The sequence below is a fragment of the Pempheris klunzingeri genome, chromosome 2 (genome assembly GCF_042242105.1).
Source record: "Pempheris klunzingeri isolate RE-2024b chromosome 2, fPemKlu1.hap1, whole genome shotgun sequence".
NCBI classification, from domain to species: Eukaryota; Metazoa; Chordata; class Actinopteri; order Acropomatiformes; family Pempheridae; genus Pempheris; species Pempheris klunzingeri.
The window spans coordinates 23,038,161-23,100,137 of record NC_092013.1 but is presented as its reverse complement, the minus strand read 5'-3'; the positions used below and the strand labels follow the sequence as shown (position 1 = coordinate 23,100,137).

The 61,977-nt window shown below is 41.5% G+C and overlaps 5 protein-coding genes across 8 annotated transcripts in view; 2 read left to right on the top strand and 3 right to left on the bottom strand.

Moving 5' to 3' along the window:
• Nucleotides 1-1,272: 1,272 nt before the first annotated feature.
• On the bottom strand, nucleotides 1,273-11,233 carry ddx27 (DEAD (Asp-Glu-Ala-Asp) box polypeptide 27). Its single transcript, XM_070842815.1, has 21 exons — nucleotides 11,051-11,233; nucleotides 10,293-10,442; nucleotides 8,934-8,993; nucleotides 8,646-8,856; nucleotides 8,320-8,372; nucleotides 8,143-8,229; nucleotides 7,626-7,731; nucleotides 7,360-7,533; nucleotides 7,091-7,241; nucleotides 6,890-6,989; nucleotides 6,660-6,801; nucleotides 6,401-6,554; nucleotides 6,196-6,277; nucleotides 5,413-5,590; nucleotides 5,067-5,173; nucleotides 4,211-4,304; nucleotides 4,027-4,121; nucleotides 2,947-3,067; nucleotides 2,761-2,857; nucleotides 2,612-2,671; nucleotides 1,273-1,393 (listed from the first exon to the last, which is right to left on the bottom strand). Exons 1-21 carry the CDS (start codon nucleotides 11,132-11,134, stop codon nucleotides 1,375-1,377), a joined length of 2,325 nt encoding a protein of 774 aa, XP_070698916.1. The 5' UTR covers nucleotides 11,135-11,233; the 3' UTR covers nucleotides 1,273-1,374.
• Nucleotides 11,234-14,841: 3,608 nt separating this feature from the next.
• On the top strand, nucleotides 14,842-27,928 carry pltp (phospholipid transfer protein). 2 transcript variants are annotated; one of them, XM_070849942.1, is made up of 15 exons: nucleotides 14,842-14,936; nucleotides 19,767-19,902; nucleotides 20,607-20,706; nucleotides 20,807-20,935; nucleotides 22,545-22,700; nucleotides 22,838-22,901; nucleotides 23,027-23,182; nucleotides 23,265-23,441; nucleotides 23,593-23,652; nucleotides 24,620-24,784; nucleotides 24,901-24,968; nucleotides 26,424-26,466; nucleotides 26,614-26,677; nucleotides 26,772-26,848; nucleotides 27,018-27,928. In XM_070849942.1, exons 2-15 carry the CDS (start codon nucleotides 19,773-19,775, stop codon nucleotides 27,114-27,116), a joined length of 1,488 nt encoding a protein of 495 aa, XP_070706043.1. In that variant the 5' UTR covers nucleotides 14,842-14,936; nucleotides 19,767-19,772; the 3' UTR covers nucleotides 27,117-27,928. The 2 variants fall into 2 exon arrangements, with proteins under 2 accessions (XP_070706043.1, XP_070706035.1); XM_070849934.1 differs by having other exon boundaries at nucleotides 23,265-23,483.
• Nucleotides 27,929-28,941: 1,013 nt separating this feature from the next.
• khk (ketohexokinase) lies at nucleotides 28,942-36,433 on the bottom strand. Of its 2 annotated transcripts, none has more exons than XM_070843005.1 (8): nucleotides 36,195-36,433; nucleotides 35,301-35,417; nucleotides 34,134-34,268; nucleotides 31,299-31,371; nucleotides 30,692-30,838; nucleotides 30,479-30,567; nucleotides 30,230-30,387; nucleotides 28,942-29,505 (listed from the first exon to the last, which is right to left on the bottom strand). In XM_070843005.1, the coding sequence occupies exons 1-8, from the start codon at nucleotides 36,293-36,295 to the stop codon at nucleotides 29,402-29,404; spliced, it is 924 nt and encodes a 307-aa protein (XP_070699106.1). In that variant the 5' UTR covers nucleotides 36,296-36,433; the 3' UTR covers nucleotides 28,942-29,401. The 2 variants fall into 2 exon arrangements, with proteins under 2 accessions (XP_070699106.1, XP_070699097.1); XM_070842996.1 differs by lacking the exon at nucleotides 34,134-34,268 and adding an exon at nucleotides 33,776-33,910 and having other exon boundaries at nucleotides 28,944-29,505; nucleotides 36,195-36,432.
• A 15,460-nt stretch (nucleotides 36,434-51,893) lies between these two features.
• The window catches only part of ergic3 (ERGIC and golgi 3), a 15,596-nt gene continuing 5,512 nt past the window's right edge, over nucleotides 51,894-61,977 (top strand). Inside the window, exons 1-10 of one of the 2 annotated variants that reach the window (XM_070849419.1) lie at nucleotides 51,945-52,054; nucleotides 53,540-53,610; nucleotides 54,644-54,731; nucleotides 54,864-54,983; nucleotides 55,423-55,519; nucleotides 55,652-55,817; nucleotides 56,612-56,669; nucleotides 59,678-59,692; nucleotides 60,349-60,380; nucleotides 60,777-60,873. In XM_070849419.1, the coding sequence (XP_070705520.1) occupies nucleotides 51,967-52,054; nucleotides 53,540-53,610; nucleotides 54,644-54,731; nucleotides 54,864-54,983; nucleotides 55,423-55,519; nucleotides 55,652-55,817; nucleotides 56,612-56,669; nucleotides 59,678-59,692; nucleotides 60,349-60,380; nucleotides 60,777-60,873 (832 nt within the window). In that variant the 5' untranslated portion in view covers nucleotides 51,945-51,966. Of the gene's footprint in view, nucleotides 52,055-53,539; nucleotides 53,611-54,643; nucleotides 54,732-54,863; nucleotides 54,984-55,422; nucleotides 55,520-55,651; nucleotides 55,818-56,611; nucleotides 56,670-59,677; nucleotides 59,693-60,348; nucleotides 60,381-60,776; nucleotides 60,874-61,977 lie in introns of both variants that reach the window. The other variant, XM_070849411.1, reaches the window with a different exon arrangement.
• Nucleotides 61,540-61,977, bottom strand: part of romo1 (reactive oxygen species modulator 1) — a 2,768-nt gene continuing 2,330 nt past the window's right edge. The window contains exon 3 of the mRNA XM_070849431.1: nucleotides 61,540-61,790. Coding sequence (XP_070705532.1) covers nucleotides 61,682-61,790 — 109 coding nt within the window. The 3' untranslated portion in view covers nucleotides 61,540-61,681. The remainder of the gene's footprint in view (nucleotides 61,791-61,977) is intronic.

The following is a 61,977-nucleotide window of genomic DNA, read 5'->3' as shown; positions in this document are numbered from 1 at the left end:
TTTACAATTACTAATTTGGTAAAGAGTTAATATAATTATATTCAATAAATTAGTGTTGGATCACCTTGAACAAAGGAATTTGATCTGAACCGTCTGATTGGTTTCCAGATGCCTTTGTGTTATTGTGCTCTAAGTCTCATATATCAGAACTTTTAGAAAAAAACTTAATGATAACCGACTTGTCAGTCTTTTCTGTTCTCACACAGTTTAACATGATAACGAGGCAGATTAATAGTCATTTATGGAGCAATGGATTCTTGATCTCAGACAGACATAAACGAAAACAGCATCTCATTTTTGTCAATTTTACTAAAGTGGCAGCTGCTGGTGGCAGATTTTATTGGCGGTAGCTAACTATCTAATTAACTCCATGAGCTGATTTATATCAACTGTTTTCAGCCTCTCAGAAACTGAGAACACTGTAAAAGTCTATGCACATGATGGCTACATAGTGTTAACATGTTACCACATTAACAGACTGGTTCCATTATCATGCTATCAGAGTGTAGAGCATGTAGTCCTAGTGTTATAAGTTCATACTGTTATTTAATTCTATTATTAACTGAAAATATCGATGTATGTAAGCTAAGCAGCCAAACGAAAACTACTTTTCAGGATGAGGACTAACTAATGTCTCAGGTAACATTAACGTTTAACTTCCCCAAACTCCAAAATAAAGAAAAGGACAGAGCTACTAACGTTAGCCTGAACTCTGATGGCATCGCTAACCGACTTAACTGCATTCATTTGAATGTAAACACTTGGACTCTGTACTGTTTCCATGGAGACCATTGAGTCCTTCAGTCCTCATCCCATACGTGTTTTCTGACGAAGAAGTAAACTTTTGTTATGTCGTGTTCTTTCGGAGGTAAAACTCAAACCGGACTGTGGCGGATGTTTGTCTGTCAGTCGTCTGACCGTCCATCTATGTGTCGAAATGTTTGAACACATCAGCGAAGAGCTTTGTTTTAAAACCGCCTGACACCATTCAGCCAAATACTGACAGGTTTTACAAGTCAGTTCAGATAAATGTGTTCTGGGGAAAAAGCGGTACGAATAATTCTTTAATCTTATTTCTGTAACACAACTGTCCGGTTGTATTTCAATGTTAATTAAAAGCCTTTAACCACAACAAACCCAATGTGACCTGAACCACATTCTGCCTTTTCTTTATGCTGTCACACTTAAAACAAAAACCAGTGTTGGTCTTACATCCACAACCCACAAGTCTGCGAGAGTCCTTTAGAAGAAACTACAGACATATTTCTTGTATAGACTACAATCATTTATTGTTAAAACAATTCAAAAAGATTTACAAAGTGAACACAGAGAGTCAACATTGAAAACTGCAGCTCCAGGCGTCCATCTCGATGCTCACTTCTTCTTCTTGAACCTGATGGATGAAACAGAGGTCAGCCGTTGTATCTGTTTCAAGTGTACCGCAGTGTTCGGACTGGCACACTCACATCCTGCCTGCTCAAACAGTAAGGACTGCATGCTGCCTACTGAATTGCTAAAGCAATACATCTTCTCTGCATCACATGACTGCATTAATCACAGCATTACCGCTGTAGTTGAGGGACAATTGTGTATCACAGACGTAAATCATTACCTCTTCTACTCAATAATATATTTTCCAGTGTTATTTCGAGTTAAACTATATTGAATATTTTAGTGTGAGACATGTTTTCTACAGTACATAATGTATGTGAATTCTTCCTCTTAACTGTACTTTAACATCCTGCAGGGTTCCAAGTATCCTGAGCTCCATCTAAAACATTTCATTTCAGGAGCTACAAGTTCAGTTCAATCAATCAATCTTTATTTATATAGCAATTCATAATAATATTATAGTGATAATATTAGTAATAATAACAGCGTTATCTCAAGACGCTTTACATAAAGAGCAGGTCTAGACCAAACTTTAAATAAGAGAGAGACCCAACGATTCAGGAAAATTAAGGATTCAAGAATCCCCACATGAGCAGCATCAGATATTATATTCATATATTATATTATATCAGTTCTGTTTTGCAGAAATTTTCCTCTGTACTGTCAAGTTTATAACGACAGTTTTTTTTAGTTTGACTGCTTAACTGTCCCGCAATATTTGCTGCAGTGACATTACTGTGCGCAGTGAAACGTTTGGATTCACAGACAGCAGCCTCTCTACTCTCCAAAGTCATTTATTAAAGAAAACTGTACAAGACGCAATAAGGAAATCACTTGGAAAGCTTGTGCTGCTAGACACAATCTAAAAGGCAACATAACCTGACCTGTTGATGTAGAAACATTACTTCCTGCTTATCATTCCAAATTATTCTATCCAGCCAGGCCTCTCACCAGCCACCAGAAAAAAAGCCTCTGCTGCTGGACAGTCCAAAGAGACACAATGTGTTTTGGGGCTATAGAGTGAGCTCATGACACTAAACTATATCAGAAATTATTTCTGATATAAGATACATCCAGGCATGTCTCGCTGACACAAAACCCACATACTGTGCAGCTGAAATGCCTCTGTACTTAGTCGTCATACTTGGTGTGAATGGTGCTTTAGTGTGCCAATCAGAACCCAGGACGCCCACAGAGACAAAGAGCCGGTAAGACTTACCTGGAACTGCCCGGGCGCTTCCTGTCCATACCAAGACGCTTCCTGTCTGCAAAGGACGGTCTGTAACGAGACAAACAGGTGAGACAGGTGTACTGACAGCCAACCAGACAGACAGACAGGCAGTTAAAGACAGAGACAGTCAGTCTCACCCAGCTCTGTAGTGTTTCAGAGCCTTGCTGCTGGTGTTGGTCAGCTCTTTATCGAACGCAGACTTCTTGCCTCCTTTTCCCTTTTTCTGATTGGCAGCTGCGCAGAAACACGGCTCAGTTTAGTCGATCTGGCATATTTTTGCATTCATGTAGTGCATCTGTATTGACCCAACCGCTCTGTCTGACCTTTAGGTGGCGGCTCGTCCTCGGCCATCGCTCTTGCTCTCTTCGGTCGTCGCTCTCTCTTGGCCGCCCGCTCGGCGAACATCTGTGCCTTCAAGATCTCGAACTCAGCGCGCTCCTCGGGCTGACAGACACCAAAGATCTTTCATTTGACTTCACATCATTAGCGGATTATACTTCTGATCTGTGTGTACTACTGGCTCAGGCTAAGTCAGCCCTCACACTAGCTCAATCCTGGACCACTCCAACTGGAGAACCGCTGTCCTCTGATCAGTGTTGGTCAAGTTAATATCAAAATATAATGTATTACATATTACTAGTTTCTTTCATTTGAAATAAAGATACTTCACAATATCACTGTCTACGTGGAGTAACACGTTACAGATTACGCTGCTCTTGTGTTACACTCATCAGTTGAGCCTGATGTGCTGTAGTCTGGTCTCAACATTTTTGGTGAAAATTGAAAAGAACTTTGAGGAGAGTGTTTAAGCAGGTGTGGAATCGCTGAGAGGTGAATGTGTGGGGTCTGCTGGGACATCCGACTCGGCTGACGGCTGCTCTGTGCCTTTCCTCCATGTGGTAGGCCAGGAGAGCGTGGAAACTTTTGGGTTGCAGTGTGTTACTTGACGTAATAAATGTCCCAATATTACTGAAATCCTATTAGCAACACATTGTATTACTTTGTTACAACTAAAAGTAATATTATTGTAACTTGTTAGCTGCCAACACTGACTCTGATTGTGTTTTAGAAGCCCTTTAAATTTCACTCAAACCACTGGAACCGTCTGAATTTCAGCCTGTTGTGATGAATTATGATTCACCGGCAGCAGGACTAAATAAATTAATGTTCATAAACAGATGATGGCCCATTAACATTAGTTACACACATGCTGAGCCAACTGCTCCCTCCACCAAACTTCATACAAATTATTACAGATTTATGAGCTAAAACCTTAGAGACCTTGTAACAAGGAGCCGAGGTGTTAGTACACGTAGCCGCTTGCGTCCAAACTGATCACATAGTGAGACACCTTCACACTCAGCAGGTCACACTGATTGATTACTGATCAGTCTAATCATTACCGTCACGTCCTTCTTCTTTGCGCCATCCTTCAGGAACTTATTTCTCTTCTTCTTCCCTCTCAGAGCGAGATCGAAATCCTGCAGAGCCTTCGACACTGAGGAAGACGAAGAGCAGTGAAAATACAATCTGGAGTAATGCAGAGAACTATAGCGGTAAAAAGTGTGTAGTAGTAGCAGCACTCACCACGGCTCTGTTTCCTCTCCTGTTGAGTCTGAAACCAAACTCTTGATTGACTGGAAGAGGCGGAGCCATCGAGACGCTTCTGAGCCACGCTCAACTACACACACACACACACACACACACACACACACACACACACACACAACGTATAAAGCTGCCAGGTAAATACATGAAAAATGCTACCTATAAAAGTATACAAATCTAAATATAGCACTACTGTTCTATGTAGTAAAAGATGGTTTTACTGTTTGTGCACAAATCCAGCAGAAACATTAAAAAAAAAATAAAACTATATTAGTGCGAGGTACTTTTATTCCTTATTTATTGAAAGTGTGTGCTTGTAAATCGCTGAAAATATTACTAAAATATATGATGATTCAGTTTTGAACATTTATTTTGAAAAGACTGTTATGCTGTGCCAAATATGATCAGTGTATTCACTGATTTAATGGACACACCCCAGTGTGTGAAATGTGTTTTTACTATATAATCTGACTAGTAACTATGTAGGCTGTAGTTTATGATAAGTCCATTTATTAAATATTTACATTGCAAGCACGTCTCAAAGGGCTTTACAAACATTGAGAACTACATTTATTCATATTAATAAATATTATTCAGTGTATTAAAAGTATTAAAATGCTCCAGAGATGTTTTATTTCATCTGTAATCTCCTGAATGTAAACTAACACAGAAACTTTCCTGCAGGTTTTTGTTCTGACCTCCAGTTTCAATTATTTCCAGGTTGAGCCTGAACAATCTGCTGTCTCTAAATACTACAATACCAATCAGACAGTCACACGTAGTGGAAAACTGTGTGTGACCGTGGTTCAGGTTGTGTTCAGGTGTGCATGTGTACCTTGGCCTCAGTGGCAGCCATCTCTCTCTCCTCTCTCTCCAGCTTCAACACAGCTTCAACGTCTTTCTCCAGTTTTGAGATCAGATCTCTGAACTTCAGAATAACCTCTGGGCGAGAGACAAACACAGAGAGGGAGAGAGTTCTGTCACAACACACCTCTGGGAAAACTATGATGGCAGGCGACATCTTTTTATTTTCTGTTCAATATCACCAGAAAACATGTGCTCGGAGATGTCACCTGTTACCTCCCTGCTGCTCAGAGTCAAACTCTCCCTGGTTCTCTGAATTGCCCATCGGCTTTGTCTATTTACTGGAAGCACTGCCTTCCTTTAGAGATCATGCCTACCCGGCGGCAGGACTCGGGCCTTCACGCTGCTCTTGGCCGACTTCACCACCTCCTTCAGCGTCTTCCTCTCCGATTCTCCAACCAGAGACACCGAACGTCCCGAGCGTCCGGCTCTCGCTGTCCGGCCGACGCGGTGAACATAGTGCTTCACTGTGGACGGCATGGTGAAGTTAATGACCTGAAAAACAGACAGAGCAAGAGACAAAGAGAGTGACATGTCTTTAGATGTGTAGGAAGATAATCAGAAAGAAATCTGACTTTTTTAATGAAACAGAGCAGTTTATTTCTGTGTCTTTACAACAAATAGTTACAATGATAACTCTTCAGAAATCTTAGTAACCCAGTAGTACTCTTAAATCAACACTATAATACAAAAATACACAGTAAAAAAAAAAAATAACTACAGTAACTCAACAATATCTATATAGCAACTCAATAGTTAAGTTTCCGTAGCTCTATAGTTACTCTGTAACAACTGACATAGGTGACCCTTTAATGACTCTATAGAAACCCTTTAGTAACCACAAAGTAACCCTGTAAGTCCACAGTAATTTCATAATAAATTGCTATGAAATTCAGTTACTATAGGAACAGCGCTGTAACTCAACAATAGCGCTGAAGCGACCTTATAGCAGCTCCATAATAACTCTATTGTAACTCTACAATGATGCTGCAGTAACTACAGTTACTATAACACAGCTCTACGGTAACACCACAGTAACTCTACAGTAGTTTAACAGTGTTTTTGTACTCGTAAGGTAACCAAACAGAAGCGTCTCTCACTGTTTTGACTCCGTCGATGTCCAGACCTCTGGCTGCCACATCTGTTGCCACCAATATATCAATCTGGTCATCTTTAAAACGCCTGAACAACAGAAAAAAATGAAGAACGAGGAGGAGGTGAATGTGTATTTCAAATAACCAGGTCCAATCAGCTTTTCTTTGTGTGTGTGTATGTGTGTGTGTGTGTGTGTATGTGTGTGTGTACCTGAGATTCTCCAGTCTCTGAGTCTGGCTCAGTTCTCCATGCAGTTCTCCCACCTTCAGTCCCATCAGTCCCAGCAGGATGTGCAGTCTGTGAGCTTGTTTCCTCGTCTGAGTGAAACACATCACGTGATCCTGGAACGTCCGAGTCAGCAGAGCTAACACACACACACACACACAGCAGCCAGTGTTAGTAGTGTGTAAGTAGTACTATATTTATATTTTTAGCACTACAGCAGTGCTGCAGTATGACCAGCACCCACCAGCCACCACGGCCTCCCTGTCTCCTTCTCTGTTTTGTCGGATTCGGACAAACTCTTGTCGCAGAAACGGAGCCACGTCAGTGTTGCTGTTAACGAAGATTCTGATGGGCTGCTTCAATGAGACCGCCGCCAGGTCCTTCACCTGGAGAAACACGGGTCACATGACACACTGTGAAACACCTGGAGGCCCAGATCACATGATACAGGTACGTGTGTGCGTGTGTATGTACCTCCTCTGTCATGGTGGCGGAGAACAACATGGTCTGTCTGTTGTAGGAACACAACCTGATGATCTCCTTCATCTGCTCCTCAAAGTACTCGTCCAACATCCTGAGAGAGCACACAGGGACACAAAACATTCAACAACTCTGTTTCATTTTAGACTGTAGCTTTTCTGTGACGTCTCCCTGACTACAGGTGTCAGTGTTTACCTGTCGGCCTCGTCCAGAATCAGGATCTCTATCTGAGTCAGCTCAAAGCTCGGCGTGTTGTGAAGGTGATCGATCAGCCGACCAGGCGTGGCTATCAGAACGTCTGGCCCCGCCCTCAACGCCGCCTCCTGGGACTTCAGGTCCAAACCGCCTGAGGACGCACAGAGAGAGTTTACCTGAGGTCCATGATGAGTCCACAGTTCTGAAGCGAATGGAGAAAAGGACTGAAGCTGACACAGAGTCAGTTAATAAACGGTAAGCAGTCATACCGACGGCCAGGCAGGTGGTGATGGAGGTGAACTGGGCGAGCTGACGGGCCACAGAGTGAACCTGGATCCCCAACTCTCTGGTAGGAACCAGAACCAAGACCCGGGTCACCTGGGAGGTCCTGGGCTTATAAATCAAACGCTCCAACACTGGCAACATGAAGGCTGCCGTCTTCCCTGAATACAGGAATAATTTCATTAATCTATCAGGTTCCACTATTTTAAATCTGTCCCACTAAGATGAACTGGTCCCAGTAGGTCAGTGTTACCTGTTCCAGTAGCAGCGCAGGCGCACAGGTCTCTGCCCAGCAGGCCGACAGGAACACAGGCCTTCTGGATGGGAGTCGGCTGCTTGAAGCCCAGAGCTGTGATGGCCTGCCAGGACACAACAGGAGGGTACAAATGACGACAACAGAAAAAAAACAAAACTACAACTGCGGCTGGGAGGGGGGCCCACTGGGGAGCAGTGAGAAGAAAGGAGGAGGACTCTGAATGCCTCTGGGAGTGGGTCTTAGACCCTTCCTGGCTTCCATAGTTCTGCTGTCAGACTTAAACGCTCACATGGGCATTGATGATTCAGCGGCTGATCAAACACTATTAGGAACTCCTGAACCAGCCTGACTCAGGGACGCAGAGCTCCAGGACACGGGGGAGACATGTGCATTTGTCTAAGAGTTTGGGTACGTCATAACTTTATCTTATATCATTTCATATCATTAGTCAACTGAACTCCAATCATTCTTCTACTGATTTAAGAGACTCTTAAAGTTCAGAGGTCGTGGTTACCTTAAGGATGGGTCGAGACAGGTTCATGTCATCGAAGGTCAGCTGGTCGTCGTACTGAGACGCATCTGCATAGAACGACTCTGGAGCCTGACAACACAACGCGCACAGAGTGGTTACCATGATAACCCAATACAAACTGTCAATAAACCTGTGACATCATCAGCTCCACTTCCTCACCTCCTCTTCCACCTTCCTCTTCTTCCCCCGCCGTTGCTTGTCTCTCAGGGTGTCTGACCGGAAACAGGAAGTCAACAATAAAAGTAAAACACTGAAGTTCAGTTAAACAGTATCTTTAACATTTTAAATGATAGATTAACATCTAAATGTTTACCAAATAAGTTTTCCATTCAGAGCTGCTGTTTGTTATGTTGGACTGAATTAGAATTATATTATTCTGCATTTAGACTTTTCCTCAGTTTATTGATTATCTAGTTATTGAAACATCAGAATCAATCTCAACAAATAAAATGTTTCTCCTTCATGATGTCCTCTGCTAGACTCACCTGATTTGGTCAGAATCTCCTCATCTCCCGAGTCAAACTCATCTTCATCTTCCTCCTCATCATCCTCCTCCTCATCATCATCTTCATCACCTCCATCACCATGTCCTGCAGGAGGCTTCACATCCCCCTCTTCATCTTCATCATCATCCTCCTCCTCCTCCTGGTTCTTCCCTGAAGACCCTTCACCAGGGTCGCTCTCCGCTGATTTGCCCTGCAGAACAAACTCACCTTCAAACACAGGAGGTAGAATCTGACCAGACAGGAAGTAGATAATTACAGTGGACTCACCTCAGCTTTCCTCTTCTTCCTGATTTTCTCTATTTTCTGGTCCAAAGTGGTCAAAGTTCTCTGCAAACACAGAACGCGGTCACTGAAACAACTGCAGGACCTCAACTTTGAGTTATTCACACTTTGTTTCCGGCTTATCAGACTTAGCCGCCATCTTGGTGAACGGCACAGACTGCTACAGTACCTTTGAGCCTCAGCTGCTGTTGCCATGGAGAAGAAGTTAGCTGCTGCTCAACAGCCTTAAACATACGTGATACATAACATGTATATTTTTTCCTCTTTTCTCAATCAAATAAATCAACCCTTGGAGTTCTATCCCATTTTTTCAGAAAAGGGACTTTTCAGTCCATATCTAAGAGCATGACAGGTGAAACACATGAGTTCATTCATTGAAGCGGCCTGCTATTCAGATACAACAGACCAAAGAATGGTGTAATTGACCAGTGAGAGTATTTAGCATGGCCATGTAATAAAATCAATATAATGCTCCTCCAATGATAAAATATGTTGTTGCTATGGACGCAGTTCTGATCGTAGACCATCACATCAATCTGTACAAAAGTCCCAGCAAGCAGTAAAGATAGACATGAATGAGGAGACAAACATCAACATCAGTTCTCCCAAAGGCCCGTTCTCCTCGTTTCACCTCACCATCAGTGGAGATGCTCAGTTTAATGTCAATTATATCAGTCGGTGGTAGAACCATCACACTGTGGTAGAATCATCACACTGTGGTAGAACCATCACACTGTGGTAGATCCATCACACTGTGGTAGAACCATCACACTGTGGTAGAACCATCACACTGTGGTAGAATCATCACACTGTGGTAGAACCATCACACTGTGGTAGAACCATCACACTGTGGTAGAACCATCACACTGTGGTAGATCATCACACTGTGGTAGAACCATCACACTGTGGTAGAACCATCACACTGTGGTAGAATCATCACACTGTGGTAGAACCATCACACTGTGGTAGAACCATCACACTGTGGTAGAACCATCACACTGTGGTAGAACCATCACACTGTGGTAGATCATCACACTGTGGTAGATCATCACACTGTCATAGAACATCACACTGTCATAGAACATCACACTGTGGTAGAACCATCACACTGTGGTAGAACATCACACTGTGGTAGAACCATCACACTGTCGTAGAACATCACACTGTCGTAGAACATCACACTGTCATAGATCATCACACTGTGGTAGAACCATCACACTGTGGTAGAACATCACACTGTGGTAGAACATCACACTGTGGTAGATCATCACACTGTGGTAGAACCATCACACTGTCATAGAACATCACACTGCAGTGGACACAGAGCTCTGCTGCAGGTTCTACCTTGTTCTTGAGCTGCTTCATGACATCAGCCATCACCCAGTCGTCGTTATTGTTCAGTCCGTCTCTCTCTCCAAACTCAAAGTCAGTGTTAAAGTCTTTCGCCCCACGACTCCCAAGCTTCTTCTTCCTGTTCAGGACAATCGGCGCATCCTTAAACACAAACACACAAGAATGAACACACAACACAGCAGATACAGCAAATCAAAGTCTGATAACGGCCCGTTCACTTAAATCAGGTGTGTTGGAAAAGGGAAACATCTAAAACATGCAGGGCAGTGAGACCCCTGGACCAGGGCTGAGAAACACACATCTACACATCAGGATTAGTGGATACAAGTAAAACAACTTCTGTTGTATTGAACACTATAAAAAGGGACCTGGTCAACAGAAAATATAATAAAGGGACTGCACGTGTAATATACCAACTCAACATTAGTATGATGTTAATACACACTAGAATTAATACAGAAAGACTCCACAGTTAACTAAGGAAATAACATCAACATGTTCCCAACAAGTTGGTAAAAACACAGTAAACTTTATTAACTCTTTATGAACCTTTACTTCTCCACAGAGGTTCCACATCAATGCTCTCTGTCAGCAGATAAACCAAGAGAAATATATTGCGTTAGAGAAACTCTAATCGATTACATAGCGATTAATCTGCTGTTTTCCTGCCGGACTCTGGTTCACCTCCAGCCGTCCGGTCGTACCGTTTCTCCGGGGAGAGTTTAAGCTGTGTGGCCGGACAGACTCACCTCCTGCTCGGACTCGGTGTCGGGTTCCTCCGGACTCTCGTCTTCGTCCCGGATCGTCCCGACCAGACCCAGCTGCTCCAACATGGCGGCACTGAGGAGGGAGTGTGGACCGGTTCTACACAGATTCTAAACGGGTTCTGTGGAGGTCCACTGTAGTTTTTCCCCACAGAAACACACACGTGTGTTGACGGAAACAGGAAGTGAACGCGACGTGTTTCCGGCTCACCGATATTTTTTGTCGCCGGGCTGCAACCACAGACTATAAGAGTCTACACTTTTTTGTTTGTTTGAAGTTTACTGTAAAGCTGCAGTATCAAACACAAGTCATGTATCAAACACAGCTCCAAGTGCTGAACATAAAAAGGAGTTGAACAGAACATGAGCTTTATTTAATTTCTCACCCACTTTCCATGAAGACCCGCCCTCCTCTGCCTCTGATTGGCTAGTTCTCGTTGCCTTCATTGCTCAGATTGGTTGGTATCATCTTCATCAACCACCACATTGTCTCTCTCACACACACACGCACGCACGCACGCACGCACACACACACACACACACACACACACACACACACACACACACACACACACATACACACACACACACACACACACACACACACACTAGGGCCCACATGCTCCTCTCCTGTCAGTCCTGTTGGTTCAGAGCTGCAGCTGCCTGTCAGAAACTCCTAAATAAGACTCTGTATGAGATGCTGGCTAAAGTCACTGGAGGCTGCACCATGGAGGTAGTCTTTCTTTATTTCAAATTCAAATAAGGTTTATTTATAAAATTATTAGCATTGACAAATGTGATAATTTCTCTGTCTTTCCTTCAGATCTCAGTTCAGCAGTTTGTCCTGATGGTGGCCTGTGAGGTTACTACAGGTCAGTTCCTCTCTTTTCTTCATGAAGTTCAGTTTTATTACATTTACTCATACAAGGAATTAGACTTGCAATTTCCCTGCATCCCTCTGTGTTTTCACGCGTATTTACAAGAACAATGTCCAGAGGGCTGCACTATGCAACAAGTTTAACATAGACAGGCTTTCTTTGAATGAACCCTAAATCCGCTACCGGAGATGGAAGGTATCACAAAGGTGGATATGGTCTGTGTCTGGTCACTCAGGCTCCTGGAGAAATATGAAGAATATAAAAACTGTTATTGTAAAGACGGCAAAAGAGAAGTGTTGGCGGAAAAGTTAATATGTATTTTACTACTCAGTGACTCTCGGTGCCTTTTTCTAACATAACAGCTGCACATTGTAGATCTCCTGTTTAATACAGCATGTTCAAACATATGCCTGACACTGTCTAATAATGAGGGAGACATGAAAATCACTTTAGTTTTTAGCCAAATGTAAGTGAAATTAATTTCATTGATTGACTAATGACTTTTCTAATCAGTGTAGCAACAATATCAGGAGAGTAAACTAGATTTTGTAGCTAGTCAGGACCAAGCATAAAAACATAAGCCAGAGAGATCTGTAGCTGCTGAGCCTTCATCGATCAGTGTGAGGATGATCTGCAGTGTGTCTGTGTTAATATTACAGATTTCCTGCATCACCAACTGAATAATGTAGGTTCCCATGACATTGCTGTGCTACAGTTTGTGCAGCTGTGACTGCACAGCTTGGTTCAGTTCATAATATAGTACGGCTCTACAAGTTTGCATCACAACTTGCACAAACAGTGTAAGGTTCACTTATAGAGACTGTAGTTGGGAGGAAGAGGGCACTTTCTGAAGCCAGTTTAAGCCAAACTTCTGAATACAACCCATTCCGTACCAGACTAAGTTTGCAGCCTAAGTTACCATAGTGATCTAGCCAGGTTAAAAGAGAGACATTGTAAACTCTAGATTTAGGCTCAACATACACTAATCTTGCTCTGTAGAACTCCCCCCAGGAAGAACAGACCGCTAAAACAATGACAACAACACCAAAAGAAGCAAACAAAACACAGAACTAGTGTGTTTATACAAGTGAAATCTGTATAAATCTATGGGCATGTGCACACATCTGTATGCAGCACATACAGGATCAGTTTACAGGATTTGAACAGTTCTTATTCACAGGTATGTTTGCAATAAATAAACTGCTGATCATGTTCTAGTGTGTGTTTGTGTAATGATTCAGGATGTTTCTGTTGACCTACACCTCTGATTCAGTCTGACAGCAAACAGCTGGAACCCACACACCCACACACACGCAAATGCACACAGAAGCCCATGTGAGGACTCTCAGACTGACACTAAAACACTGGAACTTCCTGGTAAGCTCTGACTTTCCTGGAAAGTGGAGTGTCTGTGAATTAGACAGTGGCCTGACGGGGTCATCAAACAGGAAACACCAGAGTCTGAAACTGTAGTCCAGCTATACAATGATGTTTACTCACAAACATCCTGCAGCCACACACACACACACACACACACACACACACACACACACACACACACACACACAGACCTCAGATCAGATGCTCTAGTCTGTACCAGCACCATAAATCATTGATAATCTCACTGATGTTCAATAGATACAGTTAAGTGGTGACTGCTAATGATATTCAACAGCTACACAGATCAATAGATACATCAATAGATAGATGGATTGATAGTTAGATGGTTTAATCGACTGATGATAGATGGCATCACAAACACCACCTGCTATTTCTGGCTATCAGCTAGAGAACGACAAACTGCAGATAGTAGCAGCACTAATGATAAATTATCTTTACGGGTAGAAAGTTAGAAATCTCAAAAACTATGTGATGTAGTCCTGCAATGAAATGCTGAACACATCAAACTAATCAGAAAAGTATGAATTACAGAGTCCGACAAACATTTGATTAAGCAGCCTTAAGCACAGAGGAACCGTGTGAGCTGTCTGATGGTACCAGACTTTTATTCCTGCAGTTTTTGTGTAAAAACATCCACCACCTCATTCAAATCCACAGCTCTGAGCAGTTCGCTGGGTGCTAACAGCTAATTCACAACTCTGAACGGACAGACAAATTTCCCTCTTGAGATAATGAACATTTTCCACTCATTGCTTTGGTGATTTGTGCATCTGAAGGCCCCCCCCTGCAACTTCACATGTTTATCTCCTCATAAACTTTCAGTCTCTCCTGTTTGTTTTCTGCGCTCACATCTCACTGATGACATCGCTCAGACGCCCGTCTATGGATTATGAGCAGGTAAAGGAATATGATCGATGTGTTGACCCCTCAGATTAACACGGTGACCCCACAGATTAATGTCGTGACCCCCTCAGATTACTGCTGAGCTCCCTGAGATTAAAATGGTGACCCCACAGATTATAGAGGTGACCCCCTCAGATTTTTCGGATGCTGTTCTCTGAGTGTTCAAACCGTCCAGATGTGAAAATATCCGAGTTGATAAAATATTGATTCACTCCAAGTCTCCTTGGATTCTTAACATCAGCTCAAATTCATAAACTTACTGAGCAGCAGCCAGTGGAGTTCTTCACTTTATTCTGCCCTAGGTTTGGACCCACAGGCTACATGCCCCCTGCTGTATGTTATTGCTGGATATTGTTGGGCTGTATGGTTCATATACTATCTTATCTCTATGGAAACTGAAGGGAAGACCTGAATCTTTGTAACAAAGATGCACATTAGCGGTCACAAAAATGACTTTAATTAGGATTAGGGCATTAAAGATCACGTTTTTACCCCACCATTACCGTGGAGGAGGAGGAGGAGGGGGAGGGAGGAGGGGGAGGATGGAGGAGGAGTCATTCCCCTGGGATAAACCTCTCCACAGTCAGAGAGACTGTCAGTGTGAACAGAGGCAGAAGAGCAGAACACATCAGCTGCAGAACCAACGGAATCAGCGGATCTGAGCTCCTCCTCCATCAGTCTTCTCATCTGTGAGTTTCATCATTCAGATGTTCAGAGTTCAACTATTACTGAAACCAGACAGACAGATAGATGGACAGACAGACATACAGATAGACAGACAGACAGACACACAGCGTCTCATCATGGACAGGTGAGCAATATATTAGAGTGTAAAGGTAAATTACACTATATTCCAACATATTAGAATATTTTTAATGATCTATTGGAATTCTGTCTGTCTTGGTTTCAGCTGTCAGGATGTTTAAACACAGTCTGGTTTAAACAAACTGGTTATGTTTTCTCTTTATCATTGCAGTTACTTTATTATTTCTATGTATATTGTGTACGTCTTGTGGTGCATCACCCTGTCTTATTGTTTCTGTCAGTCTTTAACATTCACACGGACTTTCAGGGACAAATCCTGCTGATCTTTGTCTTACCCACTCTGAGTATCTAGACTGGATTTATCCTCAGGGGAGGTGGGGTGATTGTAACATAACCCGCTCTGGACGGTGATGTTCATGTGTGGGTAATGTTTCACCAGCACCCCAGCAATAATTACAGCCACAATAACCCCAATTTTCTCTGTGCACTGCTTGGTCTTCCTGTCATTTAAATCCCATCCGGAGGGACGTCCTCGTATTTCAAAGTGGATCTCTGAGATTTTTTCTCTTCTACTGCATTTTATCAGCTCAGTGTGAAATCTCACTTTTGTCCGAAATGGATTGTTGTTGCCAATGTGATAGATGTTAACCTACATGTAGGCCTATTTGGGACCCAATGTGTTGACACAACAAATTACAGCCATCGGTAGAGTAAGGCCCCATCGTAATGTCAGCTATAAGTTGGTACTACCATTCTCTTTTCAGCAACAACCATCTTTTTAGCCCAAATTTGTCGACATTTTGTCAAATTGGCACCATTAAAAGTCTGCTGAATTAGCTGATAGCACTTCCTATTTGCAGTGCACCCATGGATCTACAGACAACTGTCACTGGAATATTTTTGATACTGAAGAAAACTTAAAAGCATGATGATTCTCAAGCAAATTCTGAAGCACATTTTTTTCAATGATTTCTAAGTGGATTATATGGAAATTCATTCTTGATGGACAAGGAAGTGTAAATCTCTCCAAATGATATCAATGTTTCGTGTGTTCAGATTTAGAGTGTGACTCTGAGGAGGAGTGTCATTTTATACTCATATTCACCACATGCAGTATCTTTGCCTGCCCTTCTACTCTCCGGTGACCCTCCGGACTATTTTTAATCTGCTTATTTCAGTTTGGTATAACAAGACCTGTTACTTGATTTCATGTTGTCACACTTTATGACTGATCAGATTACTGTGTCAGCAGTGGAAGTCAAAACATCATTACCATAGTGGATAAAATGTTATTATAAACTCTGTTATAATGTTACTGCAGCAGAAGTATCTAAGTATTATCAGCCAAATGTACTTAAGAGTATCAAAGGTAAAATGACTCATTATATAATAGAAATATTTTCTATCACACAGAATTATTGTCTCTGAAGAATTAACATGTAGGAGAGATAAGAGAATTTTACTGTTGGTTATGGTGGAGCTGATTTAAACTTTACTAGTCTAACTGTTCCAACTACAACAACTGTATATATTCATTTATATACTGAATGCACTAAAACACCTGTCAGTTTAAAGTATAAACTCAGTGCTGAATAATGTAGTTTTGTGTCTGACAGACCTGAGGTCAGAGGTCAGAGGTCAGAGGTCAGGCCGCGTGTGGAGTTTAAATCTTCTTCTCTTTCAACTGAAGCTTTGTAATTAAAGGTTAGAAGTCAGTGGCTAGGAGTTGGTGGTCAGCCAGATGTGGATGCACCAGCATCTGGATGGTGATTGGCTGTCGTCACTGAGCTGTAATTAAACACACAGATTACAGACTGATTGTGTGTGTGTTTGTGTGTGTGGTCCTCAGTGTCCACAATTGTGAGGACTTTCTACTCTTCAAAGGCTGTTTGAAGCTTCAGACCTGATGATTAGTGTGTGCTTGTTTGTGTGTGTGTGGCTGTGTGTGTGTGTGCTTCAGGTCCGGCACTGAGTACACTGAGGTTGTACACTGAGGTTTTACAGCATAAAGCAGCACAGTCTGCTTCAGTCCTCATGTGCCCCAGTTTGGTCTCGCAGTTCTTTTAAAAATAAATCTTAATGTTTATCCTATAGTGATGATTTAGACCGCAGTGTTCTTCCAACCTCTATGATGCTGAATTCTTGTTAACCCTTACATACTGTTCATATTTTATGCCTTCACAGCATGGTCCAAGAATTCCCTCATAGCAAGTGTCTATACCAAATTTTGAACTACAGATCTGTTTCGAATGTCTAAATAGCCCATGCACACCAAGTCCTCCTGCCATGTCACTGAAATGGCAGCTCAGGTACCTTTATAATGTTATGAAACGGGTCAAATTTGACCCGAACAGTATGTAAGGATTAAAACTTTTTTCAGCCGAACATTTGGGGATGACTTTAATGTTGTTGCTGAACTTTTTACAGCAGTTTTACAGTGAGAGCAGTAACAGCCATGCTGTTTACGGCACCTGGCATGGCCGCTAGAGAGATGCCACGGTCACTGCTGCGCTGGCTTGCCAGTTGCCAGTGAAATGTTGGTAAGATGCCAGTGAGAAAAATCTCATTTCAGAGAGAATTATAGCACAACTTGAACCAAAGCTGCCGTCAGCAGCAGCAGCTGTGGCGGCTGGTGCCTGAATAACTGGCATCTAATGATAACAGCTGTGGCATCTGATATATAGATTTCTAAAATGTGCGATCACAGAGAAAGTCAGAGATGACCTCACAGTGTCACACGGCAGATGAGCAGATGGAGAACTGTGTTAAACTGCAGAGTTTAATTCCATAACACCTCCGTTTAATAATCTGTTGCCTGACAAAATCATAAATCCAGGTTAAAGATAGCTCATCATGTTACTCAGTTCAGATATAGAATAAGATTAAAATTCACTATTCATCATAACAACTATCAAAATCACAGGGAGACACATGTGGATGAGTTTAAAAGAGAGTTCTTGGTCACTTTGCTTCTCTTTTCAATGGATTTTGGTGTGATTCATCAGGTCAGTTTGTTTTACCGAGGAAAAAAAACAAGGTCGGGCGGGTGGGGAGGCTGCTGAGAGAGAAGACACAGAGAGGAGGGGGCAGTGTTGTGAAACAGAGGTTACTGCAGTTCAAGTTGAACACTGTTTATATGGACGACACAGTCTGAGAATGCGTTCAGCTGTGAGCTATGGAGCAACAGGAGGGACAAAAACCCTCAGATCTGTCTATTCATCATCAGTGCTGACAACAGTACAGTGCTGCTGTTTCCTGTTTACACCACATGAGAGTTTGTCTCTGGAAAGTTGGACACTTTGACAGTTGGATAGCTTTAGATTGTGAGTGAGACTGCGAGTCAGTGCTCAGGGTCTAAATAACTCATGCAGTGCTTCACTGTGTTTTAATGAGAAAGGACCCCCTGAAAGACAAAACACTGATTTAAACCCTATTCAGCAGAGAGGAGGCGCTGGTTAGTGAACTCTGTTGTAAGACGTCTGCTGCTTCAATGAATCACCGCAGGAAGCGACAGAATTCACCGTTGCACAGTTATAATGAAAGTGATTTCAGATCTGTGGTGTCTGTGAACTGGTTTTGAATTATAAGCTACAGCGGCATCAATCCATTGACTGTATCATAAAGATGGACAACAGGACAGCTCCTCTACAGTGAAGCCAAAACATGTAGATCGCCTCATGGTGGCCCTCTCTATGCTAGCGGATTGGACATCTGCTAACAACTAAAAAATCAAAGTACACATCAAATACATTTTTCCCAAAGATGGTTTCTGTCGGTTTAGGTACTTCTTATCACGCTGTTGTATGTTCAAGTGTTCATTTTTCTGATCAGTTTGGTTTTAATTACTTATTTGATGCTATAATAAAAAAAAAACCTGTATTGAAAGGCCATGATTGACAGCCAACTCTAACCTGTGATTGGGTCTGACAGGTGTCTTTGGAGCCAGAGTCTGCGCAGTAGTGATCGCAGCCCCATCACTACTGCGCAGACTCTGACATCACCAGCATAAGATAGCGGCGGGCCTCATTTTGGCCTCATTTCTGCATAATAGGCGAAGTTGAGGGCGCATTGTCAATCTTTATATACAGTCAATGCATCACACCTACAACTGTACACCTACTGCTGATTCAACTGATGTACAACAACAGTGATTTATTAAGCACACAGAGACTGACATAAAGTAAAATCACTGCACTGAGGCCAGCTGTAACTTACTGAGTGACCTCCCCAACATTATGGATTTATATAATTGAATGTGTAATAAAAGATAACAGCTATATTTGCCAAACTTTTCAACCGAATAATCTATAAATTTACAAGATCTGAATCTACAACTGTCTCCACTGTCAGTCTAGTGAGAAACTGTTCTGAGAAAATAAAAGTTAAGTCCTGCTAATGAGGCACCAAACACACTCAAGACGTAGTGAACTACAATCAGGGCACAGATGGAAACAGAAAGTAGCGGCAGAGCTGGACGATGACGTTATTGGCGTCTCTTACTGATTCATTGGTCGTTAACACTACATGATGAATGGCAGGAGATGAATCTACTGATACAGGCTGATTGTTTAAAAGGCCACAATGATGACCTGCATAGATTATCTGATAATCTGATGAAAATCTGATATAAACTCAGAGCCTAGAACCAGAACCTCTGAACCAATCTGGCAACACAGAGGCGACACGCCGACTAAATTTGGCGTTTAGTCCAGGATTTAAATTTTTGTCTTCCTCTTCTTCTACTCGTGTTTCAGGTTGACATGTTTTGGCTCAGGATGACTTCCTGCCTGTTGTCCCTCCTCTTCCTCTTCCCTTTGATTTCCTTCATCATGGCTGCCACCCAGCCCGCTGGCTGCAAAATCCGCATCACTGACAAAGGACTGGATATGTGTAAGTATATGGATATGTAATAATCCATCTTTAACTAAAACCTGGACAGATCTAAACTCTAGCCAGAAACTATACACCAGATTTACAATTCAGTTTTAAACTACAATTCCAGATTTAAACTATAATCCAGATTTACAATTGAGATTTAACTATAATCCAAATTTAAACTGCAACCCACGTTTAAATTAGAATCCAGATTTGAACCGTAATCCAGATTTAAACATAACCTGGGTCTAAATGATAATTCAGGTGATATATATATATATATATATATATATATATATATATATTAAACTATAATCAGATTGAAACAGTAATCCAGATATAAACTGTGATCCAGATCTGAATTTTTATCCAGATTAAACCTGTGTAAACATGAAGCAGCACAAGAAGCAGTGTTTGCTTGGTAAAACCTGTGATTTACTAAATTAATTTGCTAAAATGTTTTTAATAAACATTTGGTCTGAACTGGGTTAAATTACATCAGCCCCCCCCATCCTCAACAAGCATGTGTCTCTGCGCCATTAACCTTTAATCGCCAACTGTCCAACAGTTTTGTCAGGTTGAGTGTTTGCAGTGCAGTGCCAGTGGTATTGTTGTTCTGCTTTAAATACTGACTGAGGTAGAATGTACCTGTACTGATTGTAGTATCTGTCCTATTTACTCTGTTTTAAGTACTATTAGTATGTGTTTTATGTTTTCAGTGAAATATGAGACACAGAAGTTTGTTGAAGAGGAGCTGAGTAACATCAGTATGCCAGAGATGAAGGGCAAAGAAGGACGCTTCCAATACACCATTACTGAGTACTGATATAATTATATATTACTATATTTAAAGTAATACCGTCATACTGAATACTCTGAATATGTGTTTTAATACTTTCTTTCTCTCGTCTGTCGTCAGTGTGAAGATAACAGAGTTGAATCTGACCTACGCCGAACTGCAGTTCATCCCTGATGTCGGCTTGTTGTTCGATGTTCAGAACTCATCGATCTCGCTGAGTTTTAACCGACGGATCCTCTACTGGTTCTTGTTAGTTCTCCCACAAAACACATGCCTCGTATTTATAATGACATACATTGTTTTTAATATGTTGTGGCGTGCTTATGATGATTTGTCTGCAATTAGTGATGTAGATATCTTACTAATCGCTTCAGATTCTGAGGTAATTTATGCCATTTTGAAGTGAGAAATTACGAGCACTTCTATTACAGGCGTTGAGGCTGATATCGTGAAGTACTTTTGTTGTGAGCTAGCTAGTCAATGTTAGTTTTGTTGTCTTTGCCTTTTCAGGAGACGTAAAAAATAACGTTACAGAATGTTACAGCCCCCCCCCCCCCCCAATTCATCCCAATGGACACTAGGACAAAATGCAAAGGACACTGGGTGCTTTTCTGCCCCAAGATAACATTTTTTCAACTGATACTGCTGCAACAATGCGATAAAAAAGGCACATTAGGTGATAAAAGGTGCATAAAGTGGAAAAACACAACGGGCTCAGCAACTGAAAAGCAGCCAGCACAAAAAGCCTCGCTGTCACTGCCATTGAAGGCATATGGCTGACAAAATCTGCCAGCGCAAATGAGATCCACGCATGCGTATGGAGAGTCGCATGCGCAAAAACCAGTTGTGAGCGAGAAGGTGAAAGTCTTGGAAGCAGGAGACCAATGAGTGGTTGTGTGCTCGACTATAATATTCACTTGTTCCTTCAGATTCTGTGCACACTCAAAGCATTGTTTCGATAAACAATGCTTGAGTGGCTGTTTGTGTTGTGTGTGCACTTCTCCTACATCCGTGCGCGTGGATCTCATTTGCACTTGCAGATTTTGACAGTGCTATGCCATCATAGAAAACAATTACAAAGAGCTGCTCTGTCTAATCAGGTCCATTCTCAAACTGAAGACTAATTTATATCTAATACAAGACATTAATGTAACTTTAATAGTTCCCCTATAGACCATTAACATAGACTACAACAGACTAATAATTCTCCTACAAAACAGCATAAATATATCTCTAATAGGTCTCCTGCAGAACACTAATATTCTAATTGTAATATTTAGTTAGTTAATTAGTTAATATTTCTTTTACAGAACACTATTATGGTCTAATAGTGCTCCTATAGAACAGCCTAAAGATAACTCTACTAGTTCTTTTATAGAATACTAATAGCTCTCAAACTTACCACTAACCAAAGTCTAATACATCTACAGGTCAGTAATTTAACTCTATCAGTTATGCCACACATCATTAATATAACTCTTGTAGTTCTCCTACAGGACACTAATATAACTAACAGTTCTCCTGCAGAACGGCATATATATAACTCTCAATCTGACCCATTTACATTCATATCATTAGTTATAGTGATGAAAATGATGATGATAATTGAAGATGGTGATATAGATGAAGAGGATGACAATGACTATAGATGAATATGACGATGATGGTCATAATGAAGGTGGGTGATGGTAGCTGTAATTCTATCAGTGATGAAGCTGTAGTGCTTTGTTTGTTCGCTTACACTTCTTGTTTATTTCAGTGAACTTTGTAAAGCACTGTGAGACACTCTGTTGTGATATTGGGCTATACAAAATAAATTGAATTGAATTGAATTGAATTGAATAGTGTTATATTTCAGTTTCGACACAGGAAACATCAACGCGTCGGCCGAAGGAGTGAACATCAACACGGCTCTGAATCTGATCAGAGACGATGAAGGACGACTGAAGATCAATAACATCACCTGTGATGCCAGAATAGACAAAATGAGGGCAAAGTTCAGCGGAACGCTTGGGTAAGACACATTGATATGCTAATCAGTAATCTCTGATCATGGATTAATACTTGCTGATGTTTCGGCAAGCTATCATGTGACCTCAGTATCAGCCAATTCATGAACCTGACTTTAATCACAGCTGTTTTCTTCTTCAGGAGAGTTTATGACTTCCTGGCTACCTTTCTGACAACAGGCATGCGCTTCCTCCTCAACAAACAGGTCTGTCACCAGCCGGTCTCTCTCTCTGACTTGTCTGTCTCTCTGACCTGTATGTCTGTCTCAGAATTTTCTTTCTCTCTGACTTTTTCTCTTTTACTTGTCTCTCTCTCTGACCTGTTTCTCAGATCTGCCCTGCCCTGAACCACGCTGCTCTAGTTCAAGTGAACGCCATGTTGGAGACGATCCCTGTGAGGACGGAGGTCGATCAGTACATTGGAATTGACTATTCTCTGATCGATGATCCGGTGGTGACATCCAGGAGCCTCGACATGCACTTCAGGGTCAGACTCTGACACTGATCGTACCGACTAATCTGATACGGTATAATATGATAGTAACACTGTGTGTGTTGTGTGTGTGTAGGGCATGTTTTTCGACCTGTCCAATCAGAATGATACATTGGTGAACTACGCCGTTGACCCGGTCATCAAAGAGTACGACAGGATGGTTTATCTCGCTCTGTCAGAGTTCTTCTTCGACAGCGGGATGTTTTCCTACTACAAAGCAGGAATCTTCGAGATGGACATCGTCAACGAGAAGGTTACAACCAACACGGACCCCAAAATTCGACTGAGACCCCCTGTAACCCCCGAAATATCCAAAGCAAACAGAACAAAGCTAAGTGCTGAGAGCTGGACTGATCCCATCTGACCATAACTGTTTGTGTTTGTGTCATCTTGTTGTCCTTCAGATGCCCAAAGACCTGGAGATGTTGCTGAGAACCACCTACTTTGGAGCCATTATGATGCTGGTGAGCAGAAAAGCCACAGAAACAGCTGCACAGTAGAAACACAGCAGAGACAGTAGAGAAGCATAGTGGAAACACAGAGGAGACACCTGAAAGACACAATCGAGATAGAGTACAAACAATGTAGAGATCATTTAGAGATGCAGTTGAAGCACAGTGGACACGCAGCAGAGAGCATGATGGTGAAACACAGTAGGGTGCTTTTCATCACGCTAACTTCTGCTTCCTCGCCTCCTCTCTCCTCCCATGACCTGCAAATCGTTCCCCTACCACCATCACAGGGAATCGTCCAATTCCTTAAAAGAACCTCCCAGAGAGAGGAGGCTTCTGGAGAAGCTGAGAGTGAGGAAACACAGGTGTATCCTTCGGCACCCCTGTCCTCGATCTCTCTCTCACAGCCTCGCTGGGAGGAACTAAGACGTGAAGAAAGCAGGCGAGTGAGGGAAGCGAGGAGACATGTTAGCGTAATGAAAAGCACCAACACTGTAGAAGCACAGATTGTAAAGCTGCTTAGGTAGAATTGTGATTTGTGATTTTGGTCTGTATGAATAAAGTTAACTTGACGTCAGGTCTGTCCACTCTTATTCAGTGCAGATCATATAACATACGTAGCGTATATAACACAAGTACAGGTGTTGATATTAATTTTTCCATTCCTGTATTTACTGTATGCCTGCCACTAGCAGAAACTGCATGAAACTGTTTGTATTTAAAAACTAGTATAAATCTCCCAGAAGTCTTAATTGTTTTCTGTTGTCTGATGTTTATTGATCAGCACTGATCATAAACTTGCTGAACTAAAACACCAGGAGGCAGGTTGGCTCGAAGTCTATGGAGCCAGCCAGTCAGACCAGTTCCTTATTTACTGGATCTGAAACTTTAGTAGTACTATGTTCTATTGGGTTCTTCTGTTCTGGGTAGGATGTGCATTATTACCGTATATCATATTGTCCCTGTGTATTCTTGGTAGAACCCGGCTCTGGTGGACGCTCCACTGTCTCTGCAGCTCGCCGTCAACTCGCCTCCAAAAACCTCCATCAAGACATCTGGAGCGACGGTCATCATGACAGCCACTGTCAAGGTGTTAGTGCTGCCTCCAGGTCAGGCTCCGGTCCAGCTCAGTAGCATGACCATGGTATACACACACACTCACACACACACACACAGTACAACGCACTGTAAACCACAAGAAATCTGCTACTTATCTATTTGTATATCTATTTTTCTAACCATAACCCCTCTGTTCTGCAGGAAACAAAGTTCAACGCTAAAGTTTCTATCAAGGCAAAACGTCTGGCTGTTCATGCTGACCTCCGCAGGTATACAAGCAAAGGAACACGCAAATACACACACACATATGCACACAATGAACTTAAACATGTTGTCTATGGACTGAGAAGACTATCCCTGCTCACCAGTTCAGTTTTTGATCTTCCGTCAAGGTGGAGAGTGTTGGTGTGGTGACCTCAGGATTGTTTCTTTACAGATGATGGGCTTCTGTTCATTTTGTATATGTTGTTGGTGGTTTTGTGTCTATACGGGGTAGTTTTGTGTCTGTTTGTGGTAATTTTGCCTCTCTTTGTGATGGTTTTATTTCCGTTTATGAAGGTCTTGTGTTTGTGGTGGTTTTTCATCTTTTTGTGATGGTTTTGCATTTGTGTGTTGTGGCTTTGCGTCTGTTTGTGGACCTTTGTGTTGGACGTCAGTTTAAGTCACTTTTGTCTTCAGAGCGTTGTTTCCACCAGCCTCTCTGTAGTTTCATGACCTTCATTCTGCACAATAAATGACTGGAAGATGCTTTCCCTTCCTTCTGCTGTTAATAATGATAATAGTAATAATGATATGTTTTATCTATAGAGCGCTTTTCAAGAAATGTTACAACACTTTACAAAAAGGTTAAAGATACTCATTAAAAGCATGAGAACATTAATTACACTTTAAATTACACATTAAAAGATCTGAGAAGGTGAGTTTGGATTTGTGTTTTCAACATGGTGGGATTGGTGCAGTCTCGAGTGTGTTTAGGGAGAGAGTTCCAGAGGGAGGGGGCAGCTATGGGGAAGGCTCTGTCGCCCCAAGTGAGTTCTGAGTGGTGGAGACAGGAGGTTGGTGTCAGAGGAGTGTGATGGTGGAGCAAGTCGGTGTGGTAGGAGGGGGCCTGGTTGTGAAAAGCTTTGTGAGTAAGAGGAGGATTTTGAATTGGATTGGGAGCCAGTGGAGTGAACCTCCGCTGGCTCCCAATCCAATTCAAAAGGTGTTATGTGGTCTCGGGAGTGGGTGTGGGTGAGCAGGCGGGCAGCAGAGTTTTGAATGTACTTGAGTTTATTCAGGAGTTTGGATGATGTGACAAAAAGAATACTGTTGCAGTAGTTGATTGTGGAAGTGCTGCAGACATCGATCAGGGTTTCGGCAGCAGAGAAGGAGAGTGATGGGTGGAGGTGAACTACACTCTTGAGATGGAAAAAGGCAGTTCTGGTAATTTGGTTAATGTTGTTGAAAGGAGAGGTTGCTTTCAAAAATGACTCCAAGGTTGAGGATGTGAAGGGAGACAGAGTGAAGTTCTCTTGGTAAGGGATGTGGGACCATTGATAATCATGTCTGGTTTGTCGCAGTTGAGTTTGAGGAAGTTGTCTTGCATCCAGTCTGTTGTCTCTGCTTTGCCCCGCATGTTTCAATCTAGTCTTTTATCACGTGTATCACAAACTGAAGGCAAATGTGATTTTGTTTGGCACTAATTACATCACAGTCAGACTGAAACCATTTTCCTCTTTCAGGTTTAAAATCTTCTCCAATCAATCGGCTCTGGAATCTCTGGCAGTAAGTGTCTTTTTGTGCATCACTTCATCTTACAATACGAGTTAGAACATTACACATACAACTGCATGAAAGCAGGGATGTGAGCATTTACTCTGACTCTGACTCTGAAGAGACAATCACTCACAGTTTATAATGTCTGTCTGTCAGTTGATTCCTCTGCAGGCTCCTCTGAAGACAATGTTGCAGATGTCTGTGGTTCCTTTAATCAACAGTAAGCCTTTGATTCAAAACAACTTTAAAACATTAAAATAGTTTTTACTGTGTGATATGTTTTACTGACTCTGTGCATGCGCATGTGTGTCCAGACTATACAAAGAAAGGAGTTCGAATTCCTCTGGCTGATGGGATGGATTTCATTGAGGAGGTGGTTGAATATCACAATGTGAGTCTGTTTACACACTAAACATTGTGTTTATACATGATGCTGTGTTCTCATTCACAAATTAATTTATCTGTGTAACATTTATACAATCCACTCTACTAACTGATGCTATGTATTATCACTCAGTGCAGACCCTTGGTGTTGACAGCATTTGTGTTGATCTCTGCAGGGTTTCATCGTCATTGGAGCAAATCTTCACTTCAGCAAAGGACTGAGAGAAATGATTGCAGGGGCAAATACAAAGTCTGACAACAGCACTCAAATATAAGCCTAAATATATATATTTAGCCTTATATATAAATATATAGAATATATGCAGTATATACACCAAGTTGTGTGCATATGCACACACAAAATGTAAATATACACACCACTGCACAAATATATGACTCTATATAGAGATATGTGTGTATATGAGACATACAGTATATATTGACACTGTGTGAATATATATGTATGCATACATATATATACATATTTATATAGTGCAGTTGTATATACTGCATATTGACAGTGTTTTTATGCGAGACATATACATATTGGCAGTACAACACTGTCAATCTATATATATATATAGATAGACTGTGTCAATATACAGCATATGTACCACATGAATACATATCTATGTTGTGTTGGATATGCTCTTGTATACATATTGACACTGAAAATATAACTAACACTGTAAACACAAAATCATAATACACTGAATCAAACTGTAGGTTAACAAGTGTCACCATGACGACACTGCTAACTCAAGCCCCCCTTAACTTGGACGCCTGCCAGCGTACCAGAGGGGTGTAACTAGGGAAATTAGGAAGGTATGTTGAGCCTAAAGCCAGGGTTTTTAATGTCATGAAGGTAGCTCTGCTTTAACCTGGCTAGACCACCGGGGTAACTTATGCTACACACCTAACCTGCAATGGAGGAGGTTATGTTCATTGAAAATCAGAGGACGCAAGGGTAAACCTAGTTTAAACCACTGGAATTCAGGAAGAAACAATACACACAAGTGGTTGCTCATGTAATGATTCTCAAATCGTTGGATCACTGTAAAATAAAAGGTGCATTTTGTAAAATTTGGCCACCTGCTTATATGTCATTTTTACAACACAGGTTTGCACAGGGTTTGCGTCGTCATTAGTTGCACATAAGATCAAACGTTAGCTGTTAGCTGGGGCAGCGCTACTTCTTCCTCCTCTCATGATGGAGTGAGGGCACTGACTCACGATCGCCCCTCAGGTTCTAAGTGGTATCACAACACAGTGCAATAGACATGCAATAGATATCTCTGCAACACAGTACATGGACGTCTTTGACATAACATCAATGCTGATATTTCCTAACATTCTGTTGATACTGTTAGTTGATTTTTGAATGTTTTAAACAAAACATTATCTTACAAATTGTACTTTTTAAGTATGGTTTTGACCTGCTGTATATGAAAAGTGTCTTGAGATAACTTTTGTTATGAATTGGCTCTATATAAATAAAAAAAAGTTGTTAGCCATACTGTGTTACTGAGTTAAACCTGTTAAAATCATTGCATGACATTAATCTGTCGGTGACAGACCATAAGGCGTTTGGGAAAGAATGCACTTCTACGTGAAAGAAACTACTATGAGTCCAGATTAGCTCAAGATTTCCTGATTAAAATCTTTCCTACAGAGATTTGATGCACACATAAACATGACTATTGACTGTCAGTGTGGTAAATAGCTAAATGACGTTGGTAACAGTTATTACGACAGCTGAGGCTCTCAAAATAGAGGGTGTAAAGACTGTAAAGCCCCTTTATGACAAATTTGTTCATTTGTGATATTGGGTTATGTAAATAAAAGTGACTTGATGACGATAACTTTTAACTAATACAGATGGCTTCATCTGTGGGCTTAAACTGTTCGGAAGATCAAAATAGATGAAATGCATGACAGAGATGACGCTATAATTTCACTGACAAAAACTTAAGTAAAGTACTTTGTTTCTGAGTGAAAGTAACAAAAACACAAAATTAAAAGTTTAATCAAAAGTTTAAAAGTTTAATCAAACCAAATAAACAAGCACAAAAGTTGATCAGCATTTATACTAATTTTCTTCATTACTGAATAAACCAATGATTAGTCATGTTTCACTTCATCATTTAAGTCATTTATTGGTCAGTTTGATCAATTTTATATTTTATTATATTTATTCTCATCAAGTAAAAAAAAGATGAATTAATGAATTAATTGCCTGTTATTCTTATTTAAATTCACTGCATCACACATCACACTAGCAGTTAACTAAAACTTAACTGTCATTTTATTAGCAGCTTGTTAAGTGTTAATTATCAGTTAATTATTGTAAACATGTAGCTGTCACACTGATAAACAGATTTGTCACTGTATGTATTTTATGAGGCTTGTTGAACTTTTCAAACTGATAATTATTTTAGTAATAATAATAATAGCAATAGATTAGTTTTTATTTTAACCTCATTAGAAATAAAAAAAATCCTTCTCTGAGTACTGGCTCATTTGTTGTTTTTACAGTGCTAGTAAATCCGTCACTGTCGTGTCAGTTGTCTGTGAACTTTTCAGCGATACCGTCGTAACCGTGGAAACCACACTTGCTGCCGGCAACTTTGCAGCCAAAGGTCAGAGCATCCTGCAAGCTTCCACCTACAGACAGAAAATGTATTTATTTCACTTTGGTTATGGACATAAATTAATTTAAATGTTCACTGTTCTGCAGTCAGGATAACTCTTCAAAGTTCTTTTTAACAGCAACATTTTCAAAGCCAGCTGATTGGCTGAATATTAGATGGTGCAAAGGATAAAATAAATCCGTATTTGTGGTGCTCAGCTTTCCAACGCGTTTCCACATCCAGAAGGCTCGAGGCGTCGACTTGTCTGGGATTTGAGTTGAGGTTACCGACATGCTGTCCCTGATCTCTGTCTCCTTCATTTCCTGTCACGTCTCCACGGTTGGCTCTCTCTAATGAAGGCATTTAATCCCCCCAACAAAGGATGAGGACCTGTTATGAGGGCGCCCTGTTATGCTGAAGTGATCTGAAGCTGCAGAGACAGCTGGAGGTGAAACGACAACTCTAATCCTCTGGAGGGGACACACTGTGCTCCGAGACAAACAGGCCCCAACAGGTACTTGTTTCATAAACAGCATCACTTGATCTGTGCTAAGAGTTGCGTTGAAACCTAAAATCTGTTTTAGTTACACAGAAAAAAGAGAAACAGCTGGATCATTGTTTCAGACGGAAGGTATTTCACTGACTCAGAGGTAGGACGGTTATTCTGTTTGATGGAGGACGTGTCAGTCACCATGTTGAGTGAGTGTCTCACCACTGGACAGAAGAAAGTCTTACAATTGGACAATGTAATGTCTCACCATTAGACAGCGTGTAAATGACAGCGGAGTTGAAAGTGTCTCCAGCTCCAAGAGTATCGACCAACGATTCAGGAGGAAAAGCATCTGAATGAAGAACTACACCATCAGGACCCAAAGCATCCGCTCCTTTTTCTGCCCAGGCACATATCAGGACAGCCCTGAGAGACAGTCAGGTCAGAGAGAGAGAGAGAGACAGGTTACTTCCGACCTTCGACCTCCCTCTGTTCTAACTGCAGGCCTTTGACTCACCCCTGTTTGACCCGACTGCAGAGTCCTTTCAGAGCAGCTTCAGCCGTCAGGAAACCGAAGTGACGAGCCACATCTTTACTGACGAACACCTGAAGACACGAGAACAGCTGCTAGGCTGACAGATCCCATCCTGTTACAGACTTCATGTTTTATATGTTAAAAACATGTTGAAGTTTGACCAGCGATAAAAACTGTCCTCCTCAAGTCTCGTACCACATCGCCATGAGGAAACAGCTGATACAGCGGCTCTCTGGTCTTCTCTATCTCCACGGAGATGGTGATTCTCTGATGCTGTGGCAACGTGCTGTTATACATCACTACCTGCTGGATCATCTTCACCTGCTCCTCAGCATTTCGGCCCTGCAGGAGTTTAAAATATGACAGTAAAAGAACTATACCACCACATAATAATAGTATACTGTGAAGCAGTTTTACCTTTTGTAGTAAGTTATTGTACTTTAAAAGATAACTCAAGTATTTCTAAACCTGGGACCTATGATTACACATTTTGGGGACCAAACCAGTCGTTTGGAACCCAAAATGTGTAAAAAAAAAAAAAAAAAAAAAAGTTATAAAACCCTCGGAGTTATCATTTAAGACGCATTTCTCACAGTTTTGAAATAAAGAATCTTTCACAGGTTCAGCTCAGATGGAGACAGAAGGATTAATCACGCTAGTTTGGTTGGTTGGTCAGATTATTCTGGTTTATTCGGTTTTGTGGTGTTGATTTTTTGGGGGTTTAGTTGGATTAGTTTGTGGTTTAGTTGGACAACGAAGAAGTCTGGCTATTTCACTTTTTTGGACTCGTAGTGTTGCTCACCTCCCAGTGGATCCACTTGAACTGACGAAGGTCAACTTTGGCGAAATCCTCCGCTGTGACATCAGGAAGGTTCCTGAGAGACAGGAAGTGAGGTCAGAGTTTATGTTTCTCATGAATCAGCACAGGAAGAGAATCAAGAAACAGAAACACCTCCTTCATCCCTCCATCACTCAGGGTCAAAGTTATAATGACATAACACTTTCCACAGGCTGAGGAAGACCAACCAGGATCATGTTTAAAATCAGTAGAATGAACCTTTAACGTGTACATTTACATTTAAATATGTCTGAACTTCCTGCTCGTTTCATGGGAAAAGGAGGTGTGTGCATACAAACGTCAACAATTACTAAAATAATTTCAGGGATTAAATGTTTTTACTGAATGACTTTACTTTAACTTGATTGATTCAGGAGTTTATGGAAGTGAAGACATTTCACAGTTTCACAGACGTGTGACATTTCTGGCACACGTGGAATATGTCATCCTCTATGTTTTGTCTTTGTGATGTCTCTTCTTCCTCTGAAAAAGTTCAGTTTATCGATTGATCCATCAGGCTTATATATGATCAATCAAAGTCTTTCAAGTTAAAGAGTCACCATGTAACACAATAAAATGATATTTAATTCACAAACATTCAGACCTTTTCAGTATTTTAAGGAATTAGGTAAAAAAAAAATAAGATTGATTATGAGATAAATAAGATCATTCAAATCATTATTTTTTGTCTTTAATCCTCTTCAGTGTCTGAGAGGAGTGAGTGTATATATATATATTATGGAATATGATTTGTTGGATTTGGAAGGTAAATCCTCACAGACTGCAGATTAAACAGTTTGATTCAACCGTTTAATTACTGAACATGCGTATTTCATCATAGTTCATCATATTTCAGCGTGAACGTGGCCACATTAAACGTCAGGGAAATTAACAGTGACGATGAATTAACCCAGAACCACTGCAGAGACTCAAACTAGCTGCAACCAAACCACGTGTGATGACTCCCAAAGAGCAAACTGTAAATATGCCAACTGTTGACATTTTTAGGGGAACAGTCCGACATTTTACCAGCTAACTCAGATGCCAGGCAAGAGGGGACAAAGGTCCTGGACTGTTAGTCTATCTTAGCATAGGGGCTGCACACACACAAATGAAATATAAGATGGTGATCAGTATCACTAAGCTAACTAACTCCTACAGAAGAATGTCGTCCGAACAGTGTGAGATCTGCAGCTTTTACAGTTTTCTGTAAACACAATGACATAAAACCGGAGAACTGATCAACACTTTGACTGTTTATCATCTAACGACTCTTCAGCACACAAACATCCTCACACTGTATTAAGCCACTTATCAGAACATCTGTTTAGCTGCTTCTCTTAGCGCTCATCCACTTTTAGTGACTTCCTCTCTTCGCACAGCCAGAGCGAAAGGTCAGGTGACCTCCACTCCAAATGACTGGTGGGCCTGTTCAGGTTTGCTCTGCAGTGGGTCATGTGACCGGCTGTCATTACACCGGAATCAGGATCAGATTAGATCAGGATCAGGATCAGGATCAGGTGGGCATGCCTCCTTCTGGCAGATCAAACAGCGTTCACAAAACACCTCAGTATGTTTTTCTTTTACATTTTTATTTTTTTAAACACTTTTTTACAAACAAAATTGCCTACAACACCAGACAGGTGGAGGTTCAGACTGTGAAAGTTTTAGTTGGATGGTTGAGGGAGTGTGGGTTGGTTAGCAGCTCTTCTAGTTTCCATGGCTCTCCTCTAATGTCTCCTCATGTTTCACAAATTCAAGATGTTCGTTTGTAGTTTGTCAGGTTCAAATGTGAATATACATGAGAAAAAAAGAGCAAATGGACTAACCCTAACCCTAATAAAACAGAACTTCACTTCAAAATGTATAACTTTAAGTCACTGCTGCAGAGTGCGATGGAAACAAAGAGGGAACAAACTTCAAACAGCAGCAGTTTGAAATGTTTTTTAAATGTATAGATGTACATGCATGAATGTGGATCAATGTATAGATAAATAGATAAATAACGGCTTTTATCTGGGGCCCTCAGAGAGTCTAAACGGACGCGATGGTTCCTCACTTGTTCATTTAACATCACTAATATAACTGCAGCAGATTAATTTGACTCCAAGGTAAATAACTAGATAAATAATTAAAAGTGTTCATGCCATCTATTAAACAAAACTCTTTAAATGGTCAACAGGAACACCAGTAGATCATAATGACAACACAGATTCTCGTTTTCTATAAACCTGCAGTTTCCTGTTAGAAAACAGTGAATTCTGTTGTCTTGAACGTGTACATTTTTGAAGGTAAATTTGGAGCTCCGGCTGATCGATTGATTTTCTTTCTGATTTATCTTAGAGTGGTGACACACTCGTCTCTATGGTAACGAGGCCTCACTGATAAAGAGGTATTTAGTGAACGCTGTATGATGCCACCCGGTAGTCAGGTTGTCTTACATGTCAGAGAGAACAACGGTGCGAGACCCGCTGGACGGACAAACCACACAACACGCACACGGAGTTTGACCTTCGACCTGCCAAACCACTGCTGAGGCATCAACCCCACACCGCGAGAAGTCGCCCACGATGAAACTGATAGACAGAGAGACAGGAAACTGTTTCGTATCAGCTCTGTCCTAAAAGATAAAACCAAGGACAGACGGGTACGAGTGTCTTGGTTGGTGGAACAAGGAAGGGGAACAGAGCAGCTCCATGACGACGACGACGATGATGTGCGATGTCCACCTTGTTTCTGAAACAGAGGCAGTTAGTGAGACACACACACACACACACACACACACACACCTGTTCACACCTGTTCATGTGCAGGATGGTGCGACTTCCTGTGCTGATGTTGCTGATGACCACTGAGGCTGGAAGAGCACACTGAGCATGCTCAGACACCAGAGACACATCGATGTGGTGCTTCTGAAAATCCTCCAAAATAAAACTACACACAGAAAACTGTTACATCTCCTCTGTCCTCCAAAATAAAACTGCAGACAGTAAACTGTTTAACATCTCTTAAAGGTCTTAACCTTACCCTTAAACTAATCAGGGTCCTCCTCACTGAGGATAACTCAGATTTCTATATGCTCTGAGGACAGGGGAGAGAAAGGAGACGAGGAAACAAAAAACGAGAAAGCAGACACGGATACAAGATGAAAGGAGATGAGAATATAAGGACACAAAAAAAGGAAAGAGAAAATTGACAAACGCACAAGGAGATGAAGAAACAGAGCGATGAAAGGAAAAGAGGAAATAGATAGACAGAAAGGAGAAGAGGACACAAGAAAACAAGAAGAAAAGACATGAGGATGAAATGGATGAACCGAGATGAGGAGACAGGACCTGTGGACTTCATGAAGCTTATAACACTAAACTTGATCACTTAGACTTCATTTGATCCCCTATACCGAGTATGTAGATTATATACATATATACACACACGTGTATATAGTTCATATAAAACAGACAAATAAATCAGCTGTACATCGAATCTATGAGATAGTCAAGTTAAATGATGGCAGATGGAAACATGAAAAGATATGGTTGATATAAGAGTACATGTTGGACAGAGTATATTTTAATATTTGTCTTTTCCTAAACCTTACCCAGTAGTTTGGGTGCCTAAAGCTAAAGAACTGAAAACTGATGACAATAAAAAGGAAAACCTGATATATATAACTTAACTAAGTCTACAGATAAATCCATCAGTGTTGACAGCTGCCCTCACATGGGCCTCAAACCCCGATGGTGAAAGTCCTGCACCTAAACCATCTGTGTAGCTGTAGAGCTGAATAGCAGCTGCCTGGTCATTTGCACCCAGGTACAAATATACACTCCATTAAAGGCCGTCCTGTTGAATTTAATAATAGAATATTCACTAAAATAACATATTCATACTAAATAAAGGTATACATGATACCTTCAACCACTGATCAAGTTCTTAATGTGTTGATTCCTTTAGATGAGCACTTACTCGGCCACAGGTCCAGCAGACAGTGAGCCCATGAATGCAGTGGACGCTCCGAGCAGCGACAGCACCGTGCAGGAGTTTGAAGCATTTCCTCCTCGCTGCCAACGCTGTGACAAACACCTGCAGGTATGGAGAGTGATGACATCACCGCAGCGATCCACATCCGTACGACAGTTATTGATGTTCAAAATCAGAAAATCAAACTCATCAGGCACATGAAGCACAAGACTTAAGTGTCATCTGAGATCATCACGAGATCTTTGAAGTCTGTCTCCTGCAGTTTGTCAGTATCAAAGATCATTAATGTGCAGCGGTGCATTTTGGGAAATAAACTTGTTTGTGGAGGATGATATTTTCTAATTTGGCAACTTTTATGATCAGTTAATGTGATCTGTGCCCTCACATTCAAATGTCACACATTGCAGATTCACCTTCAAAATAAAAGATCACACTTTGTAGATTCACCTTCAAAATAAAATCACACTTTCAAAATAATTTTACCTTCAAAATAAAATATCATACTTTGCAGATTCACCTTCAAAATAAAACAATACACACAATAGATTCACCTTCAGAAGATCTAAGCAGTGTTTTTTCTATCACTGTTAACGTAAACACAGCAGTCAGAATAGTGTTGTGATCTACAGCAGAACAAATACAGTCAGTGCTTGTGCTCAGATAATCAGTAAAAGTGAATGGTTTGAAAAGAATGACCATCTGATCTGATCTGTCTTACAGTAATATTTCATTGATCATTTAATGCAAGACAATCAACTCAAACACTGTTGTATGTCACCTGATCACCCCTCACCTGCTGCCACTGATAGCACTAGCCTGTGTTAGCATTAGCATGTGCACTGACCTGCTATGGGTGTTAGCATTAGCCTGTGTGCTAACCTGCTGTCAGTGTCTTCCTCTGGGTATTTGTCGACCACGTTGATGATGTCGAGACAGGCCAGACCCAAACACAGGATCTTCTTCCTCTTCTGATCCTCCATGTTGATCCACTCAGGCTGGCTGTGTGTATTCAGTCTGTGGCACACACACACACACAGCTGCAGTCTGGACTTTGACACACAAACTTCTCATTATCTCCTCAGAGTCAATTCACAGCAGTAAGACACACCACTTCCTGTCAGCAGTGATGATAAAATAAAAGCTTATTACTGGTGTGTGCTATGGCTGAGAATCAGTACGATACACTACCTCTAGTCATTGTCTGGCTTCTTTTTAATGCTGGCTGCAACATTCAGCTGCTGTACTGCCACCTGCTGTGGTGGAGTTCTTGATCCAGCAAATAGTCCAGGTTCTGTCAAGGAAACAAATTAAATTCACAACACCCTGCTCCAACATTAAATACATGCTCCAGACTAATTTAGTCTTTACTGAGTATTTTTTAGATCTAAAAGATTACAGATCACACAGACCAGCTGCGTCTTTAGTAAAGTTTAGTATAATCTGATGTAACCTCAGTCATGCTGAACATGCCCTGTTGTTAAAGTCAGGGCCGGCTCTAGGCATAGGCCATATAGGCGGTCGCCTAGAGCACCAGCTGCTGGAGGGGCGCTGCCGGTAATAATTTGCATCCCCGAGTTGATTGTAATTAGTGTCTGTGTATAAATAGTCAGTGGGTTTCTTAGATCTGGAGAGAGCCCTGCACCTTTCATCCAGAGCTGCACAGTTTTTCTGGATACTGAGCCATGGGGAAAGCAAAATAACTGTCCAAGGACCTGCGAGAAAAGGTAGTTGAGCTCTATAAATCAGGAAAAGGATATTAAAAGATATCCAAAGTAAAATTAAGCTTTTGTGAAGCACTGAACCACTTGAGCCAGTTGTTTAGAAAATGGGTTGATTACTCGAAGCTTCAGTTACAGTGACCTCTCCTGGCGAAGTGCGAGGCTGCAGCGGATTTGAAGTATCATTTTCTATTTACAAATAAAGATTGATGAATGTGTGTATTGTGTTATTGAGGAGAGAGTGCTGGGAAAATATGCCGTGGGATGGGGAGCACTCAAAGATTTTTACTGAGGTACATTTGTTTTTCAGCTGTTTTTGGATTGAGCCAGTTTCTTTTATTTTGCTCACAACTTCTCCACATTTGGAAAATACTCGCTCACAAGGAGCAGATTATGCTGGCGTGCATAAAAATCGTCTGGCTAGTTTGAACAGATGAGGGTACACGTTTTGATGGATCAACCAGTAAGCCAGTGGGTCTTCTGATCTTTCCAGCGGTGGATCAGTCACTGCACCTCCACTGTAGCATCCGCTATGGCATTCCTTGCTTCAGAAGCATCTCTGTTCAGAGTTTCCCAAAGGTTAATACCTGAAAGACAAAAGTAAAGGTAATCATCAGTACTGAAAGGTTTCAGTTTGTATCCTTTTTTATTTGTACGTATCTTGTCCTGCATTTTATCAATAACATTAGTTGTGGATGATGGATTTTCAACATTTGCTGGTGCTGGTTGGTGCTTGCTTCTGTAGGTGTGTCAGGTGGTGTGTATCTTATCAATTGTGAGCATTGTGCTGTCAGTCGTTTTACTGATGCCTGTGCCTGTACTTGATTGTAGAATCCAATGGTTTTGAATCTAGGATCCAGCAGCGTTGAAATGGTCAGTGCTGTTTGGTTCTCCGTAGTGTCAAACTTGTTTTGCATCACTGACACCAAGTTCTGTCCCAGTAGTTTAGCTGTGTTGTGGCTTATTTTCCCCATTGTGTCATACAAGTATAACATTAACATTTTCGTCATTGGGATAACCTTTGACCCTGAGACTCCTCGGACAGTTGTACTGTTGCCTGGTAAAAGGGGGCAAGCAATGGCAGGCATGCAGCAGCTGTTTCATAGTCCTCAGAGGACAGAGGTCTCACGTCTGTTCTGACTGTCTCGCTTCGAAAAGGCGTTGTAGCATGAGGAAGGTGCTGTTCCAGCGTGTGTCCACCTCCTGAATAGGCTTCATCACTGGGTGATTCATCTGCTCCTGCACTTCTCTGAGCTTCTCTTTTGCTGTTGTGCTGGTTTTGAAGAATGTGACTACTTTTTGTGCCATTGTGCGTAGGTCTTGTAGGCCAGAAGTTGCATCAAGAGACTTCTTCACCACTAAATATAGTGAATGAGCAAAGCAAAGTGCATGTCTTAGATTTAAACTTCTGACAGAGGCAACCATATTAGCTCCTGCATCATTAATAGCTGTTTGGAACCTTGTTATTGGGGCAGCTCTTGTGTTGACATTTGAATCGCAGATTTTGAACGGACACACGCCGACAGGATGGAATGTTCTCGCATCATCAAAGGCAGAATTCCGTGAGGTTCTGAAGAGTATATAAGTAGGTGACATTTCTTCAGGCAGTCACGTCATTTCATTTCAACCCGTTCAACAGCACTGTGAGACGAGGATATCTTGGAAGAATTGACAACGCAGACCACTGATACAGACGACATCTGTTCATCAGAGCCCAACTGCAACTTTACACGACAGCATTTCTTTTAAATTGGTTCTTCCAGCCAAAGGAAATGCAGCCAGTACGCGAGCCAAGGCGATACAACAGGGACGCCAGTCAGCAGGCCCCAGTCGTGTCTCGCCACAACGTCCCGATGGAGTCTAATTCACTTCGTTCTGAAGTTGCGAGGCTTAATGAACTCTTGGAGAGAGAGAAAGCCCGCAATTTGAATGAAAAAGAAATCAGAGTCCAACTTGACCAAGAGTTGGATGACATCAAGGTGAAACTGACCAAGCAGAAAACCCTGAAAGAAATGTATATCAACAGGGAAAAGGAAACCAGAAGACAGCTAGAGACGCTGCAGCAGTGCAGTGATCAAGAAACTCTACGCACTGCAGAGGTTGCTGCTCAGGGGAGGGACACCAGCCAGCATAAGAAGATGGCTGATCTCCGTCTGGAGATCAGCTGTCTCAAAGAAGAATTGGAAAGGATGAGCGCTTCACACCATGAGGTCAGTGTCCGCTATGAAAGGGACCAGCATCTGATCCAGACCTTGAGGGCTGAGCAGGACGCCCTCCGTCAGAAGGTCTCAGAAGAGGTGCCGTGCGGGCAGAGGGAGGCCATTCCGAATGCTCCGGCCATGACACACAAAACCGATGTTGACGTCCCAATGGAGTCTGATTCACTTCGTTCTGAAGTTGCGAGGCTCAATGAACTCTTGGAGAGAGAGAAAGCCCGCAATTTGAGTGAGAAAGAAATCAGAGTCCAACTTGACCAAGAGTTGGATGACATCAAGGTGAAACTGACCAAGCAGAAAACCCTGAAAGAAATGTATATCAACAGGGGAAAGGAAACCAGAAGAGAGCTAGAGAGGCTTCAAGAAACTCTACGCACTGCAGAGGTTGCTGCTCAGGCGAGGGACACCAGCCAGCATAAGAAGATGGCTGATCTCCGTCTGGAGATCAACCGTCTCAAAGAAGAACTGGAGAAGATGAGCGCTTCACACCATAAGGTCAGCATCCGCTATGAAAGGGTCCTGGCCACTGTCAGACAGCAGGCTGAAACCCGTCAGTGTGAGCTTGAGAAGGAAATCAGGTGTCACGCAGACAGGGTGTCAGAGGACCAGCGTCTGATCCAGACCTTGAGGGCTGAGCTGGACGCCCTCCGTCAGAAGGTCTCAGAAGAGGGGCCGTGCGGGCAGAGGGAGGCCATCCCAAATGCTCCGGCTATCAAACCTCTGAAGGAGGCTGGTGTCCCAGAGAAGAAGCCGTGCGGGCAGGAGGAAGCCGTTCCGAATGCTCCGGCTATCAAACTTCTGGAGGAGGTCGAGATCGTAGAGAAGATGCCATGCGGGCAGGAGGAAGCCATTCCGAATGCTCCGGCTATCAAACTTCTGGAGGAGGTCGAGATCGTAGAGAAGATGCCGTGCGGGCAGGAGGAAGCCATTCCGAATGCTCCGGCTATCAAACTTCTGGAGGAGGTCGAGATCGTAGAGAAGATGCCGTGCGGGCAGGAGGAAGCCATTCCGAATGCTCCGGCTATCAAACTTCTGGAGGAGGTCGAGATCTTAGAGAAGATGCCGTGCGGGCAGGAGGAAGCCATTCCGAATGCTCCGGCTATCAAACTTCTGGAGGAGGTCGAGATCGTAGAGAAGATGCCTTGCGGGCAGGAGGAAGCCATTCCGAATGCTCCGGCTATCAAACTTCTGGAGGAGGTCGAGATCTTAGAGAAGATGCCGTGCGGGCAGGAGGAAGCCATTCCGAATGCTCCGGCTATCGATGCCCTGAAGAAAGCTGATGTCTCTCAGGAGAATCTCCCAGAGACGAAGCGGATTTCAGGCTTGAAAAGATTTCGCCACTTTCTGGGTTTGAGAAAACCAAAGTGCTGGAAGAAAAAGAAAGAAGAAAACGTGTCTCCATCCAACTGAGGCACCTTACCGGACTTTACCCCCCCCCCACCTACTGAGGCCAAGAAGTCCATAGGCCCTTTTCACAGCAAACATTTTGTCTTGTCATAATACGACAAGCCAAAATGTCTGCAGTGAAAAAGGTTTATTTGATAACATGATGAAAACCATACACCCAAACAAGGCAACATCATGTCATTTCACATCGGCATGGAGGTGCAGTGGTCTTCCACGGAGAGAACCTGCCAAACGGCTGGTGTATTTCTGTGTGGAGGTCTTATGTTCCCCCCGTGCCTGTTGGGGTTTTCTCCGGGTGCTCCGGTTCCCCCCACACCACAACAATAATAATAATAATAAATAGATAATTAGATAAAATTCCTGTATATGTATTTGTGTTTTGTTGTCGCTGTCCAGTCAAGTTTTTAAAGAATCTGTTCTCCAATTTAGGGTCACGTCTCTCTTGAGGTGGGGATACGCATTACCACTGTTGACCTGATTATGAGTATAATTGCCATTCCCAATAAGCATCTGTCAGCTTAGAAATTACACGATGTACAAAGGTGCTGGTTGCCTGGAAACTAATGTCTTCAGATGTTGTACACTATCAAAAAATTTCGTAGATTTTACGATGAAAAACTGTCAAACCATGACAGTGAAAATCTGTAAACTCTAAAACAGTTTGATACTGTTTATACAACACTGAATCACCATAAATAAGTTAATCAGGAAAAAAAATTATATTTTACAGTTTTTCTCTCGAAAAAATACATTTCCCTACTCTTACACTGTTTTTTTTTTAATGGAAAAATGCCGTAATATGTCTAACATTCAATACTGTGATTTTTGCATTTATTTCTCGAAAAGAATACAATTTTTCACAGTTAAATGAACACACTATTGTGCTAATAACGGAAACATGCCGTAATATTTATAAGAAGTAACATGACGATTTTTGCATTTATTTTATGTAAACAATACAGTTTATACCTGTGAAATTGATCTACTTTTGTGTTAATAACGGACATTATTGTACATGATTTAATATTTATGACAGCTATAACCGCAATTTTTGCATACACGTCATGCTATAAATACATATATTAAATGTTAAATACACAAACTGTTGTACTGACAATGGAAAAATGCTGTAATATTTATAACAGGTCACATTGCAGTTTTTACATTCATTTCTCGTAAAGAATGCAGTTTGTAACTACTATTCTACTATACTATTGTGCAGATAACAGAACTATGCCATAATAAACTCAGCAAAAATAGTTTTGTAGATTATTTCTCTCTTGTTACAATGCTAATTGTCATTGTTTTTCATACGGTTGGAGAGCCTGTTTATTTGCCTTTACAATGAATTACATTAACAATTTACATCCTAAAAAAAAAAAATATTGCCTTAAATGTTGTTTAAATTCATATCTTGAAAGTAACTCTCATACATGAATCTCTCATAAACTTTTGGAATTAAAGCATGCATACATTTTGAAATTTTTTGTTGGTGTCAGGTTATTCAACTTCTGTGTAGACTCCATTGTTCCAGTAGAGACTGTTCACTGTTACCCAAACAACAAGCCGTGGGTAACAAAGGACATCAAGGCCCTCCTGAATGATAAGAAGAGGGCTTTCAGGGCTGGCAACAAGGAGGAGATGAGAATCACACAGAGACACCTGAAGTACAAGATCAGAGAGGCTAAGGAGGAATATAGGAAGAAGTTGGAGCGGAAACTCCAACAAAATAACAACAGAGAGGTCTGGAGAGGGATGAGAACAATCACTGGTTTTAAGTCAGCTGGCAACAGTGGAGTTGAAGGCAGTGTGGAATGGGCCAATGAACTTAATCTGTTCTTCAACAGATTTGATGCCCAGGCCCCTGCACTCCCTATAGACACTAACATCAACACCTCGATTATTCTGCCCCCAACAACACCTACTCCACTCTCTCCCCCTCACCCTCCTTACAGCCTCTCATCTTCAAGGGAAGGCCACTCTCTCACCTCTATCCCCACCCCCTCACCCCCATCTTCAGTGACTATCACAGCTGAAGATGTTAGAAGACAGCTGGGGAAACTTCACTCTGGCAAGGCTGCAGGCCCTGATGGTATCAGCCCCAGGGTGCTCAAAACCTGTGCCATCCAGCTCTGTGGAGTTCTTCAGCATGTCTTCAATATGAGTTTGAGTCTGCGGAGGGTCCCGGTGATGTGGAAGACGTCCTGCCTAGTTCCTGTGCCAAAGAAGCCGCGCCCCGGTGACTCTAAGGACTACAGACCTGTGGCGCTGACCTCCCACATCATGAAGACCCTGGAGAGACTCATCTTGGAGCAGCTCTGGCCCGTGGTCAAATCATTTTTGGACCGCCTACAGTTCGCCTACCAGCCCCAACTTGGAGTGGAGGATGCCATCATCTACCTGCTTGACCGCGTCTACACTCACCTGGACAAGACGGCGAGCACTGTGAGAGTCATGTTTTTTGACTTCTCCAGTGCTTTCAACACCATCAGCCCAGGTCTACTGGGTAAGAAGATGTCAGCAATGCAGGTGGACCCCACCATCGTGTCCTGGATTGTGGACTATCTGACTGGCAGACCACAGTATGTGCGCCTGAAACGCTGTGTGTCAGACAGAGGGGTCAGCAACACCGGGGCCCCACAGGGGACTGTCCTCTGTCCTTTCCTCTTCACCCTCTACACCGCGGAAACTACTGCACGGAGACCTGTCATCTCCAGAAGTTTTCTAATGACTCGGCGGTGGTTGGATGTATCAGCAAGGGTGATGAGGTCGAGTACAGGGCTGTTGTGGACAACTTTGTCACATGGTGTAAGCAGAACCATCTACAGCTCAATGTGACAAAGACGAAGGAACTGGTGGTGGATCTGAGGAGGACCAAGGTGCCGGTGTCCCCTGCTTTCATTCAGGGGGTCAGTGTGGACATTGTTGAGTATTATAAGTACTTGGGGGTACACATTGATAACAAACTGGACTGGGAGAGGAACATTGATGCCCTTTATAGGAAGGGCCAGAGCCGTCTCTGTTTTCTGAGGCGGTTGAGGTCCTTCAACATCTGCAGGACCAGGGCCGGCTCTAGGCATAGGCCATATAGGCGGTCGCCTAGAGCGGCAGCTGCTGGAGGGGCGCTGCCGGTAATAATTTGCATCCCCGAGTGGCGCCCCGCCCAAGATTTGTCGTGGCCATTCTCTCGTTCATTCTGTCCACAACAGCAGACTGACCGCCTCTCTTTGCTTTTCAGTCTGATGAACAAACAGCTCTGTTATAGGCCTCATATCATATAAAAACACAAGCAAAAAAGTGGCCACGAATGTAATAATGTAATGTTACCTTTAGCTCGTAGTTCCTGCTCACTTGGCTTACTTGGCTATGCTTTATGCTGTTAGCTCACGAAACGACAGGCTTTGGTGATACAACCACAGAAGTGGATGTTGTCACAGTGAAGTCACCCACTGGTTTATGGACGCCGCTATGAAGCCTTGAGTTCAGCTTTATGGGAGTCACCATTTTGGTTTCATGGGTGTCGTCATCTTGTTTTTTTTAGAACCAGAAATTATGTTTGTGCCACAAAGACCACATCTGACTGGTTAGTCACAACATAGTCCCGCCCTAAAGCATACCCTGCTTATCATTTTCTTCTGAATGGGACCATCATTTACTAAATGAACATCATGCTGTATTGAAGAAGATTGTAAAATTCTAAATTCTAAAGTGGTTACTGAGGTAATAAATCAAGTCAGAAGTAGGGTCGTTTTCCCATAGACTTTCATACAAGCGGAGGCCATTTTGCATTTGACACTTGAAAGAATGCAGGTTAAGGCACTTCCGCATTGGCTTCACTTTACAGACCCGGAAGCTACTTCCACTTCTTTATACAGTCTATGGATACAACATTTGACAGTGGTGGCTCTGCCTCTCGTTCTTCGGCTCAGTGGGTGTGTGCTTTGTGCTGGGTAACCCGCTGAACCACGGCTCAAATTCTTGTGTGAATAGCTTACTATCTTTAGCAATAAGTCTGCCAAACGTTGTGTTGTGGAAGACTCTGGTCATGCACCATAAGGGCACGCAGGTAGGTAGACAGGCAGGTCGGCCATCCAATCATTTCATTTGAGCCAAACGAAGTCTGCCTGGACGGGCTTATTACAGGCTTGTGACAGCCACAGACATTTTTTTTTGTCAAACCATTTGATTTATTGATTGCTGTCAGAATTTCAACAAATATAACATTGCAATTCATCTGCAATAAGATACATAGATTTTAAAGATTAGGAATATGTTTTGTATGTAAAACACCTCCAATGATACACTCCCCTCCAAAAGTATTGGAACAGTGAGGCCAGTTCCTTTATTTTTGCTGTAGACTGAAAACATTTGGGTTTGACATCAAAAGATGAATATGAGACGAGATCAACATTTCAGCTTTTATTTCCAGGTATTTACATCTGGATGTGATACACAAGTTAGAAGATAGCATTATTTGTAACGGAACACCAAATATTTAGGCGAGCAAAAGTATTGGAACAGATAGACTTAAAATACATTAACGTGAAAAGACTTAATATTTAGTTGCAAATCATTTGCTTGCAATAACTGCATCAAGCCTGTGACCCATTGACATCACCAAACTTTTGCATTCTGCTTTTGTGATGCTTTTCCAGGCTTTCACCGCAGCCTCTTTCAGTTGTGGTTTGTTTTGGGGGGTTTCTCCCTTCAGTCTGCTCTTTAGCAGGTAAAATGCATGCTCTACAGGGTTGAAGTCTGGAGACTGACTTAGTCAGTCTAAAACCTCCCACTTCTTGCCCCTGATGAACTCCTTTGTTGTTCTGGCAGTGTGTTTTGAATCATTATCTTGCTGCACCATGAAGGATCCCCCAATCAGTTTGGTTGCATCTTTCTTTAAATTGGCAGACAAAATGTCTCTGTAGACTTTTGAGTTCATTTTGCTGCTGCCATCATGTGTTACATCATCAATGAAGATGAATGAGCCCATCCCAGAAGAAGCCATGCAAGCCCAAGCCATGACATGACCTCCACTGTGTTTCACAGATGAGCTTGTATGTTTGGGATCATGAGCAGATCCTTTCTTTCTCCAAACTTTAGCCTTTCCATCACTTTGGTAAAGGTTCATCTTTGTCTCATCAGTCCATAAAACTTTGTCCCAGAATTTTTAGGCTTGTCTCTGGACTTTTTGGCAAATTCCAGCCTGGCCTTCCTATTCTTCTTGCTAATGAGTGGTTTGCATCTTCTGGTGTGGCCTCTGTACTTTTGTACATGAAGTCTTCTGCGAACAGTAGACTGTGACACCTTCTCTCCTGCTCTCTGGAGGTTGATGCTGATGTCAACAGTTGTTTTAGGGTCTTTCTTTACAGCTCTCACAATGTTTCTGTTGTCAGCTGCTGCTGTTTTCCTTGGTCTACCCGTTCGATGTCTGTTACTTAGTACACCAGTGGTTTCTTTCTTCTTCAGGACATTCCAAATGGTTGTACTGGCTATGGCCAATGTTTGTGCAATGACTCTGATTGATTTTCCATCTTCTCTCAGCTTCACAATTGCTTGTTTTTCAGCCATGGACAGCTCTCTGGTTTTCTTGTTGGTTACACCTCTAACTATAAATGCAGTCTGCACAGGCAAAACCCAAATCTGAAACTGAACGTAGACATTCAGCGCTATTTATTGTTTGAATAATCAATGTAATAGGACACACCAGGGCAACAAAACACACCTGTCAGTCACATGTTCCAATATTTTTGCTCACATGAAAAATGGGTGGGTTCAAACAAAAGGTCTAACTTCTAAGTTGTGTATCAGATCCAGATGTAAATACCTGGAAATAAAAGCTGAAATGTTGATCTCTTGTCTCATATTCATCTTTTGATGTCAAACCCAAATGTTTTCAGTCTACAGCAAAAATAAAGGAATTGGCCTCACTGTTCCAATACTTTTGGAGGGGAGTGTAAATGATCTTGTTAAAAGATCATAAATGAAATATTTAAAAGGTGTCGATAAGGCAGTAAGGGAAGGGGAATAAAACACTGATCTCATCTCTCACTGATCTCTCATCTTCAATGCATATTTTCTATGTGATCTCCCCTCCAGGCTGTGAACAGGTTCCTGGTGAGGAGTCAAGAGGTTAATGATAAAAGTAAATATAAATATATCTATTTAAAAACCTTTCAATTCACAAGGTTTGTTAGTAATAAATCCTACAAAAACTGCATTAAAACATGCCAATGTTAAAAACTCACAATGTCTCTAAAAAAGATGGAATTTCTTGGAAAACAATTGATTAAAACCATAGAAAACACTTAAATGGTGATATTAAGAAAAGCAAGAGAACATACAAATACAGACATAAAATACTGGTAGAGGAGAGCGTCAAAGGTGTTGATTGGACAAAACAGTAATAACGATTTCACCTCATTCTCAGAAAGAAAGCAAATAAGTCTGTTTCCCAAAATGTTGAAGAATTCCTGTATGAGGTTACGTAGCCTTCCTCTCTGTCTGTAGTCATCACGTCCTCACATCCATCCTGCCTTTCATTGAGGGATAAATAAACAAGTGTGCTGTTAGTTTAAAGCTGCTGCAGGCCTTCATTAGGAGCTAATCTGGTTGTGAAAAGGTTTTCCTCCCTGCTGCTTCAACCTGCATTCAGACGCTACGAGCTTCATCTGCATCACAACACACACAGATTAGGCTAATAGCATTAGTGGATCTCACCGGATCATTATTATTGCCATCATTATCATCATTATTATTATAGATTAAACTCAGTCGCAGACTTGTAACAGAAAGATGGTCGAATTTGTAATGTAAAAAAACTAAAGTGATTTTCTACTTTGGTAATTCAGAAGAAAAGGACAGAATTATGCTTTGTGTTTGTGTGACACCAGTAAAAAGGCTCCTCGTCCTAATCTCACACAGACAGTAGCCTGGATCGCATGAGGGAAAACTCAGAAACAGACAGACACACACACACACACACACACACACACACACACACACACACACACATATTTTTTTGTCTCCTGCCAAGTTTGCAAATACTTTCTTTCTGCAGAGTTGTGGCATTTGTGAAACTACGTCAACTAAAATGTAATTTGAATATGCTGTCCCTTAGTAACACACACACACACACACACACACACACACACACACATACACACATACACACAGAGAAGAGATTAGCCGCTGTATGGAACCTCAGGGAATCTCATTCACATGGAAAACCACTTCTTAATTCTAATTGGTGGCCAGTGTAAATCCTCCACTCCCATTTAAACCAGCAGTCAGCAGTTTGTATTCCAGCTGCTTCACATGGACCTCACACTTAACCATCCATTCATCTTCCTAGTCGACTTTAGACCTCAGGTCCACGTTATAGAACCAATAGTATCATCAATATTCTTACTGAGAGAAAATCGACTTGTGGAACTACTTGGCTTCTGATCAGGAATAGTTTTGTTTTGGTTGTTGTCAGTAGTTTTGTTTGCAGGAAAGGGGCTTTCTGCGCCTGCTTACTGATCGATTAGTCGGATCATTATGGCGTCCGCTGTGGCTCCTGTGACAGCAGAAAGCAGGTCGGTGTTTTCCATCGAGCGGATTCTGGGTTTGGAGCTGGAAAGACCTGGAAACTGCCTGAAACTCCATCGACCGTGGGCAGGTGAGGCGCTAAAGATTTCAAATATAAGCCGTTTTCAGTGGAAGTCAAGAGAAGAGTTAGAGTGACAGGGCTGCTTCTTACTGAGGAAGCACCAACAGTCAGTCTGATATGAATTGTGTGCATCTTTCTGTAGTGCTACGAAATATATAATTAGAGAAATACAGAACTGACCCATTATTTCCTTGTTGTCTTGTATGATGCATTTACAATATTTAAGAACTATTTAATTCAGCTGTTTCAGCAAAATTAGTGTAAGCATTAACACCACTTAGTTATATACAAATACACACCAAGCAAAGCACCAGTTGAATACTTTAACTACATTGTAAAGGTAAAAAAGAAAGAAAGAGTGGAAGCAGTCAAATTTCTATATATCTTTCTAGAAATGCAGAAAATTGAATTTTTGGCTCTGTTATGTAATTGTATGACTTATTATTATTGTTATTATTTTCATATTATTATGTCCCTAAATAAGCTACTACATTTAGTGCATTCACTTACAATCATTTTCAATTCCCAAAATTTTTCATTGCCTGGAGATATTTCATTTAACATTTTGATTTTGGAAAAAACAGTAATTAATCCCTTCTTATTGTAAAAAGTCCGTTCTTTTGCAGCCTCTTAAAACAAATGTTCATGAAAAGAAGCTATTCGGGGACAACAGATTAACAGGAGCCCTCTAATCAATCTCTTGCTTATTCAGTTTCTCTATTAATTGATCAGGATATCGTCTCATTTAGCTAAATTAAATGTAATTCAACTGTAAACTAACAAACACAAAACTAGGTTAAACCATATGTATATTTCAAATGTTGTTTTTATTCAATTTGGATATAAACAGTTGATTAATATTAAGCTAATATTAAGCCATTAAATATATTCTACATTTTGCAGAGAAGGAGAACAGAGGACACAGCATGTGCTCTATACAACAACATTGTTATCAACAACAACCCTCTCAGCAGCTGACCTCTCCCAGGCCGACATCAAACTGGTATATTGGACGCAGACCACGGACAGCCTTCACCAACAGCCAGGTAATCAGTCAGTCTGTCTGTGGACAAATAGATCCTAAGAAGTGATTCTATTTCATATAAGTTCAGTTATGTCAGACAGTTGAAGACATCCAACTGCAACACTGACAGCAAATACAGGTTTGTCTTTAAACTGTGTGTGTGTGTGTGTGTGTGTGTGTGTGTGTCCTGCAGGTGAATGTGTTGGAGACAGTGTTTCAGGTGAACTGTTATCCAGGTATCCAGCTGAGGGAGCAGCTGGCGGGGAGACTCGACCTGGACGAGGACCGAATACAGGTTCATACAGCACACACTGAGAATTAAACTGTTATCCAGAAATAAAGTTACCCATACTGCAGCTCACTCACCCCCTGGGCAAAGCCATTACAAACTCTGTTTGAAACCAAAGAACTGCATTTGAAATTCTGAGGGAAGTCTTAAAAAAAATTCATAAACGTGCTGTGGGCCTCCCACTAGAACATGTTTGGCTTTTGTAGTCCTCGTTCATGTTGGTGCCTTTAAGGGAGAACTAGTTTTTCACATCAAATCACATCTGCTTGCAGGTCTTACTACTACTACTGTCAGTGGTCATTTTAATTCATTTTAAAGCATTTTAATATTACACTTTCCCTACCTCCGTCTTATATGAGGCAATGAGGCTGGAGGGGTCAGCAGACGGCTCTTTTACAGTGGTGGTCTAGTGAGAAAATGCTTTTTGGGCGGTAGGGGAATTGTTGCAAAACTGCAAGTGGCCATTGGGAAAAAAATGGAAACAATACCAAGTGATCATTCAGTATCCAGTTCATATAATACAGCCATGATGTTTACTTTGAGCTACAAACTTTATTCAACTGCTTCCTGTTCACCTCTAGTAATAAGAGACAAACCTGTCAATTAGCACAGTATCAGCCTCCACTGGTCCAGTCCATTAGATGGCAACAAGGTGACATAAAGAAGCGTTCACTACCAAGATGGCACGGCAGGCTAAACTGTAGGCTGTCACGGTGCATTGTGGGTAATGTAGCTGCACGGTTTTGACAAAGAATGCAGAAAAACTTGTACTTCTGGTCAGTCTTCTCTGTTGTCTTCAAAATGAATCTATTTAATAAATGACTGGCCAGGTGGCAAGACTCTACACCGCTGCAGTTACATAGGATTGTGCTTGACAAACAATCATCCAAACAGTCTATTTATACCAAAAAAGCGAGGTCACATATAGAGGTGTGAATGGCTCCTCTGACCTATTTATTCCAAACTACACAATCCAGTCTCCTGCACATCATGAAATAAAAGTTCATGAGAGTACAAAATAAGGAAGAAAGAAGGAAAAAAAAAAGTCCCACATGACAGCATGTTGCTCTGGAAGACAAGCAGCTCCTCTCCTCTTATTTTTCCTACATTCATTCTTCTCTCTCTCTCTCTCTCTTTCTCTCTCAGATCTGGTTTCAGAACCGGCGTGCCAAGCTGAGGCGTTCCCTCAGAGAAAGCCGCATGCGGCTGGTTCAGACGGCTGTGGCTGACTTCGGGGTTGGACGGGAGGTCATAGGTCAGCTGAGGGCCGAGCGGGATGGGTGCAGTGACCCGGAGCTCACCTCTCCTCTCCAGCTTGAGGAGGAGGAGGAGGAGTGATCCTGATGTCCGTTTCTTCTTCACAACTGTGGAAAACAAATGGTGACAAGTGAAAGTCACAGTTTGCTTATAAACTCTTGTATCATAGTGATTATTGACACAGCCAATCTACGATTTCTAGAAAACTGGATTCAATGTTTACATGAGGTACCACAGAAACAGCTCTATCAAACATACAGAGGAAGAATACCGTTTGTTGTCTTGAATCTTCGGCAGTTTGGAGATCCAACTTTGTCATGAGATCTGCTCCGGATCAGTTTGTTGTGTCTTAATATGTGAATAGCTTTCTGTTCTAAACTGTACAAACTCTAATTAAAAGTAATATTTGAATCTATGTGTCTCTCCTTTCCAAAACGTTACTGTTCAAATCCAGCCCAGCCCTGTCTTTACCTTTCTCCACTGTCTGCTGTCCCTATGGAAGCACATATCCATAAGTGTGTTAAAAAAAATCATGCAAGTCATTATAATGAGGATTTTTTTCAAAATCGTGACTTAGTATCTCAAAATAATGAGAAAGTCTCTTAAAATAATGACTTTAGAAAGTTTCTCATTATTTTGAGATACTTGGTCATTATTTTGAGATATCAAATCATTACTATGAGAAAAAATCTCATTATTTTGATATAACATGGAATTATTCCAAGAAGGTTTCTCATTATAATGATTTACAGGATGTTTTTTTGTGGCATTATATTTACTGCCCATTTGCACCATTGCTGTAGTGTTTACTGTACTGTACAAATAGGCTTCCATAGCTATCAGATAAATTTAAAAAATGCCAAAGATAATAAAATAATCTTTATGTTTTTCAATCTAGCCTTCATAAAATATTTCTCTCTGTATTTATGGGTGGAAAAAAAAAAAAAAAGGCAAAATTACGCGGCCGGCTCTGATTGGTTGCGCCGTACCCCGTGAGTGTCCCGGAAGTGAAAGCGGAGGACTGATGTGTGTCTGGAGTGCAGGAATCTGTCGGTAACATTTGTGTTCAGCCGTGGTTTTCTGGTTCAGAAAATGGACACGTTAAACAAACTGAAACAGTTTGACGCTTATCCCAAAACACTGGAGGATTTCCGAGTGAAGACGTGGGGAGGAGCGACCGGTGAGAGGCTTTAACTGAGCAGAGAGCAGCAGCCATTCAGGCTCACAGGCTGTTAGCTGCTGCGGCTAACAACAAGGCTAACTGACTCATTTCTCCTTTAGATTCTAAAATAGATGAAAAACAGCCTTTTACAGTGTTAACATTGACCTCAAAATACTAAGTTAGACTGAACTGCAGCAGAAGAGACACCGTTAACATTTACTATTCAACACTAGAGCAGCACAACGACAAGGATAGTGGCACAAATGCAAATAAATACATAAAGAAAATATGTATTTTCCAAACAATGATATGACATCACATAATGTAAAGACATGTTTCCCAGTGATTTTGCATGTTATAGCCTGTTTGCAGAAACTGTGAACACTTAGCATTACTGGTGGCAGCTGTACAAAGGATGCTGCTGTGTGGGGAGTGTATTAAAGATAAGATTTGAATAATCCCTGGACCCTGGAGGGGGGTTCACATGTTCCAGCAGCACAGACACTGGTGAGATGGAAGAAAACTGATACGACAGATGAGGACAGGATCAGTGGTGCACATTTGTCACATATGATTTGTGAACTATAAACTATAATTCAATGAAAACTGTTTGATATGTTACTGCCACTTTACTATATTTCCTACTTATCAAGCAGCCGTTGGTGTCCATTTATTTCTGTACGTTGTGAAAATCAAATGGCAGACTGGATAAAGTTGCTTGGTGTTTAATGCATGAGAGTGGCCATGATCTGTTCTATGTACTTTAGTAACTGGTTCTGCCTGATTCGACTGAGTTCACCAGAGCTGAAATGAGTAATCTATTAGCACATCGGTGTTGTCATTATTCTAAGCAAACTTTTGCTGGTTCCAGCCTCTCAAACATCAGGATTTCATGCTTTACTTTGTTTTATATGATAGTAAACTTAAAATCTTTGGCTTTAAGACTGTGGGCTCTGGCAAAATATAAAGGGCATCTTCATACCTCAATAAATCAGTCAATGAATGGAGAAAATACTCAGTAGATTAATCAGTAACAAGATTTGTGTAATTGCAACCCTGGATCAGGACCAATTCTTGTAGGGATACAGCTGATATATGAACTTATTGTCAAATACAAATGACTCTATTATCTACATGTTTCTATGAGGAATCATGAAACATGTTGATGTACTTATGATTTCAGATGAAAACATACATTATGATATTGACTGCTTACTGCTGCTTTAATCAACATTTTTCTTAACTAGAAGATATTCGTGTACACGACATGATGTAAGTTATAGAGGAAAGATTGCGCTTTTTTAAAGTGAAAAACTAAAATCTATTACATTTCTGAAAAAAAGATTTATTTTTCTTGCATACGATAAAATGTGATTTAAAAAAAAAAAAAAAATCATTAGAAGAGGATCTGAGGGATTTTCCTTTTAAACTTTTCCTGCTGTCAGAGTTTGAGGCAGGACACTTCTGATTTCTAACCGCCTCGCTTCCTTTGTGTCTCCGTAGTGACCATCATCAGTGGTGTCATCATGTTAATCCTGTTTGTCTCTGAGCTGCAGTACTATCTCACTAAAGAGGTGAGTTTATCCACGTCGCCTGATTGTTTGACATCCTAGTCTGGTGGGCACAATGTTCCAGGCCGAATTAGAATTGACACAGAGGAAATATAACATGTGTACTGCCACAAAGAAGTCCTTTATTTGGCTTTGATCGCTGTAGTGTGTCCAGGCAGACCAGCCTGACGTGATGAAATTTTCACACAGACCTGTAGCAAACACTGTTCCCGCTCGCCACGGGGGCTGAGAAGCCCAACTGTTAATTTTAGGCAAAATGTAAATTGATTATTGTGAACTTCTTAAATTGATTAATTTTTAAATTGTTTACTCAGTCACTTTTCTGCCACTTATCTGTGTTCAGGTCATATTAATCAATAACATCATCATCATCATCATCAAGTTGAACTTTTAGGCCAACATGCCTGAGAAGTCCCAAACATACCCAGAAAAATGAGAATATCGTTGTTGTTGTTGGCACAGATGAGTAAATTTGCAGTTAATAGATAATGCTAATAATACAGGCTTCCTGGTGTTAACACGAACCAGCTGACAGCATTCAGGAAACACTTCCTGTCAGGAGGGTCCGACGAGCCTGGACGAACAGTGAAGCTTCTCATAGCTGTGAAGTCAACACTAGCCTTCATGTGGCTGCTCATAGTGGTTAATAACGATAACTGGTCGCACCAGTTTGAAATTCACTTTACTGACATTTATACTCATGAGATTCAGAAGTACTATGTTGAATTGGACCGTTTTAAAAACTTCAGTAAACTGTCAGTAGATGTCATTTATTTCATGGAGCAAAATGTTGTGTAGCTAGTGCGGCCAACAGGATTGTATTGTCATGGTTTCGAAGCTGAATGGCAGGAATTCTATTGTACAGCCAAAAGCACATCAGGCTTTGGTGCTAAAAACACCACCAAAGGGGAGACGCGTCGTTGCGTGACATCTCAAATATTTCCAGTTGCGTGTTAATGCAGAGGTGTGTCTGACATGTTTGCGTTTTGACCAAGTAACTGAATTAAACTTTGTCTGCTCTGTTTGTTCCCCGCAGGTTCACCCTGAGCTCTACGTCGACACGTCACGAGGAGACAAACTAAAAATCAACATCGACGTAATTTTCCCTCACATGCCCTGCGCCTGTAAGTAGCACAGCTGTTACCCTTAGCGAGGAGCTCCAGGCTGACGAAGCTAACTTGCTAAAGATTTTAATTACAACAATTAACTGGCCCCCGTCTCCCCCTGTCTTTTTTCTCTTTTTTTCTCCCTCTCAGATCTCAGTATAGATGCGATGGACGTGGCTGGCGAGCAGCAGTTGGACGTCGAACACAATCTGTTCAAACAGCGGCTGGACAAAGATCTCAAAGCTGTCACTCTTGAGGCAGAGAAACATGGTAAACTTTGACCTTTACTCTGACATTTGACCCCCGGACGCTGATCAACAGCTCTTGGCAGGCATTCGTGCTAAAAGTGGTGTTCAATTTAAAACATAAAAGATAAAAAAAAAGAATACACAAAGGGGCTAGAAAACACAAATGCACATTTTGCTCCTCTTTATTACTGCTTGTGAGGTGAACCATGGAGTTAGTAGAATGCTAAAAGCTACACAACACAAGGTTGTCAAACTGGGAAGTTTGAGTGCACATTTTTGTGCAGATTTGCCAACACTGTGTGTGGACACATGACACCGGAATGTATGGGGGCAAAAGTTTGGGAGTTTTTTTGCTCGACAGTCAACAGTTTTTAGCTTTTAGCACTAAATCTGAACTAAATCATGCTTGTTGATTGATAACACTGCTAATGATGATAATTTAATGTTTTTTATTTGTGTAGAACTTGGTAAGGCTGACGACGGTGAAGCGTTTGACCCCAGTACGCTGGACCCAAACAGATGTGAGAGCTGCTACGGAGCTGAGACCGAGGACCTCAAGTAAGACTCCAAAACACACACACACACACACACACACACACACACACACACACACACACAAACAAACAAACAATACTTTGTGTTAACCCATAACCTAATGCTTCTGCTTGGTGTGTGTGTTTGTGTCTTCAGATGCTGTAACACCTGTGATGACGTGCGGGAGGCGTACCGGCGGCGAGGCTGGGCATTCAAGAGCGCCGACACCATTGAGCAGTGTAAGAGGGAGGGCTTCACCCAGAAGATGCAGGAGCAGAAGAACGAAGGCTGCCAGGTTTACGGCTTCCTGGAGGTCAACAAGGTACTCTGGTTCTTATATGTGGATTATTGTCAGTATCCAAGAAAATGTGTTTCACCAAAGAGCAGCAGCCTTGTTTCTATGTGGAAGACATCTCGTGGGGTTTGGAAAACAATCAGAGGAACCTGTTAAACTTTGAGAAGAGAAAATATACAAATTCAGTGCTGTGTAAGGCCTTGGCCAGCATGAGGAACTCAGCCAACAATAGTGCTTCAGATCAAGGTTTTAATTTTTAAAACTAGTAAATGAATTTGTCGGCCTTGGAGAAACTCTATTAGAGTGTTTGTAATGGTGAAGGAAGAAAAAACCCACAGCGTGTTTGAACTCTTCCTCAGTTTGTAATCGCTACTCACAATGATTTTTTTTTTTCTTGCTCGCGTTCTCTCCATCTACACCTGCTCCACACATAACAGAGCGTGATGTTCCTGACACGGTGATGTTGTTAGGGAGCATAAATTCCACTGTGAGGAGGAAAATCGCTGATATGTGAATAAAGTTGTAACTTAAAGAATCAAAGGCATAATATTACATGAATGAATTCATGCTTTTACAGCAAGTAGCTGTGATGAGTATGTGAAAATACTTCTGAGAAAAAGAATCTAAATGTTGGAAAGCTGTATGCCTGTCACGGGAAAGTGACTGCTGAATCATGGAAATACTTAATAACATACAACTACCCTCTCATAACTCTGTGACTTTAATCTTGTAATTGCTGATTTGGTTTTCCCTGACGGTGGCTCTAATATTATCTCAACTGGATTCTTTTTGTTTCCCCTCTCCTCCTCTTTGTGTCTCAGGTGGCAGGAAATTTCCACTTCGCTCCAGGAAAAAGTTTCCAGCAGTCTCATGTCCACGGTAAGACCCGCTGTTTATCCACTGTGCTCCCACACACACACACACACACACACACACTTAAAGGTTTTTGAACACCCTGTGATAGTGTCACCGGATATTTGTTCTATGATAAACACCAGCACTCTCTACATGTCTTTGCCCTCATGTCGTCCCCTTTAAAATCACCTTTTAAAAGCACTGATAAGAGGCCTGTTTGTCTTCTAAGACTATGCAGTAAGTTTGCTGCGACCTTTTTATAGTTGAAGACTCACCACACGGGTACCAGAAAGATATTCTGCTCAAGCGTGTGTTGTGCCTTCTGACTCGCAGCTCTACAGTAAAAGCCAAGCATGCAGGCAGCAGACTGTCTGTGGTTTATCAGTTATTCTGAGTTAACTTCTTTTCACTTTGTTAGGCAAGTAAATCACAGAAGCAGCAAAGATCTATAGAATCCAAATGAGTTTGGTATTAGTAGTGCAGAAAAACACAAAGACAGGTTTTCTGTGTCAGTGAAAACTGAAAATGTGTAAAGTGATGGATCTAAGTTTCAATATAATATCTGATGCTGCTAGTGTGGGGATTCTTGAATCCTTAATTTTGAATTCCTGAATCGTTGGGTCTCTCTCTAATGAAAGAGTTTGGTCTAGACCTGCTCTTTATGTAAAGCGTCTTGAGATAACGCTGTTATGGATTGGCGCTATACAAATAAAGATTGATTGATTGATTGAAGTTCTCCCGCAGTCTGAACAGATTCAATTCACACTACACTTTTATGTATTTCTAACATTTTCCAAGTTGAGAGCATTTAAAGTGAGTGCGTTGCTTAACCCCAATATGCTGAAATAAAGGGTGTTCAGAAACGTTTGACTGTTCAGTGTGTCTGTCAGTCTCCGCTAATTCATAGATCCATACATCACCAGCGCATTCATCAACAACCCCCTCATCAGTCCCACCTCAGGGCTGCACTTCAGTCACTTCTAATTGCATGCTGAGATTTTTCCAGCAACGATGAATCATTGTGATATCCTTTGAACTGTTTCACAAAGATGTTGGTGTGTAGTACAGAGGACAGTACTGTGTGACCCTGCAGTGAGCCCGCCTGTTCAGCATACAGGTGAAGGTCAGGCAGCGGCTGCTCACAGGTGATTTACCTCATTCTGTCGAAGGTCGTGTTGTCAGATACATCTAGATAGATGATAGATCCAACCCTTCTGTCCAAACCTTCTGTCAGCATGTTGGACGTTTCATTAACTCACAGTGATCCAGTACAAATTTAGTCAAATGTAGAAATGTTTTGGAGCAGATGTCCCCAGGTCAGCTCAGCTCCTCAGTGTGCAAGTCCAAGTCTTCAAGTTATCAATATTCAGTATTCCCGTTTGAGTCACAAGTTATCCGTTACTTGTGCAGCCATTCAGGCTGATTATTTTTTTATTAGTGTTTCACTGAAAACTGAAAAAATAATTGTAAAAGTGTTGATTTGGCTGGTTTTGAAAAGTTGTCATGTGTTCTGTAGGCATGAAATTTACAAAAAACATTTTTTTTTTCAATTTTGACGTTGACTTATCAGCCTTTTTTCTGAGGCTTAAGCTCCATCTCAGGTCCTCAGTGGAGAAAAGAGTGTAATTTGGTTAAAAATAAATGCAAAAAATACAAAGATGCATAGTTTTCTGTGACTTCAGTCACTGGGAAGATGATTGGATCTTTTTTCGTACAGTACGAGTCGAGTCACTGATTGAAGGTTTCTAAAGCTGGTGCCAGCCTTATCTGATTGATGCAGTATTAAGAGCGGGTACATTTTGATTGTCCAGATTAGTTTTCTTGTCAAGAGTGAAAAAGCCTCAGAGACATAATTTAGGCCATGACAGGACACCAAACCAGAGTTATTTTTGCAGAGGCTGACAAATAAGGTCAGCTCCTTCTCTGTATCCGCTCCGACTGTCTGATTTTTCTGACTTTTCTCACCGGACGCATCCACACACTTGATGATGTCTGACTCTAAAAAGCACCGTTTCCTCACACATTTGCCCTTTCCTCTACATTTGCCCGCATCTTTATATCATTCCTTTGACTGCTGTTGCCATCTTTCGCTCGGCCTCATCGTGTGTGAGTTTTGGACTTTGCCATCATCTTAACTGGACTGTCCTGTATTGCCTGCATGCTAAAATGTTCCCTCGTCTGCACATTAAACCAGAGCAGGAAATTAACAGCAGCCAGCTTTCAAAATGCTCAAAGGAATCTCCTCCAACAGGCACTTGAGCAGGAAAAGTGCCACAGTTTAAAGGCTGCTTTCATTCTAACCTGAACCTAAACAGTAGCTGGCTACTAAAAAGGAGAACACGTTAGTGAGTTAGATCAGGTCAGGTACTCAAACATAAATCGAAAATACTGCAATGCAGATGTAGTTGGTTGATAAAACAGAGCAGGTGGCTGAATTCTGAGCTGTACTTTATGTGTTACTGTTAGTTTCCTGGCTCTGAGATAAATGAATCCGAATGAATGCATTTAGTTAATTGTGTTTGCTTATATATTGAAACGTTCAGTAGCAGAAACAAGAGACAAGAATCACTCGTGCTGAAGATGTTACTGTAAGTGAGGCTGCGTCTGAAATCAGACTCACTCGTGTTCTGGTCCCTTTAGACGACATACAGACTGTTTTGTAAAGCTGTTTTTTGGCACAGAAAAAAAAATATAATCTTCCTCAATGAGATATTCTGCTCTTATGTAAAAATCTCAACCCTCTAAATCAATTGCTTTATCTGAGCCGAGCTTTTAATACTTTGAAACCAAAGAAATCATGAGCACAAAAGCCTAGATTTAGCCCCAGAGGTAAGTTTTAAAAGCTGTGTCCTCGTGTGCCACAGCTCTCGTCTAAATAAAATTAGATTTATAAAAAATGCTGATCATTCAAAATAGAAAAGCATTTAGTCAGCGTTGTTGAGCCCTGACTGCCATCCCTCCCACACATCAACATAACATGGTTTGTTGTCTACCTGCATCATCATAGTGACTCTTCTCTCTTCTTTCTGCAGTGCACGCTGTGGAAAGTAAGTCCATCTTTTGTTTGCAGTTTATTTTTTAAATTCTACATATACCAGACCTGTGGATGGGCTCGTATATTTACTGTTGAGCTGGCAAATCATATTGGACACATTAAGTCTGAACTTGTAGTTCTCGTTGTGCTTGTTGTAGTTATTTGGCCAGTTTTTAGTATTTTTACAAACATATTTGATATTAGTTTTGTGGGTCAAGTGCAGTCAGGTTTGTACAGTGAGAAGCTGCAGCCAATCACATATTAACACCTGCTCACATAGTTAATACACTTAAAAGGCTGTTACTGTTTACAGTGCAGGAATAAATCTTGTGTGAGCTCTTTCTCGATTAGTGTTCACAAAGATGCTTTAAACCAAAAAAAAAAACCTAATGAACGCTTGTGAATACAAATGAGCACATTTAAGGGAGGTCCAAGGTGACGCGGCTACTAACTCTGATATCATCCTGTGTGTGTGACCGCTGGCTTTGGCTTTATTTGCTGCCTTTTCTCTATTAACTAATCAGACTGAATCAATGTGCAGCTATCAATCACAAACTGATCAATGACTCACTGACAGATCTGTAACTTTAGATACATTCACATTATTTACTGTGTTTTTGAAGCATTTGTAGTTAACGGTTAAATGTTGCTCTTTGTTTGTGTTTGCAGTACACGACCTGCAGAGTTTCGGCTTGGACAACGTAAGTAACTCCACTGATAAGGTTTTCAGTTTCTGCACCCTAGCTATATTTCTCAGATTTCTATATCTTTTCTTTGCTCACTTTAAGATTATTTTGTTTGGTGGTTTTTCCTGCTGGTACTGCTGGTAGTAGAAAAATAAAAAAAAACTTGCCTTACTTACTGTCAGGTTATATTTAAAATTGCATGTAGTGATACTATATTAACAGTTCATGCACATTATTATTATTATTGTTAGCAAAAGATGAACTGTTCAGTTACATTAAATCATTTTATGTTTGAAGTCTTCAGATGACACGATCTTTCTTAAAAACAAAGCTGGGGATAAGTTCATGTTTAATGGATTAATTTTTAACTATGAAAGGCTGCCAGCTTCTAATCGGTCTGTCATCCTGCAGATAAACATGACCCATCTGATAAAGCACCTGTCATTTGGTAAAGATTACCCCGGCATCGTTAACCCTCTGGATGAGACGGACGTCACGGCGCCACAAGGTCAGCAAGTTCATGGTTTCACTGCTTTTAATATGCTGGTAGGAATAGTCCAATAAGCAGCAGTGGAACACTATCTTACCATTTCATCGTGCCCATGCTCAGTTCTAAACTGCTCAGTGCTTCCCTCTGAAATTTGTGCCTCTGTTTAATTTTCCAACCCAATAATCTCAGTATGACAAATTTCATCACCTGCCTACGTCTATGAATGTCAATGGACCGTACAAAAAATGTGACCATAAGGACAGTTCCAGTCTACTGCACACTTCTAAGGAAGGGCTTTGATCAGGCATATATACACATATAGAACTGGTAACACAACAGTATCCGTAACATACAGCGCTCATTTGCAGTGGACCAGATTATAGGAGTGATACTCACACTGAGGTGACTCATTCAACCCCTGAAAGTAGATTTCACACATTTACAGTAAACCTGTGACCCTCAGAATTCCAGATGGAGACTGAGAACTCCTATATATATATACTCCTTTTGTACAACAGCTGGATCCAGAGGAAGAGAGACCAATGCAGCGATGTAGGATTAAACAAACACAGCAGTGAAAAAGTGCACCATCTCTACACGTAGTTTTCCCTTCTAGATGAAATTTGCTGTTTTGTGTCCGTCGCTCTGAGCGGCATCAGAAAGTGAAACACATCCACTCTGAAAACCATTTGACAAATCAGAACTTTTATTGACAAAACTAGACTGCCGGTTGAGAGAGTGACAGCATCGAGCAGACAGAGAGCTGTGGCGATGTGGTTATTGGAAGAGTCCCATGGCTGTACATTTGTGTGGAGGGGTTTGTTCCTCAGCAGCGGATGCCCATACCGATGGCCATAAAGGTGCCAAACGTCCCCCCGCTCTGCATCATGGTCTTCCCTACTCCTCCCATCAGCTCCCTGCCACGCATGCCGATCCTAGAGACAAAAGAGACGGTTTTTACTTGTTGTCAAGTGGGCAGAAAGTGATCATTAGCCTCTAGTTTGAATGTTATACTCTCAACTGTTTGTAAGTCTAGTATTCACACAACCATGTAAATAACTGGCAGGTAACATTGAGTTGATATGCTGATCAATTATAGCGCACACGTTTTATTAAGGCTTC

Excerpts from the sequence above, each read along its gene's own strand:
- khk (XM_070843005.1), bottom strand. The coding sequence starts at position 36,295 with ATGGAGGATCAGAAGAGGAAGAAGATCCTGTGTTTGGGTCTGGCCTGT. Across the intron at positions 35,418-36,194 it reads GAGGAAGACACTGACAGCAG|GTGTTTGTCACAGCGTTGGC; the intron begins GTTAGCACACAG and ends CCATACCTGCAG. Across the intron at positions 29,506-30,229 it reads CATTTACACGCTGTCTAATG|GTGGAAGCTTGCAGGATGCT; the intron begins GTGAGACATTAC and ends TTCTGTCTGTAG.
- pltp (XM_070849934.1), top strand. The coding sequence starts at position 19,773 with ATGTTTTGGCTCAGGATGACTTCCTGCCTGTTGTCCCTCCTCTTCCTC. Across the intron at positions 20,936-22,544 it reads CGGATCCTCTACTGGTTCTT|TTTCGACACAGGAAACATCA; the intron begins GTTAGTTCTCCC and ends GTTATATTTCAG. Across the intron at positions 22,902-23,026 it reads GCTTCCTCCTCAACAAACAG|ATCTGCCCTGCCCTGAACCA; the intron begins GTCTGTCACCAG and ends CCTGTTTCTCAG.
- ddx27 (XM_070842815.1), bottom strand. The coding sequence starts at position 11,134 with ATGTTGGAGCAGCTGGGTCTGGTCGGGACGATCCGGGACGAAGACGAG. Across the intron at positions 8,994-10,292 it reads TGAAGCAGCTCAAGAACAAG|AGAACTTTGACCACTTTGGA; the intron begins GTAGAACCTGCA and ends CTGTGTTTGCAG. Across the intron at positions 2,672-2,760 it reads CTGAAACACTACAGAGCTGG|ACCGTCCTTTGCAGACAGGA; the intron begins GTGAGACTGACT and ends GTCTCGTTACAG.